The sequence below is a fragment of the Callorhinchus milii genome, unplaced genomic scaffold (assembly GCF_018977255.1).
Source record: "Callorhinchus milii isolate IMCB2004 unplaced genomic scaffold, IMCB_Cmil_1.0 Scaffold2, whole genome shotgun sequence".
Classification (NCBI taxonomy): Eukaryota; Metazoa; Chordata; class Chondrichthyes; order Chimaeriformes; family Callorhinchidae; genus Callorhinchus; species Callorhinchus milii.
Genome location: NW_024704743.1, coordinates 107,883,719 through 107,955,807, shown reverse-complemented (window position 1 = coordinate 107,955,807; position 72,089 = coordinate 107,883,719). Strand labels below are relative to the sequence as shown.

Genomic DNA, 72,089 nt, shown 5'->3' with positions numbered 1-72,089 from the left:
ATGTTGAACTCACCATCTAAGTTGACACTAAAATGCAGCACTGGGGTAGCACGGCATTATTAGAGGTTTCATCGCTAAAACGAGCTTTTTTAGAACCTGTTAAGATCTCACTGTTTGAAAAGACGAGGGAGTTTCTCCCTGTATCCCAGCCAACAATAATATTGGTTGTTTCTTGGGATTTGATGATTGTTTTTTGGGACATTCCTGTGCGCAGATTAGATTCACAGAGATGTTGACTCACAAACATTACTTAGCTTTTAGTATAGAGTTACTGGAATAAACTAGGAGCAAGTGACAGTGTAGACTGTTTTGCAATAGAGGACCTAATGACGTTTATTTACCTTTTGACAACATGCATTTCCTTTAGTAGGTTGGCACCAGTGAGGTTGGAAGTAATATGTTTTCATAAATGATAATAAGGGAATAAGAGAGCTCTTCATGTGTGTAAGAACTGGTATGGGCTGTTCATTTGTAGCTGTGTAATATATATCCTGCTGGATAACGAATGTAGTATCCCTGAATGTCACTCCACACAAAGTTCCATATGGACAGAGCCAGCAGAATCATCACATAACAAAAAATAATGCAACCCCAGACAATCTCCCCCTCCCCACCTGGGCTGGGCAGACATGGACAGAGTTCAGGATTATATTAAAGCAGTTGGGGAAACGATGGCAGCCCAACAGCGACAATCCTTGTTCTTTTCCAATGCACAATCCTGAGGGGTCCAGGCATCTGGTTTCTCAGTCAGTATCCTGCAACACCTCTTACAGGTGCTTGTTCTCACAACCTCTGTTGGAGCTTAACTGAGGCTTGGCACAATGTTAAAATAAGGGGCCACCTTTCCAGATGTTCCAGTATCAAAGCTGCAGTTATTTGCACAAGAAAAAGTGAAGTAGTGTTACAATAAAAGTGAAGTGAATCCTGAAACAACACCCCTCTCTCTGTTACAATTTTCTTGACTTTATCGAGACAACAATGGACTTAAAACTTTAAATCAACAAATTACATTTGTCTAGCGCCTTTCAGGTCGGGAAGACTTCCCAAGGGTTTCTTTTGTTCCTCCCAATCTCAAAATGCGCCATAGTCTTCTACCTGACCAATGTGGAGTAAAAACACCAGCACGAACTAGATGGGTCAAATGGCCTGTTTCCATGTTATACAGTCTGTGTAAAACTTCTTTCCATCCTCACTGCATTGAAATCAAATGTCCTTACAATGTTCCCCATCTAACTCATTAATTCTCTATATAAATGCAAGTTGTCGTCGTTGTACTAGATTCATCTCTTCTTTCCCACACTTTTCACTGTTGGTGATCCTACACTGGGCCTCACCTCTTAACCTAGGCTTCTCAATACCATTTTATGTTGAAAAGAATTCCCCTGTTCTACATATAAACACCAAGCTTAGACCGGCCACAAGCCCTCAGGCTGTAATTAGAGGGAATCAGTTTTTGTGACTGTCCATCGCTCTCATCTGTGCATACATCCGTGAATACAAGCATGTCACCTCAATGACTTCCAAATGCTTTTATCTGATTCTTGTCAAGCGTTGTGAATAAGTTCCTGCCATCAAACACTGCACTCGCTTCAGACTCAGCTGCTTGGACAAAGTGTCTGATAAACTATCCTGGAGCCATAGTTTGTCATCGTGTTGCGTCCCCTGTTAAATCAATAAATGGGTGCTTGAAATGCACTGTGAAACTTTAAAGTGTTGATTGCATCTAAGCAATGTAATTGTCATCTGCATTATTCCAAGTGGACTGTGTGAATAGAATTAATTTATAATGAAAAAAATAATGAAACCAAGTTGGATTCCCCTGAAGGCTAGTTGGCACCATTTCCTGTAGTGCAAAACCATACAGACCAGAAGGTTGCAGGTTTGAATCCTGGTCTGTCCTGAATTATTTCATTTCAGCCAGGTTAGCAGAGTATCAGTGTCCTTGGCTCTGCTCCTGGTTTCCATAAAATACTAATTTACAATGACAATATATGGCTCTTTTCGTGTCAGGAGGATGTCTCAAGGCGTTTAACAATGCTGGCTTGGTATTACCTAGTGACACTGCTGAAAAGTGTGAATGTTGGGTGAGAATCAGCACTTTGTATAGCATCTTTCACGTCCTCCCCACATGAAACACACTATACAAATCTTATTTGTTGTTGTTGTTTGTTGTTGAATTAAGCTTGGCTTTGATTAAGTGCAGGAGTTGATACAAATTTAACAAACCTCACTTGGGACTATTGTACTTTGAAACTAATATGTCTTAATGAGCAGAGCTTCAAAAGGAAGGGGTCCAAGAAAGTTAAAGAAATACTAAAAAGAAGAAAATATAAAGCATATCAAATATACTACAGTATACTACCAGAAGAAGGATCAGAGAAATATGAGCAGTAACCTAGTAGAATAAATCTCAGTGAGTGGTGACAGGGCGAAAGATATTTTTATTTGATGTGAGTCATGTGCTGAACGCTTTCTTCTGAGTCTTATTGGAAAATTATTTGTGTGTCTTTGCAGGGCACATCAAACGTTCTGTTGTCACCCTTCAAAAGCTCACAAATCGTTACCCCAGTGATGTCTCAATTAAGAACGAGCTTGGAGTGAGTTACCTCTTATTGGGAGACAATAATAATGCCAAGCGCACCTATGAAGAGGTAAGCTGCCAGAATTACTGCACGGAAGCCACAATTTATTTGTATGCATATTGTGCATTTTATTAGATAATATATGATACTTGATGGCTTTGATAGAATAAATGGAGATTGTCTCCAATAGAGCAAGCCAGTAATAAAAGGGCATAAATTGAGGATTGTCATCAGATTCTTAAAAGGGGGGAAGAGACTGAAAATCGTTTTACATGTCCAGAGGATTGTTACAGTGTGGAATGTTACTACAAATGGCTATCTAAGATGTATCCATAACATCATTCAGGAGAGAGCGGGATAAATATGAGAGTAATAATTACATGGACAGGGAATGGGATTAGAGCAAGTAGTTCCAATGGGGGGAAACTAGCATCAGTGTAGACACGATGGATCTTACAGCTTCCTTCTGTGCTGGAAACAGACCGATTCCATCCATCTGTCTTGCTTACCTTTGAACTTTATGTTCATAGAGATAGTGTACTATATGCCTCAATAGCAATCCTTCGGTCCTTTGTGTTGATGCACAAAGCTGGTCACAGTAACTAAATGGCCCAAGCAGCTACCTTTCAGTTCTATGCATTTCATATACAGGTTAGGCAAGTGTGCATCCGCCTCTACAGAATAGGCCTTTCCTTTCTTTCTGGCCCAAGTCTGGATGGAGTGTACATGCGGTGTTGATACAAACAGAAGTCTTGTATCGACACGCGAGGAAACATCGACACGATGGGCAAAATGTCCTTCCTCTGTGCCGTAAATTTTCTAAAAGCAGCTCTCGATCTCAGCTCAGGCCATGTGGCATGCTGCAGCCCACTCATACACCACAGTGCACATTCTCGATCATACTACAGCCAGACTTCACTTTGTGTAGTTAAACACAAGGCAATGCGTGCGGATGCTTTGTGCATCGAAATCCCAAGTTACTGACAGACACGTTGGTGCGCAAGAGAATCTCGTTGCTGAATCGGGTAACAGTAAGCACTTTGTGGCCAGAAACTAATCTTGGGCCTCAAGATAGTAATGTGCTCTTAACGGGGTGTTTTCTTCGTGAAGACGAATTTAGTAAATCCTTTGTTTGGTATTTTTTAAAAAAAAAATCTATTCAATGGTGTAAATCACGTTGGGGGCATATTGCATTACTTGCTTGTGTCACCGCGATGAAAATGATGCACAGCGGATCTGAATCTCCTCCTTTCCCAAGCAAAGTTTGGCAGACACTTTTTCATGAAGATAATGGCCCTTTAATACCCAGTATCAACTACAAAGCCAGAAACTGGGAGAAGAAAGGAAGAAAGAGAGAGAATGGACAGGCCAGATTCTGGAGAGTAAAGAAAAGAGAGTGGAGAGAAAGGCAGTCCATTTAAAATTCTCTCGAATTCTCCACAATAACATTGCCGGGAAACAGAGGCCGCCTCTCTGTCTAGACTGCCAATCAAACCGTGCCAGATCAGCCGCACAAACCATTTGTTTTCAACTGTGTTTAGAAGTTCCATTGCCATGGTTATCAGGATTAGAGCCATGCCTCTCCTTTTCTTCCCAATGACCCTGGATTCATGCTGATCATTAGCATAATTGCAAGGTACTCGGAGCACAAAGGGCGGTCTGGAGTTAAAATTAACCCTTGACTTCCTTAGCTTCAATCTCGTGGGAATTGAACAGTGCCCGAGTACAATCTGGCACAATCCGTGGTTTGGGAAGGCAGTGGTTAAAATAAACACCACGTATGCTTTAACCTTCTGAAAGATAGCCTGTGCAGCAGGATTAGTATCAGTGTCCCACGAGGGTCATTTTCAGAAAGCTGCCAATGCCTCATCAGAGTAAAGTTCAGTGGCTGACGGCCTGAGCTACGTACTGTACTTGCTGCACTATTGAATATGTTGTCTTGCAGTGCACTGGATGGTTTACCTCTGCTCACTCAATGACACTTGTGCCGTGGCACCCCATGTCCAGAGTTTGATTCACGCAAAGGGGAATGTGTGAGAATGTGGAATTCACTGGCCACATTTCCCTAAGGATATTTTCCTGAGGGAGAATCAATTGAGGTGTTTAAGAGGGAGATAGATAGGTGCTTGGGACGTGAGGATATTATTACACATGTAGAGAAAGCTGGAAAATGTGCAGGCTCAATTTACTGCCTCTTTCTCCCAACCCCACTTCCTTAACCAAAGTGATATCAAATTCCTCAAACTCTACCAACGCAGCAACTCCTTCCACTAAGCAGGCACCAGCCTGCTTCACCCCCAGTCCACTGCTGGCGGTGGGGCTTTCAGCTTATCTGCCCCCATTCCCTAGAACTCCATCCCAAGTACCTTCAACTCGCTCTTCTTTCGCCTCCTTCAAGGTCCGCCTCAACACTTTGAGCATACTTTCGTCCATATTTTCCCCTCGGCCCCACCTCAGCTCGGGTGCAAACCTTTGAGTGGCCAGCACTTTGGATCGTCCTCGCAATGTGAAAGATGCTAATATATATAAAAAATTCATATTGTATTCGTCCTGAGAGACATGGGCGACCAAACTGCCATTGGAAAACATCTGTTACGTCCTTATGTATGGAACTATAGAGAGGGAGAGAGCTGTGTGTATATCTGGCTCAGGCTGTAGTGTTTCTTTGGTGGTCGTGGAGTTCTGTAGGTCAGTGGTTAGAGCACTCGCCTTGCAAGCGAGAGACCTGGGTTCAATTCCCAGCAGGGCGAAACCTTGGCCAAATTTCCTTACTCCACACGCCTGATAATAATCCCTCAAGAAAAAAAAACAATAATAAATTGGTCATTTCAATCCACAACTGTTTGTGGGACACTGCTGTGTGCAATTGGCTGCCGCAGTTTGCCCACAAATATACAGTCAATTCACTTAACAGTATATTCCGTGAAGCGCTTTGAGACGTCTAGAAGACATGAAAAGCACTATATCAAATGCAAGAATTATTATTACTAACATTTTAGAAGCAGTTCTGTAGCATATGTTGCTAGTGCAGGTTCACACCTTTATATTGTGGAGTAGGTGCATGTAGTTGAAGGAAAACCTTAGTATGTTTGAGCGTGTTTGGGGTGGGGAGTGGGGGGGGGGGACGGGTGCCGGTGTGATGTGGACCCACCAACCCCAAAACTTTAAACTGCTGCTGAACTGGTAAAGTATAGAGAAATTATTGTCTGTCATCTAATGATCAGCGTCTGCTCAGCTAATGAGTATATTTGTTCATAAGCATGTTTGTTCAAAAATCTTTCTGAAGAAAGTTATCATGGTCCTTTAATTTAATTCAAGAATGCACTTCTTAGTTCACTTTTTTAGAAGGCCATTTTTTGGAAGATCGGCATTTCAAGTTGGAAATGGTGTTTGCTAAGAGATTTTCAGCATTTGCAGTTTATCTTTTCACCTCACCTCGGAGATAATTGTGACACATTTTCTGCAGGTTTTAGCCCTTGCTCCGAACGATGGATTTGCTAAAGTTCACTATGGATTCATCCTCAAAGCTGCGAATCAGATAGCCGAAAGCATTCCCTACCTTAAGGTGAGCAACCACTTAGTTCATTTTGTAATGCTAAATCATACGGCGTTGGACATCGCAATGTGTTTGAGCGCAAGGATCCACATACTATAGACTGAGAATGCAAGGTCATGAAATCCATTGCTAACAGTGCAGCAAACCCTATCTGCACAGTATCAGTTTCCCAGCAGACACAGGTCCAGAAATCTTCCTTATTCCTGATTATCTACTCCGTTGCCTGGTTCAGTACAAGTCTCATTGCACCAATACTATTGAGTAGGGTCAGTGCTAATTTCGTATAAACCTTGGGGGTGTTGTAATAGCATACGTTGCTATATCTGCTTGATGAAATACCATCTGCATGCAGCAGGACCCAAATGCTTGGTTATATCCCAATATATTTGACTGACTCGTTGTCAAAGTTAGTTTCGGTTTTCCAGTAGGGTTTTCCACTTTACAACACTATAAAATGAGGCTTTCATGTTTTCATGTCAATACATTCCAGCAATTTTTTTTCAGTTAAGTTCCCAACTGCTTCATGCCAATGTGACGGTTGCAATTTAAAAACAGCACTTGGAGGATAAGGGTGTGGAAATTAATGGAAGGGTTACTGTCAATGCTACTGTGATAGGGGTACACTCTCAGGTAAAGATTTGGTACCAGGGCAGGAAAATATAACAAATTTGCTTGCTTCTAGTCGGTCCAGAGTAAGAGCAACACTGCTCTTGTTAAGAATAAAACTTGTTGGAGGGGAAAACCAGCCAGGTTTCCTGCTCCTCATCCCTCTACAGCACTTTCTACCGCTTGTTGCTATGTGTGGCAATTGAGTGGGGAGAGGTCTACATGTGCGTGAGTGAGAGTGTGATAGAGATCAGTGTAAGCATTTGCAGTTTTTCTATATTAAAAGTTCATTAGACTACATGCACTGGAAGAGGTGAGTGATGGACAGTGACAGGTACAAAAAAATAAAGATGCAATAAACCTGCTGACAAAATCAAAATGTGCAACTGCCTACAATTTTCTCTTTGACCGAGCCTTCAGCTCCCCTCTCGACTCTCTTCCCCCTTCTCGCTCCCTCCCATCCCTTCCCTCACCCTGACCATTTCCCCCCTCCTCGCTCCCTCCCCTCACCCTGACCATTTCCCCCCTGCTCGGGTCATGACCCAACTGTGCAGCGCCTTGGGACGTCCTCCTGACGTGAAAGGCGCTTTATAAATGGAATCTTGTTGTTGTTGTTGTTGTACAATTGATGGCTTTTGTTGGTATGACGTGGTTTGTGGTAGTAACAAGAAACAGCTCTTTTGTACAGGAAGGACTGGAATCTGAGGATCCTGGCACTGACGACGGACGCTTTTACTTCCACTTGGGAGATGCTTTGCAGAGAATGGGCGATAAAGACGTGAGTATTATTGCAAGCTCCCATTCCACGTGAATAGTTTCAGCACAATCCAATTGTCAGAAAGACAATTAACATTCTACAGCAGCCAAGCTACGGACGGGATGATGTGCATGTATAATAATTGATGTGTACGAGCAAAGGAATGAAAATAGTAAACGGTAAATGGAGATTTTTCTTAACAAGGGATTGAATACCAGAGTTTCATTATCCTACCTGTAATTGATTATTAGCTGTAATAATTGTCTGGCCCTGAATTCCAGTTGTATCCCTATTCCGAAAGAGTCTAAGGTTGGACTAAATTGGTTTATGTTTGCTGATTAGATGTAAAATCTGCCCACAAGTCGGATTTTCTTGCACAGCAAGTACTTTTCCATCTTTCTTGATATGCTTCCATACTGAGCTCTCACTGATCTCTCTTTCTCCCCTCCCTTATGTGGCATCCTCAGATATTGCAAAGGATGATTTTCGAGGGATCAAAATGTGCCTATTGTACACAAACCATTTTGAGTTGGATTATTTTAAATCAGATTGCCGATGTCACAGGGGAAATAAAGTAATAACCCGGCTCTGGGGAAATGAGGCTAGTTTGATCTTGTTTAATGCAATAGGATAAGAATGCACAGGGACCAAGAAAAACTGTGATGCTGCTGAGGACAGAGTTTGCCAAGGCCTCTTTTAAAAGGTCAGGTTATAATTGGGGTACCTTCTCTCAGAAAGCATTCCAATGTATAATTGATAGAAGAAAGGAATATTAAAGACATAATTTTGAGCAAGAGTGCCATAATGTCTGTTTGACTCTCAATGTGCTGTTAGAGATGATAATAATAATAACAATAATACTTGCATTTGATATAGTACCTTATCAAGTCGTTGAGATGTCTCAAAGCACTTCACAGAATATGTTGTAAAGTGGATTGACTGTATTTTGCGGGCGAAACATGGCAGCCAATTGCGCACAGCAGTGAACCACAAACAGTCATAGATTGATGGACCAATTTTTTTTATTATCCCTGGAAAGTGATCTCCAATCGACTAAAAACTGGGTTCCCACTTACTGCTGGTAAACAGAGGTGTGTGGAGTAAAGACACTGGCCATCAATCCCAGGTACTTTTACTTGCGAGGCGAACGCGCTAACCATTATACTATGGGACTCCACCAGCGATGGAGGTGGAATGATGGACTATGAACCTGACTCTGGTAGCATTTTCACCTCTGGGTCAGAAGATTGTGGGTTCAAACCCCAAATCGGGACTTTGAGTTCACAATCTTGGCTGATACAGTACAGTCAGTACATTCAGTACAGTCCCCCACAGGTGAAATTGGTCCTTCACCATGGCTGTTTGTGGAATATTGCTATGAACAAATTGGCTGCTGTGTTTGCTTACAAAATACAGTTACTGTACTTCACAGTAAAATCCTGTGAAGCACTTTGAGAAGACTTAGGGAACTATATCAAAAGCAAGGATTATTATAAATTTATAAAATGCAGTTAGCAATAGAGAAATAGAGGTTAATGGGAACAGGAGGCACATATAAGAAATCTTAAAAGTTGAGTTATTTATGAAAAACTTTTTCTAACTATTTAACTTCTCATCCACAGGCATACAAATGGTATGAGCTCGGACATCAGAGAGGTCACTTTGCATCAGTTTGGCAGCGTTCACTCTACAATGTGAACGGGCTGAAGGCTCAGCCCTGGTGGACAACTAGAGAAATAGGTTACACTGATCTGGTGAAGGTACGTATATTGTTACCAGAGTCTTGGGTTCCATACTTGGATGCTGCTTGTGAAATTACAATTAGTAGTTCTGTTGATTCTGAAAGACCCATCTGAGATCCCAAGATACTTGAAAACAACTCTCTGTCAGTCTGGCTCGGTTGGTAATGTTCTCACTTCTGAGTCAGACAGTTGTGTATTCAAACCTCAAGTCAAGCTCATAGTCTAAAATGACATGCCAATGCAGTGCTGGGGGAATGCTACACCGTCAGACGTACTTCAGGTGAGATGTTCAACCAAGGTCCCATCTGCCTGTTCAGGTGGTTGAGCGGCACTATTTGAAAAGTAAAGTGAGTTTCTCCCAGTGTCCTGGTCAATAATCCTCCAGATAAAATTGGGTATTCACTCCAGCACCATTTACAGAACATTGTTGTATAGGCTGTTGCATTCGCCTACATTGAAATTTGGTTAATTGAATATCGGATAAGTAATTTGTTTATTGAATAGAACTTAGAAATCCTAAACCATTTGTATGCCTAATCTAAGAATATAGGTTGGTTAATGGGATATCAAAATAATTAGGTTTATTGAATAATTTTTCCCAAATCCATTCGTATAAAAAATAATTAATCGTGAGATAAACACATTGTCCCAAATCACTAGCTTCTACAGGCGGCATCTGAGGAGTGTGGTTCCGATGAGGTTGGAGTGCGTGTGGCTCCAGCTCCAAGAGATGAGTCTCCTCTTAGATTTAGTCTGGTTATATGAATAGTTTGTTTAATTGAGTAAATGTTGCTGTTAAATCAAATATTCAATTAACAGAATTTCCCTGAATATCAATTTCGAGGATTATTATTACATTCTGACTGTCGTTTTGATTGCCTTAAAATCAACCATTGCACGCAATTTTAGAAAGCTCTTTACAATCAGCTTTTAAGTTAAGACTGAAGTAATTCTTCAAAATTCTGCACTTGCTTAATTATTAACACATAAGTCTTCAGACTAAAACCAGGAGGTATTCCAGTTCTCTGATAGACGGTAGCTAAGAACTACCACACAGTAACACAATGGAGACATTTGAAGAGCTATTAACAATAGCTGGATGTTTCATAAATGTGTTTATTCCCCACACATTTTAAACTAATTTTCTCTGACATTTTGATCATTTTGTGCCATGCATCATTGCTCAGGGAATCTGCTGCCAAACCTCGACAATGCCATTCTTGATCAGAAGCCCAGAAATCCAACAATAAACCCGATGGACTTGTCTTTCATCTTTTAATGTCCCAGTTCATGTGACGATGGAGCAAAGCTTGGGAATAAGAGTACATGAAATTAAGACCACAAATCCAATTTCAAAATTAGGTTCTGGTGGATATTAAAGATCTCATGGCACGGCTCGAAAAAGGGATTACTATTATAATTAATAATAATAATCCTTGCATTTGATATAGCGCTTTTCACATCTTCTAGACGTCTCAAAGCATTTCACAATATATACTGTAAAGTGAATTGACTGTATAATTTGTGGGCGAAATGTGGCAGCCAATTGCTCACAGCAGTGTCCCACAAACAGTCGTGGAATGAGGGACACCATTTTTATTGTTTTTTTTCTTGCGGGATCATTATCAGGCATGCGGAGTAAGGATTTCTCCTTACTCGGCCAAGGTTTCTCCCTGCCGGAAATTGAACCCAGGTCTCTCGCTTCTGAGGCAAATGCTGTAACCACTGAGCTACAGGACTCCACTGCAGCTCAATAACTAGTTATTATTGCATCTAGTGTTATATTGGGAGGCTCACTCTTGTAGAGTTTGATGGTGGTTGTGTTCCCCGATTGTTCTTTGTCGGGAAAAGATCCATGTTCTGCATTGTGTTTCCCAACATCAAACTCTCCATCCCAGTATTATCCTTTTTCTTTGCTGCAGACTCTTGAGAGGAACTGGAAGACGATCCGTGATGAGGGTATGTCTGTTATGGACCAAGAAAAGGGTTTTTTCCTGCCTGAAGATGAAAATTTAAGAGAGAAAGGAAACTGGGGCCAGTTTACGCTCTGGCAACAAGGTAGGGACTAAGTACATGCAGAGCATAATTAGAGATATGTAATGTTACATTGCATTGATTTTCTATCTCGTTATATTGTGGTGTTTAAAACCCGAGGCAAGATATATCATGGCTTTATCACTCATTGAAATTATCATAAACGCTAACAATCCTGCAAAAATCAATGAGAAAATTGTTTTTAAGATTACCATAGAAGATTTTATTTTTGCTAATTCGCATTGGGTGAGTCAGCAACTTGGAAGCCATTCAATAACAGGCATTGAATGTGGGTGGATACAGGGTTAGCTGGGCACCCAGTGATTCTCCTCCAGCCCCCGCACTGTCACATCTGGCGTCCCCCAGGGCACTGTCCTTGGCCCTCTCCTCTTTAGTATCTACATGCTCCCCCTTGGTGATATCATCCGCAGACTTCCACATGTATGTGGATGACACCCAACTCTATCTTTCTGCCTCCATCCCTCAACTCCAGAACCACTGCTGTCCTGACAGACTGCCTGTCGGACATCAAGTCCTGGATGAGGGTAAATTTCCTATAGTTGAATGTGAACAAGACTGAGGCTGTCCTGATTGGCTCACGGCAGCGACTCTGCACCTCAGGCTCTGGCAGCATCAACCTCCATGGTTGCTCATTACAGCTCACCAAGCCAGTCAGGAACCTCGGTGTCTTGTTTGACCCTCAACTGTCTTTTCTCCTCCACATTCAAGCCATGACCCGCTCTGGCTTCCCTCACCTCCGTAATATCGCCCGTCTCCGCCGCTACCTCATCCCTCAGGCCGCTGAAACTCTTGTTCATGCCTTCATCACCTCCAGACTCGACTATGCAAACGCCCTGCTTGTCGGCCTTCCCAACTCCTCCCTCCACAGGCTGCAGATAATCCAGAACTCTGCAGCCCGTGTCCTCTCCCGCACCAAACTCCGTGACCCCATCTCCCCCACTCTCGCCCGACTCCATTGGCTCCCTATCCTTCAGAGGATCCAGTTCAAGATCCTGGTCTTCACCTACAAAGCCCTCCATGGCCTCGCCCCACCCTACCTCTGTGACCTCCTAACCCCCTGCCAACCCGCCCGCTCCCTCCACTCAGCCGGCTCTGGCCTGCTCCACGTCCCCCGACCCACCCACCCCACCATTGGCGGGAGAGCCTTCAGCCACTTTGCCCCCAACCTCTGAAATTCCATCCCCCAGTCACTCCGCCTCGCCCCCTCCTTAGCCTCCTTCAAGTCCCGCCTCAAGACCCTTCTTTTCGACCATGTCATCGGTCACTCCCCTTCCCCTCCCCTCTCTTCTTCCCCCACAACCACAGCTCGGGTCTGAAATGATGTACTCTGTCCAGCACCTTGGGATGTCCTCCCGACACGAAAGGCGCTATACAAATGTAATCTTGTTGTTGAAGATAGAAACGTGCTCACTTCACCACACTTTTGGCATAAAAGGTCAATGGCTATAAAACATGATGTTGTTATGACATAATCCATTTTGTCCCCTGTTGTTTATGTGGACAGGCCACTGTCCAATATTTTCTATGTGGTGGAGTGTATTGATTCCCTAATATTACAAGAATAATAATAATAATCCTTGCATTTGATATAGTGCTTTATCACATCTTCAAGATGTCTCAAAGCGCTTCACAGAACATACTGTAAAGTGAATTGACTGTATACAATGAAAGTATGTTTTGAACGATTTTACTATCAAGCAACCACTCATGAGAGTGGGTGATTTCCTAAGCTAACAAGCCCGGCAGAGCTATAGCATTGTAGACATTGCGCCAGATGTGATGTATTGGTAGTAGTTGGAAGAAAGTGTGATTGTTTGACAAAAAAAACATTGTTTTAGCAAAGTCACAAGTAGAGCTTTGGATAAATAGGCTTTCAAGTGAATGTATTTTTACATTTCAGTTTATGACTCCCAAGACATCATTTCCCCGTAAGACAACTAAGTTGTTAGCACCATGCTGGTATTGATTGTTTCTAATGCAAATTTTATTGCAAGACGACCATTCAAAGGTACCTGCTTTGTAGCCAGCCATTCAAGCCTCCAGCTCTGATTTACATTGCTGGCTCCACACTACTCTGTATTCTAGCAGAGTGAAGTTTAGTGTGGGTAGGTTTATGTGTGTGTATGCTCACAGAGCTCTGTTAATTGCTGGTGATCTTTTAATGTTGGTAAAGAGCAGATCTAGCATAGCAGCTTCATAAGGCACAAGAAAAATTACCATTTGTCACAGTATCAATTGTATAAGGATGTATTCTTTTTCTATAGTTAGAGAAAATACTTTGAACAGGCAATATTTCCCATGGACTTTCCTTCCCTTTCAAAGCTCTGTTAAAGCTTACATTAATGTGAGTGTACTGAGGATCTGGATCCATTGGTCTTATGAAAAAGAGTTGCCTTGGAAATGAGGTGAACTAAAAAAGGAAACGAACCACAAATGGGCACAAATATCTGAAGGCCAGAAGCCTTGTTAGCTTCGTCCATAACAACGAACTTTGGTGTCTGAAGCAGAGTTGAATGCTCTACCCACATTGCCACATTTATACAAATATGCATTTTCATTGTAATCTACCCAGAGTTGAAGTCTCATGAAACATTTTTTCAAGTAATTTTGACAGCGAATCCTTGAATCGTAAACTTTAGCTCCTTGAGGAAATATTGAATTCATTTTTTGGGGGGCAGGGGGGTTTCTGCCAGATATTTTTTGTCTGATCTTTTTTCCTTTCCCCCCACCCTTGTTCCTGAAATACTTTTGACTGTTTTCTTTTTGCTGGTTACGGCACCTGCTGCAATCCGGTGCCTGACCCACATGGCTATTCAGCTCTGAATGTTGCCAGGCTGTTTGATTGCAATGACAATGGCAACCAAAATTTGTCCTGTTTTCAGCAGAGACACAAACATTCCCACCGTCCCTGCCTCAAGACCATTGTCTTAAATTTTAAGACCATGCCGAATTTTGGAAAATTCTTCAATTCAGTCTTAATTTTGTTTTCTGCAGGTTAGGGTGGAGTGAGCAAAGTGCAAGCGGCAGACTCTGACTCCCATTCACCATGTGGTACCCGTGGGCATGAACCAACATTGTAATTCCTTGTCGTTCAGCCTGGAGAAAGAGACAACCAATGTGATTAGAAGTTAGCAAAAGCTAGTCTGCATATTGTTCTCCCTCTACCCCCGGACCACACACACACACACATACACATTCCCAGCTCCAGTCCTTCCCTCGTGCACACTTCCCTTCTTTGTACACTCACACCCCTCCACTCACACTCTTCCTCCGACCCACAGAAAACACCCACAAGTCCAATATGGTACAATGTCGCCCTAACAATAAATATAAAGCTTAATGCTTGAATGTGAGCTGCTTACAAAAATGTTTGCAGGAGCTGGAATTTTGTCGAACTTTTGCTGCAAGAAATGTTCCCTGCTGGCGTCAGGTCAAGGTTAACGGATTTATAAATAACTCTGTGTTGTAAGATCTCGGCACAAGGTGCCCGAAACTTGTCACTTAGTGGCTGCAGACTCAGTGATGCTGTGGAGCTGTCCCTCACCATTAGCTCTGTGACAGTAAAAGGATATCACAGCCTAAATAACCACTGCCGAAGAACTTTCAAATATTTAGCACAGCGAGCCATAACAATGCCTTCAGTCATCTTTCCCCTGCTCACCTTCCTCAGCTCCCAACATTAGCTCCCAACATTAGCTCCAATTACCAGCCAAAATTGGGACATTCTCCCAACATGAAAGGCGATATATAAATTGTATCGTATAAGTACAATAAATCTAATAAATATGAAATTGAACCTGGATTGGATAATTCAAGATCCTAGTCTGTTAACAATAATATTTACTTCTGGTTAAGGTCCTGTGCCCCGTAGTGGGGTTTGGGAAATGTGGATCAGTTGTGCTCCGAGATGCTAGCCTGCGTGGAGGGCACTATATAAGTGCAAGTTGTTGTTGTATCAGCTTCAGTGGACATTCAAACCACCTGTCTTATTGGGAGGTTGTTGGTATTTGTAGGATAGGAAGGTTGATTTGGGATGTTTGGAGTCCCCGTTGGTAGCTTGTAGAGACAGAAAAACAACTACCTTAAGTTCATACAAATGCCTTCCACAGCAAGAGGGTATCTCGACACTTTGAGAAACTATCTGTGGGAAGGGCCCTATATAAATGCAAGGTGTTATCTCAAACATTTCACACAACTTATTCTGAGCCTAATCGGGGTGGGAGAGCTGACGAAGGTGGAGCGGGGAAGTGAACTTGTGTTTCAAAACGCTACATCATCACTTTGTGTCAGGACGTCTTCCGACATGAAAGGTGCTATTCAAATGTAATTTGTTGTTGCTGTTGCAGTCTCCTGTTCTCACTGAAGTGAGTAGCCTTAACTGGGTTTTGGGGTCACACAATGCAGATCATCTTCCAATCAACTGAACGCAGTGCACATGCAACCAATTATAATGATAATAATAATAATACTCGCATTTAATATAGTTACTTATCACGTCATCGAGGCATCTCAAATTACTTCATAGGATTTTACTGTGAAGTGCCGTGACTATTTTTACAGGCATATTGCATGTTTTCACCAATATAGTCTTTGGTTGATAGGCGTACACATAACTGCATACCCAGTCGGCTTTAATAAAAATACTTAGAATATAAAGTACTGATTAACTATTTACCCTGTTCAATGCTAAAATATTGATGATGCAGATTTGCTTTTTGTGAGCGCAGGAGTTTCAAATACACTATTGTCAATAAAGTAAGAGGCTCTGAGGTGGATGGGGCTGGGGGGGGTGTTAAAGGACCTGTTCTGCACTTGGTGATAAAGCAGAAAACCTAGAAGTATCTAAACACAAAGGGATGCTGCATTCAAACGTTTCTCATCTCCCAATGGAGTTGTGCATCAAAGCTTTCAGAGCACTTGTCCACCCACTCGCCGAACACTCAATTATGTCCTTTGTGGATCGAATTGGACTCCTACATGTAGAGGAGGCATGAGCTGGCATGTGTGAGCTGTCAGAGTCTGTGACAATTCCGCTGCAAAGCCTTCATTACTGCGGAAGGGTCTGTCTGTGCCTGTGATGCAGGTTTCTCCCTCTCTCTACCCGCCTCCCCACTTCCCCCCCCCACCTCCTCTCTCTCAGTCTATCTTGCCTGAATAGATTAGACATAAGGACTTTGCAAATGGAGGCTGAAGTGGTGAGATTAGCACTGCAACAAAGGGAAACACTGTTGAAACACTCTGATGGGCATGTTTAATTGAGATAAATCGTAGTTAATAGGAATAAAACCTCTTTCCATCTGTGAAAACATTATGAAATCAAGCTCCCTCATGCATTGGGGTAAACTTTAGAATTGATAATGGTTGTCTAAGGTTTAGAACAGGAACCAGCAGATGAGAAAAGGATATTTCGCCCATGGAATCCATACCTACACCATCAATGCAGACGTATCCTCTTGTGGACCTCACCCCAACTCACTGCTTAATCTCCTGGCCAAACTACTACATAAATGCTCCCCAGTTCCCAAAGTAAAACTCTAGAAAACTGTAGTTATCTACTCCCACATCGCCACTGTTGAACCCAACCTGCTTCCTTTAATGGGTAACAGTCCCACCATCCAGCCCCAATGACGATCTTAGCACCAATCTAGAAGAGTATTCTCTGCTGAACAGTTGTTGTATTTCCACTATATCCTCTGTGAGTGAGGCTGCCAATTTCATATTGATTGAGGGCAATAGTGCTGCAGATTCACATTGTGCATTCAGTCTGCCCCCAAACCACCTTCTGAAGGTGCCCTACAGTCAGTACAGAGAGGAGGCTACCATTCTGCCACCTGGATTTAAACCTGAGGTGAAAGGAGAGTTTGCTGTCCCACTTCTCCAAATGGCCACTTCGAAGCATATTCACTCTTATTCTGCTTTAACGCCACAGAATCACTGTAATAATAATAAATAAATAATAATCCTTGCATTTGATATAATACCTTATCATGTCTTCGAGACTCCTCAAAGAGCTTCATAGAATATACTGTAAAGTGGATTGACTGTATTTTTTTGTGAAATGTGGCAGCCAATTGCACACATCAGTGTCCCACAAACAGTCGTAGATTGAGTGACCAAATTGTAATTATTACTGTACTATGAGAAGATAATTGAAGGCATTTCATGGAGGTCTGTAACATTTTAAATGGGATTGAAAAAGTAAACCTAGACCTGTACTTTCAGATGCACCAACACAGTAGAACAGGTTGCTAGGAAGGGTGTTTGAGGCCAGAACGCTGGACTTCTCAACAACTTTCTAAGTGGAAAAAACAACTCTCCTTGCACTCTTCTTGGGACAATGGCCCCTCGTCACCATGGGCAGAATTTCTGGACATTTTGAGCAGTCAAGAGTTAGAGGGAGAGTCTATTGGGGGTTTCAAGAGGGAAGTAGACTGGTGTATGAGAGATCGAGGTTTGAAGGTATATGGGGATAAGGCAGGACAGTGGCTCTGATAGAATAAAGAGGACATAGGGGACATAGATTCAAGATAATTATCAACAGAACCAGAGGAGAGGTGAGAATTTTTTTTACGCAGAGTTGTTACAGTCTGGAATGCAGTGCCAGAAACGGTGGAAAGAACTTTCAAAAGGGAATTGGATGGGTACTTGAAAAGGAAAAATCTGCAAGGATATGAAGAGCGGGGGAGTGGGACTAATTGGGTAGCTCTTCCCAAGAGCTGGCACAGGAACAATGGGCCGAATGGCCTCCTTCTGTGCTGTATTATTCTATGATTCTATGAATAAACACCTTGCTCTGAGAGCAGGCTTGATGGGCTGAGAAGCCTCCTTTTTTGCTAGAATTTGAATGAATCAGGAGCACTGGTTAGCTGTGTATAAACAGAGCGCTGTATTTTAACAGAATGCCAGTGTGAATGTTTACCACGGCTTAGAAATCCATTGTCTATAACTATCTAATTCTGATGGTTTGACATTACTATCAATAACTCAGCTACTGCTTTGTTGTAATTTGGATGCTTTTTTTCTTCCCGCTTTTGTTTCCCCCTCCAGGTCGTAAGAATGAGAATTCCTGCAAACATGTACCAAGAACGTGTGCTTTGCTGGAAAAGTTTCCCGAGTCGACGGGCTGCAAACGTGGACAGGTGATCTCACTTTACTTCATATAAACAAAATCATACGTTGTGCAAATAATTGACGTTCCCAGTCCTGAAAACATGCTCTGTGTACTCTTTAAAATATCATTAAAATAGCTACTTCTTTAAAATTAGCTAATTGCGGTCTGTGAAATTTGAATGCAGCATCTTAAATAGAATGCCTAAACGTATTCTCTTTTTAAATCTACCTGCAGTACATACTAAATAAAAATTAGATTAACCAGAAAAAATTGCAGTGTGCGTTCCTGATGGATTTTATGTTGAGTCAAAATGCTCTCGACAGGTAGTCACATAAGACTGACTGCAGTTTGCTGAAAAGCCACGTTATATGTATCATTCTTCTGCACCAATTAAAATGTCACGGTCTTCATGAAACACTCCATTAAGATCCTGACTGAGCCTCGACACATATGGCATTGGTAATTAGCTTGGCACTTGAGATAGCCACATCTGCCTGCGAGGCTGAGGAGAATCCAGAAACAGGAGAAGGGCTCTTTTTTATGATTCAGTCTGTAGCACCAGGCATTAATTGTATCAACCTCATTGGCCGCTTCCTGCTGCTTACCACAAGAGATCACAACGATAGGGTGGGGCAAGATCATTGAAGGAACTTGAAGGCAAGAATAATGATCTTAAACTTATTCCACTTGAAAAAATGGGGGAAAAGTGGGGCAACTGGAGCTTGGTAACTGCAGAGCAAAATCACGACCTTTTGTTTAACCCTCATTTTTTCCTTTAAGCCTCTCATCCGGTTCTTGACCAAGTCCGTTTCTTCAGTCTCTGCAACAACCTCACTTCTGTCACTGCCTCATCACCATAGCAGCCGAAACCCTCAACTACGCTTTTGGCACCTCCAGACTTGATCTTGACTTTTCCAACACTCTGCTCCGCCAGCCTCTACAGATTCAGCACCAGATAACTTGGAACTCCACAACCCATATTCTCTCCCACATGGCAGTGATGAAGGCTCCATCACTCCCATTCTTACAAGGCTCCAGTGACTCTATTCCCCAGTGGATTATGTTTATCTTACCTTCTTAAGTCTTCAATGACCTTATCTCTGTGATTTTCTGTAGTCCTGCTCCCATGCCCATTCCCTCCGCTTCACAAGCTCTCTGACCTGCTTCATGTTACTTGTCACGCCCCCTACCCACCATCAGTGAGTGTTCTTTCAGTCACTTTACCACCCTGTCTGGAAGTCTCCCTTTATCGCACACACCCTCACCCAGCTAGCATGGCCCCCCCCGTCCGTCAGAGAATCTAGTTCAAAATCCTCGTTCTCACCTTCAAGACCCTCCATTACCTTGCCCACTTCTATCTCTCCGGCCTGCTCCATGTCCCCTGTGCGGCCTACCCCACCATCAGCGGTTGAACCTTCAGCCTCTCTGTCCCCACCCTCTGGAGCTCCATCCCACATTCATTTTGCCTTGCTCCCCCACTTGCCTCCTCCAAGGCACGCCTCAAACCCTCCTCTTTGGCCATCTTCTCTGCCCTCCACCCTCCCTGATTCCTAACCCTGCCCCCACCACTCACCCACTCGGGTCCTAATCCCTAACTGTTCAGCACCTTGGGACATCCTCCCGATGTGAAAGGCGCTTTACAAATGTAATTTTGTACTGTATTCCACAGCTACCATTAGCCCCGCCTACCCCCCCAACCCCCGAATATCCTATCCTGCCTGGGATCCCAATACATAATACATCTTTGTAAAGTGCCCTAAGATGTTTTTCTACCTGAAAGGCAACAGTCATCTCCGCTCACTTATATGCCTCCACATCAACTCGCCAACCCACAACCAAGGCCACCCCCTCGACCTCATCATCACATACAGCCTTGAGATTTCCGACCTGTCCCATCAGGACAAATCCATCTTGGATCACTTCCTCATCTTCATCTCCCTCTCCTGCATCCCCCTCCCCTCTTCCAAACCTTCCACCATTTGTTTCCGCCCCTGATTACCTCACAAATGCCCTCTCTTCCTCGAACCTCCTCTCCCTCTGGCCCTTCACCCGCAGCGATCCTGATGTAGCCGTCAAGCTGATGAATGACTGTCTCCACAACTTTTAATTCCCTGACTCCCCTGAAATCCAGGGCTGTTGCCAAATCCACCCGCTCTGCCGGTACAACAGTCATCTCCGCACACTTAAAACCCAATCCTGGACGCTCGAGCACAGATGGCTGAAATCCAGCCTCATGATTCACCACCAACTGTGGCTTGAGCACCTCCGCACCTACCGCCTCCCCCTTTCACTGGCCAAAACTGACTTTTACTCCGGAGTTATCCTGGAGGCCAAAAACAACCCAAAGACACTGTTTTCCACCATCCATCACCTCTGTGCACCCCCTATAGCTCCCTCTATCCTCACATCAAACACCAAGTGCAAAGAGGTCCTAGAATTATTTGCCTCAAAGATTGAAAACATCCACTTGGCTGCGTCGTCCTCCCACCGCATTTCCCCTTCCATCCCACCCAGACCATCCACACCACCTTTTCCCTCCGCCACGGCTCCTCCCTGGGCTCTCCCTCAGACTCACCGAATCAATGCGCAATCTAGGTGTCCGGTTCGACCCCTAACTGTCCTTTCTCCCCAACATCCAGTCCTTGACCAGGACCGCCTTCTTCCACCTTCACCACATTGCCCACCTCCGATCGTACCTTATCCCAAATGCAGTCAAAACCCTCATGTATGCATTTGTCACTTCGAGCTTGGATTACACAAATGCACTCCTCGCCGGTCTCCCCAGCTCCACTATTCAAAAAATTCCCTTATTCAGAACGCTGCTGCCCGAATACTGACCAGGACCAAACTCCGTACCCACATCTCACCAGTTCTGGCCAGGCTCCACTGGCTCCCCATCATCAAACAGATCGACTTCAAGATCCTCATACTCGTGTTCAAATCCATTCACTCCCTACACCTCCCTAGCTCTCTGACCTCCTCACTCCCCAATCCACCACCGATGCTTCCCCTCAACTGACACCTACCTGTCCCTCGCACCCTCTGCTTTCCATTGGAGGTTGTGTTTTCAGTCACTATGCCCGGAAACTGTGGAACACTCTCCCTCAATCCCTCCGCCTTGCCCCCTCTTTCAAGTCCCGCCTGAAAACTTTCCTTTTCAACCGTGCTTACAGTCATAGTCCCCCGGCTCAGAGTCAGGGTCCACCCTAACTAACTAACTAACTAACTAAGTGCTACCCTGCTTGGAGGGTGCTATATAAGTGCAAGTTGTTGTTGTTTTATAAGTGCAAGTAATAGTTGATCTGGAGGCTGACCCCTAATATAGTGCAGTGCTTGAAGATCAAAGGTGGCATCAGATGAAATTGAAGATGCAATTGGGGAATTATTACTTCATACCTATTGCTTAGTGTTTAGCGTTCAACAAAAAGACGAGCAGAAAGTGGGCAGATGAGGGCGATCTCCACAAAGACAACTCTCCCAGAGCAGCGATGAACTTTGATCTTTCCAGAGATAATTTTATGTGTGTCTGAGAGAGAGAGAGAGAGAGAGAGATGAGGTCGTTATGTGTGAAAAGAACTGGACGTGTGTGCTAATGACAGAACTGCACAGAAAGCACTGGGAGGAGGGGAATGAGGGCGGCAGCCAGTTTGCACCAGTTCTTTACAAGCTGAATAGCTTTGCACTTCCTTTGTCTGATTCCATTTTATTAATGGGACTATTCGGCCAGTGGAGGGTCAAATCGGCATCTTTAAATAAAGAGCTATTCATAAGAGCCCCAGTGCAAATGTAGATATATTACTCTACCAAGCCCTGGATACAAATAAGGCAACTGCACAGAGACGAAGTGGAAAGAGCTTTGCACTCCCTTTCTTGACAGCCTAGCTGACAGGTCAGATCATGTAATGGTTGATGCATCAGAAAAGAACAACAACAAAAAAAAAGTAGGTTACTTTAGAAGATCATCTGTAAACCCTGCAGCCTCACAGCTTTGCAGTCAGCGATTCTCATTAGTAAGTAGCTTGAGGGTTCACAGCATGCATTGACCTTTAACCCTCTGGCCCGTTTTCATACCGGCCTGTAAATCAATAGGATGCACTTAACGTTTCATTTGAAAAGCAACTGAATCGATAGCATGTAAAGGTCAGCTTAATTTTAGTGAGTTTTGCACGAGCATAGTATACCTCAGATGGGTTTCTGAAAATTGGTATGGATAGGAAGGATTCATAACTACACCCTTTCTCTCAGTGTCTATACTATCATCATTTAAGTGAATTATATGCCATATGTAAACACAGGTGTATTATGCGTCATGTGTAAATACAAGCAAATGGCGGATGATTTTAATCGTCGTTAACCAATGAAAAGAATGTTAATTCTGTAATTGATGATTAATCCTTTATAGGTTGTTAATTTCATAGTTAAGGATATCTATAATTTCCCTCTACACTCGTCTGTCATCGCAAATAATACACCTATATTTTATACCACGTTTACACACAACACACAATAAACTGCCAAAGAGGATTTTTTTCCTGTAACCGTGACTAATTTTCAAGGTCAAGAGGGTTAAGGAATGAAAACAAAGTTATCTTTGAACCCTTTTTTTAGTTTCAGGGAATTGCTTTGCAAAATCTTTCCCCAGATAACAGGTGGAGGAGAGACTCCTCATTTGAATAGGTTTGGTCCGTGAAAAGAGTGGGTTTGATGGGTCAAGTGACCTTTTCTCATTCCACATTTTATGTCTTGTTTATATGTTTGTTGTGAAACATCTACTAAAACTGAGTTTTTACACTTGGGCTGAGGAAACGACCACAAATTGAAGCACTTTTAGATGCCCTCTTGATGGGAAAGCTTATCTAAATGTAAATGGTCATTGTATTTCATTAAATCAGAAGGTTGTGGTTCAAGCCCCATGTTGGGCTTTGGAATTCGTATAGTCTAAGTTAATATTCCAGTGCAGTGCTGGGGTTATGCTGTATTGTTGGAAGTGTCACCCTTCGGATGTGCATTAAACTGAGGTCCCTTCCTTCTACCTGTTCAGGTGGATGTTAATGACCCTGTGGCATGACTCAAAAAAAAGGGAGTTTCTCCTGGTGCCCTAGCCAACAATCTCCCAAATAAAATTAGTCATTCTCTTCATGACTGTTTATGGGACATTGCTGTGTTTAAATTGGATGCTGCGTTCTCCCACAAGGTACACAGTTTCTAGAGTTCACAGTATTTCCTGTGAAACTGTTTGAGGCATCTTCCTGATGTGAAAGGTGCTGTAGCAAATGTAAGTATTATTAATAATAATAAATATGTGTATTTTGTTTTGCAGGTTAAGTATTCAATAATGCAGCCAGGGACTCACGTGTGGCCTCACACCGGACCTACAAACTGCCGCCTAAGAATGCACCTAGGCTTGGTTATTCCCAAAGGCTGCCGAATACGCTGTGCCAATGATACAAGGTCAGAGGTTTCCTGCAGTTATTCATAACAATATAGGAGGCCATTCAACCCATTGAGTGTGCTCACCAGTTTATTCGATTTTGGCAATTCTTTTAATTAATCCCAATGCCCTGAATGTCATTGGTAAACCAGTTACATTGTTCAAGAGATGTCACTTGGCAACACAGACAACAATTCCCAGTAAAATTCTCTGAGACGTTTGATGTATTAAGGAACTATATCATTAACAACAATAACTTGCATTTATATAGTGCCCTTCACATAAGATAACATCTTGGAGCACTGTCATATACAAGGTTTGTTAATAACAATTGTACTGTCTTCCATACAGCATCAGATTGTTTCATAAATTAGTCCTGGCCTCTATCAACCATCCTGGTGACATACCTTCTGTGTAAAGGAACACTTCCTGGTGCCTGTCATAATTTTGCCCTGGACAGCCCTGAACTCAAGTTTCTAAACGTTTCCTTTTTCTTCCTTCTTGAACGCTGCAGAACTGTGGCTATCTAATCATTCCTCCTGGTTTTATCCTTGTAACACTGGATATCAGCCTCATTCCTCTCCACAGAAGCACTACCTCCAGTGCTTCTGTGGACCAGTTATATTGTGGTACAGAACTGTACAGAGTACAAGTGTGAACTCCCTCCCACTGCTCTCTTTTCCTTTCTCTCTTTTCTCCCTTCCCCCACCACCCAATGGGAAAAACAAGTCAAGGGACAATAATGATAATAATAATCCTTGCATTTGATATATCGTCTTATCATGTCTTTGAGACGTCTCAAAGTGCTTCACAGAATATACTGTAAAGTGAATTGACTATATATTTTGGGCGACATGAGAAGTGCAGGGGAGAAACTTGGCTGGAAACATTTCCACATATACTCTTTGTGACCTCTTAGAGGATGTAGCAAAACCTGTTGAATGATTGTCACACATTTGACATTAGTGTAGGATGTAACCAGCAAGACGCTGTCCTGTTTGCTCTGCAGAGAATGGAAGGAGGGGAAAGTCGTCATCTTTGATGATTCATTCGAACATGAGGTTTGGCAGGACGCCAACAGCTATCGTCTAATCTTCATCGTAGATGTGTGGCACCCAGAACTGACCCCTCAGCAACGACGGACCCTTTCGCCAATCTAAATAGGATGTGCAGGGCGGAGATTGGAGAAGAAACAAGAAGAGCGGCGGGAGTATGAAGGATGTGTCTTTTACATTATGAAGTGTAACAAGTGCCATTGAACATTTTGTTTCTTAACACCTTAGGGCACAGAAGACAATTTCAGGGACTGTTTGATTTTTTTTAAAAAAAGCAATTGAGTTGATTGAAGCATTTTTTTTTAGAAATCTGGAACATTTTTAAAAAGGTTTATTTTACATAAATGTTAAGGTGATGCAAAAAGGCCTGTGTCGTCTTTTCAGAACACAGGAGCCGAATGAGATCGATCGAGGATAAAACAGCGAGGCTGTCGTGGTCTGTTGACGTTTCCTACATCCTGTATTGAATGGTTTCAGAGATGCAAAATATTCAGTGAACTATTGAAGAAAAATCTCTTCCTTACCAAACTAGTATTTAGCATTATAGCTGACCCCATACAGTGTACCCTGGGCTGCCTCCGTCCAGTTTCTGCTTTGCACAGCAATATGCCCAACTTAGAGGTGTTGCGTTCAAGTGAGAGATGTGGGCTTCGTGGGCTGAATGTGTTGCATTGCTTACAAGGTCGTTCTTTATAAACTTTAACAGTTATTGGAATTGCAAACCTGATCTTGGAGTTTGGCCATTTGTAAACTTTATTTGTACTTCGCTTTCTAGCATTTAGTCAACATGTATGTACTTGACTACAAGCTTTTACTAGAACTAAGCAACATTAACAGAGACCCCAGGTACATTCTGAAATGGAAAGAATTTCTCACCCAGAACTATTCATCTATCCGTTTTCAAAGTCAATTACTAAGGAGCGCAATTACCAGTTTTCTGTTTGGCCTATATCTCTAGATTCTTAAATAGTGTTTTTTAAAAATAGTAAACCCTGGTGGGAATCTGACTTGCTGTGTTACTGAGCTTGACTGTTTGAGCAAGATGGATTAACATGCAGAGTTGGAATGACATGATCACTGAAGCACCAGGCTGAGTTAACAGATGTATCTATGCTTATATTTAGCTCCCACACACTGGGTATAGTAACTTGCCTGAACCAGATTCCCAGCGGTGGCCCGAGCATTCAGTGTTTAAGCAAAAAGCATTGTGAACATTGAACACATTTATCAGTATAAGACTGGGTTTTGTCATAAGCATCCCTTAATGAAAAAAATCAATAACTACCCACCTTGAACTGTAGGACAGTCCATGTTAAAAGTGTGGAAAAGACGAAACTATAGTCCCGAGAAATGCTAATGTTGCAGATGCTTGTGTTGAACTCTGTCAATGTGACACCGCAATTACAAAAATGAGCAAATGCCAGTGAGACGGGCACATGCGCCCGACACAGAACCAATACATCTGTGCAAAATGCCGAAAAGCAGATGGCCTGTGACAGCCGTAATGCATCTGCAGTAGAATGACCAGATGTTCTGCAGTTCAAAATTATTACACCAATTGTAAATATTATAATTTTTGGTGAGAGTGGTGGGTCGGGGGGCTACTAAATGAACTACGTTGAAACACCCAAGGGAGCTCTGCCTCAAAGCAGAGCTGTAGAAGCATTTAAACAGATTCCAACAAACAGGTGAGCACAAGGAGAGCCTGGAGAATGCAGTGCCCACTAATGTAAGCAGGCTGTTGGACACACAACCGGAACATTATAAAAGGGGGCAGCGCGCTTTAGTCTAATTGAGGTCTGTGAAATACTGTGATTTTATCATTTGAATTGGATTCGCCACTCAAAGCCTGCATTTTGTGTCGTATAAAGTACAATTCTATTAGAGTCTCAGCCTAATGCTGCAGATGCCGGATTCTGTGGACTTACTGATTGCAAGCTGTTCATGCCACCCACAGGAATTGGATTAGTCTCACAGAGGCAGGAGCCTTTAGTTCTCTCAATCTGGCTCATTGCTATCTGTCAGCTACCTGCTGGTATTACAGGAGCCCTTTTTGATGCAAATGTAATTGAATGCTGCCTAGCCTTATTTTATTGTGGTAGCTTTCCATTTTGTGTCTTTGTTTTGTTTTTAACTTGCCTCTGCTCTCCGGCGGACTGGATTCAGTAGCAGGTCCATTGCAATGGCCAGATCTGCAGAACGCCTGGCATTCCAGTGACCTTGTCACTGAATTAATTAGCTCTCTGTTTACTAAGTCAGGGCAAGGTCGGGGAAGAGGGAATGATAGATTCTTTGTAGTTTGGGGAGAAAGAAAGGCCATTCTGATCACACTGATGAGGCAGGTAGAAACATTACAAAAGACAGCATTTAGTCTGTCAACAGATTTAAAGCTACTGACTCCTTTTGAGGGCTTTTACATTACAGGAGAAAAATTACAGACCTGCTTCTAGCCAGAAAAGATTGCAAACACTACAAATAAGGACTCAACCTTCAATAATCCTGCTGCATTTGGTTGATGCATTAGAAGTCTTCGGGACTTCACGATGGGCTTTGAAATGTTTTTTCCACCAGCCTTTCATTTTGAAAATTCTTCCCACGTGTTTCAGGATTGAAGTCTATGAGTGTATGTTGCAAATATCCAAAAAGGTTGTTCCCGTGGTGGTGAGAGAGAACTCTGACAGACACCTTGGGGACACCGTTTCCCCGTTGCCCTTCAAGAAAAATTTAAATAGAATTAACTGTAATCTGTCCACTAAGTGGGTGATTAGGCTTCTCTCCTTATTCCCTCTTTTTGGCACGTATTTCGTGCTGTCTTACACTTTTTAATAAAAATTTGTCAATCTGTTTCACCGATTACATTTCACCCACGTCCATTCCTGGAATGGGGATTTTTTGAATGGGATTTGTCACCAAGTTTAGCTGGTTGTGGTAAAAACTGATTGTATTTTGGTCTACTGACTACATTCTGTTGTATTTGATTTTAGTTTGCATTTTTTTCAAATAAAACTTTTCCCTCTCTGTTTTTATCAAGCCGACCTAACCTAAGTACACGGCCCCTCCCTTACCTCCTTCAAGACCCTCCTCTCCTTTTCAACTGTGCCTTCGGTCACCCTCCCCCACCCCAGGCCCTGCATCCTCCCTGATCCCGACCCCCAACTCAGGTCCGAAACACTGACTGTCCAGCACCTTGGGACATCCTCCCGACATGAAAAGCACTATACAAATGTAATGTCGTTGTAAGTGAATGGATTCTTTCTGCTTCACTGTGATTCTTCCCATATCCCATCCAATTCAGCTACGAGTTTAGATTGTAGTCTGAAGTGAACTACTATATGCTACTGGATAAAGTGAATTTGCCCTGAATATTGTGCGTATTTTGATATCATTAATCTGACTGAAATGATTCTTTCAAGGCAATAGCAGCACAATTTTCAGATGCCAACGGTTCTGTATGTAGAGACCTGCGTTCTCCAGATCCAGCATTATTTAAAGGGGTGGGAAAAGAATACATTGAGTATTAACCCAGTTTGGTTATATGCCTTGTGTTTCTTTTACATTTTTTTTAGTTATCAGCAGGAACGGAATAACCTACCTTTTGTGAAAGTATGAATCAGGCATAATTTAAAACAACAAAAGCACCAAAATCATCACTAACTATTACAGGCTTTAATACTTTGTAGGTCTAGCTCTTAAGTATTTTCAAAATTAAAAGTTGCTTCTGTTTTAGAAACATTTTTCCACACATCAAATTATCCTAAAGAGCTTTGAACAGCACAGTCTTTGTATTCAAGGATTTAGATGATTATTAATCCAAGTAAACATCTAGGTACAATGAGAGATGTTGGTGTGCAGTACCTGTAAATCATTAATGAGCACAAACACTTTTGTAAAATCCTGTACATGCTACTAACCTTGATTTGTTTTCCTAAAATAAAACACAAACAAACTTGAGTAATTCTTCTTTATTTGCCCATTCAAGCAAACAGCATTGTGGTTGGCAAAGTTAGCTTTAATTACTAAATTTAAATAAAATGCATCGATGGAGTTTAACACTTGTACAGCAAATAAAAAGAGGAATCATTATGAGGATCTTTGGCACTTTAATAAACGTGTGTGTTTTTTCAACCTGCCTTTTCTTAATTTTTTTTGAATTCCTCGATCTGATATTGAAATATAAAAACAAATTTCCCCCTCCTGTTTGGGGAGCATGCAAAGGCACAAATATGTCTAAATATTACATGCCTGTCTGTTACCAAGACCTAATCAGTTCCGCATTAATAGGCAAAGTACCAAATATCTGTGATGCTGCCACATTCACTGCGAGATCTCCTACAGCAGATACAAAATCCTTTAGGTATCATGTAAAAATCATTGTGTTCTTTACTCAGCTTCTGCTAGAAAGCTGTGAGTATTGATGGCTGGTGGCGATATCTGAATCTTGCCATTTTTTAACAAATGAAAAACACGTAGCTGAATGTGACTTGATTTAAGCATGTGTCCACCACTGAAATCCAGTCATGGAGTTGGCAGCGTTTGCATGTGGTCTCTGACAATCTTCTGTTCAATCTAGAGCCAGTAGAGGCTGAGTGTTGTCATCATCCCTGTCTCCGTGCTTCAGTACACCTGGCTCCACCACTGACTGAGACCTGTGAAGAAGATCAGTCAAGTTGCCATTAAACTGAGCCAAGCCGAAGTAGCAGAAGCTAACAATGGTTTGTGAGAAAAAGCAAGTGATTTGCTTCTATTGGTGGCCCAGTGGATCAAGGCACAGCCTAGTGCAGCATCAAAAGTCATAGTGACTGGCAAGTTGATGGCTCTGTGCTGAGTCATCCCTGGAGGATGTGCCATATGGACATCATGTAAGCTTACAAGGGCCTCATTCAGGTAAACACAATTTTGGCTGGTTCAATCCGCATCCCAATGCGCAGTCTGAGGTCGCCAACATCTTGGCATTTGACAACACACTTTCCCAACCTGTGTTCTCTGGTCATGGGCAAGATCTAACCACCCATCCATTCTTCACACAGGGATATGTAGGACCAGAAAAGACCATTGTGATCCATCTGACTGTTCCCCATCTTTCTACTGGAGAAATATCCTGGATACATATTGCCTGGGACCCAAAGCTAATGCAATCAAAAATTTAAGAATATTTGTCTGTTCTTACACCTCCACTAGTGAACACTGGGATCCTTCTGCTCCAGACAGTTCCCCGCTAGTCCCCTTCAGCGCCTTGGGAAGTCCTCCCGACATGAAAGACGCTATACAAATGTAATTTTGTTGTTGTTCTCTTGAGTCTCAAACTGGGGAATATTCCTACATCTCTCTCTCTGCACCTGAGCCAATATTGTTCAACACTATCCACAAGCGCAAACTTAATTTTTTTAAAAAGGAGTTAAATGATGAAGCAACAATTCCATTTGTATAGCACCTCTCATAGCGTCTCAGAGTGTTTTCCAACTGACTCCCAACTGCTTTTGTTGGGAATCCGCTCAACATCAGTGTTACTCCATCGGGAAAAATTATTTTAATCTCCAGTCTCACACCAGCTACCACAGCACCAGGGCCCTCAGGCAGTGTGTGGCGAAAGCACTTTGGAGCTCTACCTCTACAATACTATATTGTTATGAAAAGTTGTTCATGAAAAATCCCATCCTGTCTTCCTCAAGTAGCACTTCACTGAGGACGCTTATATACCAGGAGTAAAGCTTTACCATAATAATTTGCTGGGCAGACCTGTTCTCTTTATTCCATGTGGAAGCTTCAGGGAATGCCTTTTCCAGGCACATGAAAAGGCACCAGTGTTTCTGCCTCATTGGAGCGTGCAGTTGTGTGAAGAAAGAACTTGTGTTTTTATAGGATCTATAATGTCCAACCATCTCAAAGCACTTCACAGTAATTGTGTAGTGACTGTTTTTTCAGGTAAACAAGTCCGGCATTTTGCACTCAGCGAAGTCCCACATATTGCCATAAAGTGTACAGACGACTAATTAATCTGGAAGGTTGTTAGAGTTCAAAAATGTCTTTGTTCTCAATCTATTTGTCTTGTCTTTTTTATTTTACTTTTTTTCATCCCCTGCCTCTGTGTTTTCCTCCTGACTCCGTCGGTCATTCTCAATCCAGCGCTTTCATTTTCTAATTGTGTCTTTTCTATTTCAGGGAAAAGAATGAGAGCAAGGAACAGGGTGAAAAAAACTGCTGGGGTTAAAGTCTTGAAACTGCCAAGAGGAGCTGATAAATGGCTGTAATAAAGAATGGAGGGGGAGGGGGCATTTCAGACAAGCCTACAACAAAGATCGGGGCTCCCTAGGGAAGGCAGAAAATGCTGCAATAAAGACTGGATCTGCTGGGTGCAAGGGATAAAAGGTCATGGTGAGATCAGAACTGCCAGGAGGATGAAAGGAAATGCAATGGAAGAGATCAGAGTCCCTGGGGGTGGGGTGGGGTAGATAAAGGCTGCAGAAGGGAGGTGGAAGAATGAGTTTTGTTCTCGTTGCTGAAGCTTTGGTGAATGCAATCGAACTTTTAGGGATGAAACGAACGGTGAATTATTTGTTTTAATACTGAGCAATGCTCACAGTCACTTCTGATGAATCGTCCCAGGAATGTTTCAGAGGAATGGAATTGAGCTGTGTACAGAGAAGGGCGTGGCAGAGCCAAAATATTACAATGCCAAATAAAACAAATTGAGCAATAAGCTGTTCACGGTTACAGATGGAGGAGGGAGGAGAAAGAGGAGAAATGTACCAATTTGCAGGCAATCTGAGGTTCCAAACATTGTAACCTTCAAAACCAAGGAGGGCAATAACAATATCTTGCATTTCTACAGCGGCTTTCACATACTATAATGTCCATAGTGATTGTGCTGTCACGGAGAAGGGAAGTGGGAGGTGGACCATAAGTACAAATGAAGAGATAGGTTTTTAGGTGACCTTTGAAGATTGTTAGAGGATAGGGGCATAGTCACTGAAGGCTTAGTCGCCAACGGTGGAGCTAAGGAGCAAGAAGCACCTGGCAGGTCCATGTTTGTCAAGTAGAGGAGTCAAGCAGGAGGTGTGGAGAGGGTGGGGTTTTAGATGGGAGTGAGGACCTTGAAATGGATTCCCTGGGAACCAATGGAGGGTGACGAATGCAGGGGGCAATGGGCGTACAAAGCTTCAGGCAGGTGGGGATGCAGGCAGATGAGTTTGGAATGAACACTTTGGGTCGGATTCACGCTGTCCTGAAGGAAGTGATCTGCGTGCCTCTGCTCACACCTCCTGCTTTCCTGCCCTTCCTTTGTCTACTTTGGCTGCCCTACCCTCCATCCTGGCTGGCTATAATAAAGATAATGAAATAGCCCTCTAAATGCCTCAGCACACTGCATGCTCACTGCAAACCAGGCATATAAACCTTTGGTTCAATGCTTCTGTGGATCTGGCAGTCATCCCACTTCATGCCTCTGATCCCCCCCTGCTGCTTTCTCCTCACTGTATGTCTCCATCATCCCGCTCCCCAGACTCCTGTTTTCTCCATCAGCCTGAAGCTCTGATTACTCTCTTTCAGACATCATGAAGTTCAGCCACTTTTACATCCCCCCACACCACACTACCCATTAGTGTAGATTGTTATTTTTCTGCCTGTATCTGTGTGGCGTCAAAACTTCCGTAAAACACAGGGAGAGACGACCGTGTTTGTCTTTGTCTGGACTTTATAGCATTGTTCAATCCTCCAGTTTTAATCTCCTACAGGACACAATGGGATTATAAACAAACAGCTATCATCAGCACTGAGGAAAGCTCAGGTCTGCCTGTGACATTGGAAAACGGCCTGAAATGTGCCCATTACACGATTGCAATTCAGAGGCTCTCTTTTCAAATATATTTGGGGTTCACTCGGAATTTGAGAGGATTGTACCCCCTTTTGTCATTTATTTTCCCTGTGGCAGGCACCTGCTCCTAAGTCTTTGTTGATGCCATTCTATACCCACTGTGAGGAGTGTTTTGCCACACAAACTCTGTACATCCAACTGGTCGAATTGTTCAATAGATTACAGCACATGACCTTGAGTCTGTAGCATTACAATCACGTGTTTATGTGCAGCTATTTTGCTCGCCCACCTCTCATGCTGGTGTCAGCCACCCAACCAGTGAGAACTCAAATCCATGCTTGTCTGGTGATTGGAGCCCAGCTTGTAAATATCCTCCTTGCAAAGGGGAGGTAAGAGGGATCTCTCTGAAGTTGAGATGGCCCCAATGGTAAGTCATCTGGTAAAGGGGGAACAAGGCTGAGTCACCTTCATATGGAAGACACAGTGATCCGATATCTGAGTTAAGCAGTTACACAATCCTCCAGCCCCTGGTTTCGATAAACAAGGTATTCATTCCCTTCCCTGCATTTTCAGAACTGCCAAACTCTGGCCCCAAGAGTCTTTGGAGGTTGAAACAGGATCCTCTTAAACACAGAATTAATCTATGCCAAAAAGAACCCCACGAGGGGCGGGTGTTGCAGTGTGATTTGTTTATCCTGATTATTATCTGAAACTGAGGGAAAGAGATCACCTTGCAACTAAACCCAGTAATAAATCTACACAGCACTTAAGCGAAGGTTCCCACAGAGAGTGCCCCCCCTTGAATTGATAATCACCGATTTATAGAAGCTCCATTAATGGACCCATAACAGCCTGCAAATGTAGCAGAACTAAAGAGTGAATGTCTTAAACCTGCTTTACTTTTAAAATAATCATTTACTTATAAGAGGAAATCTGGCCCCAAAGAGTTATTTTCCATGCTGCTGCGATTTGAGAAGTAGTCTCTCGGGCCTATTGTCCCTCCCCTCCTCTAGCTCTGGAGGAAGAGTTTGCGTGCACTTGTGCGGATGGGATTATGCCTTTTCTCTTTCTAGCCAATCTAACTAATCCATTTTAACTTTTGGATTAATTCTCAGCTAAAATAATGGCTATAATTTGGATGGAGAGTGTGGAACGAGTACAATTTGGTGATGCATGATGGAAAAGTATAATTACTCATTATCTGGGAAAGCGGCCTGTTATTTATTGCTTTGCAGAGAGAGCAGGCCACACAGAGTGAAGGGTTTCCATTGAATCCCTCAGTAAGCGGCGAAGTGCATTAACCCTTTGCAGATCATGGACAAAGAAAACAGTCTTCGCAGATAGTGCTCCGCGAAAGGAAACTGGATGGGATGAATGGCTGTTTCAGGTACGGAACCCAGCCTGACACTGGTGCCTGGAGATGGTTCTTTTATAGATAGCAATATACGGTAATGCAACTGGACAGTGATACGACTACGGCTGCGTTTGTAATGAGTGCGAGAAGCCACTCATCAGTTAAGGCTTCAGTTCTACTCAACTGGAAAATGGGGCCTTAAATCTTTTCCCTTTGTTACTCTATCTGCCAATCAGCCAGTGCTTTTTTTTCTCAATGCGGTTGATGTATGAGGAGGTGACCTTCAACTGAACCATAAATAATCGCTTGGAAATAGAAATAATTACTGATGGTAACGGAGTGATTATTCATGGCTGTTCCAGACGGAATTCCAGCAACAATCCTATAAGGTGGAAGAGAGATCAAGGACATGGTGTTTGGCTACATCAGAGGGCACTGTGAATCTTTTGGTCAACATTCTTGCTCATTCTGTTTTATCATCTCCAGTGCAAACGGTTAGAGAAGAGCTTGCATTTTTATAGAACCTGTGATATCTAAAAGCGCTTCATATGTGATTGCTTAGTGGCCACAAAGTAACAGCCATTTTGCACACGGCAAGGTCCCACATGGGGTTGAAAGACTGGTCTAACTAGAGGGCACTTGGCCAGGAAATTGGGAGGGAAATCCCCTTCTCTTGTTGAATAGTTTTCATGGATCTTTAACATCTGCTCCAACAGGCAGACATACCCATAGTTTGGCATCTCATCCGAACGACAGCTCCTCCAACAATGTGGCTCATCCCCCACATCTGCACTGAAGTGTCAACCCAGATTATGAGCTCGGAGCCGAAATGTGGGATTTAAACCTAGTCCCATCTGTCCAAGAAGCAAAATGGCTACCAACTGAGCCAAGATAACATCCAGAGCTTTTTTAAAAAAAATAATGTTGTTATTTACAAATCCTTTTGCAAACCTCACAAATCAGACTTGCTGTCTGAGCTCACATGTTGGTTATGTGAACAATGAAGGAACACAACTTTCATGGAACTGTGCCCTGAAATGAGAGCAAGGGAGAAAATTGGAGGAGAAATGAAGGTAGAAGCTTATGATAACCAAACGTAAACGGGCACACATGGCAGATGCCACAAGTAACAAAGCTCGTTACAGAGCAAAATTCACTGCTTGTAAATCGGGCGGTTTGTTCCATCTGCTAGGTGAAGAAAATCTCTATGGCGTCTGTCAAAAACAAATGCATAGTAAATAATCTCTATTTAGTAAAGCAACTTGATAGGATTATTTTCATCAGGGACTTGTTCTACACATGTGGGTATGGATAAGGTTGATGAACAAATTTGTATCCTTTGAGTACAAGCAGAGCATAACTGAGGTTTCTGTTGCTGTCAGTTGCTGAAGCCAATGGTGAGGCATACACTAAAGTGCAGATTATAACCAATCTGACTTCCTCAACAAAAAGGGGAGCTGAGCTAGAATAGGTAAATACCAGCGCTGAGTTTTGCAATTCTTCCTTTCTTTCCTGGAATATGTTTCCCCAGTGAATGGCAGTCCCCAGAGGCAATCTCACACTAGAGGCCATTCTTTGGGATGTGTAATAATAATAATAATAATCCTTGCATTTGATATAGCGCTTTTCACGTCTTCTCAACGTCTCAAAACGCTTCACAGAATAGACTGTAAAGTGTAGTGACTGTTATATTTGTGGGCGAAACGTGGCAGCCAATTGTGCACAGCAGTGTCCCACAAACAGCCGTGGATTGAAAATGACCAATTTATTATTGTTTTTATTTTTTAAAGGGATTATTATTAGGCGTGTAGAGTAAGGAAACTTGCCCAAGGTTTCGCCCTGACCTGCCTGGAATTGAACTTGGGTCTCTCACATGCAAAGCAAGCGCTCTAACCCCTGAGCTACAGGATGGTGCATGCAATGATGACTATTTCACCATGGGGGACGCAATAACTAAGCCAAGTTCAATTGTATTCTCACTGAGCATTTGAACTTCTATCAGGCAATAAAATAGGAGCGAGAACACTGGTTATAATTCTGCACTATATAGGTTTTAGAATTAGCAAAGTGCTTAGAGATCTTTCATAAGGTGTTATATCAAATGCAAGCATTATTATTGTTACATTTCCCTTCCCTGGGCTGGGAACACCGACAGAACGTCCTTCAACTTAACAAATTGTAATGGAGAAAAAGGCCCTTAATTCCAAATGAAGCCATCTTTGTCTTTCTCAATCCACCTGGTTGCTTCAATATCCTTTCCTAGCAACTTATTCTACAAGTCTATTTACCACTTGGTAAAAAAAATTCGACCTGACTTCCCTTCTTATTCCTAGCATCTTAATTTTGTAACATGTGTCCCTAGTATTTGAATTTGACCCAGTGACCACAAGGAACTATAATCTGCAAATTCCTCAACTTTTCCCTGGTTGTACTGAGGCTGTAATTTCTAATATTTTTGAACAGTCATGTTGAGCTCAGCCCTGTTTTCACCAAGTTTAGCACAAATCAGGTCAGATATGGGGCCTTCTTGGCTCAGTTCAACACTCCACTGAGCCATTCAACTTTGTGACATATCTGAACAGTATTAATAGTCTGAACCATGTGTTTATGCAGTGTGTTTTTTCATGTGATGTGAGCTTCTGGTTATATAATAATAATAATTAATAATAATCCTTGCATTTGATATAGTGCTTTTCACGTCTTCTAGACGTCTCAAAGTGCTTCACAAAATATGCTGTAAAGTGAATTGACTGTATATTTTGAGGGAAATGTTCCACCTATTCCACTGGGGATCGACCATTCCACTGGATAAGGGAATCCTATCTCCCATACAGCACAGGAACAGAGGAGGCAATTCATACTATTGAGTCTTTTCTGCTATATTGTTACAACAACTTGTATTTATATAGCGCCCTTCACGCAGGACAACCAGCAAGAAAAAAGAAAGAGGTGACCATAGGCACAGTCAGAAAAGTAGCTCTAGATCATATAATATCCTTTAATCCTGTCTTTTCTCCATAGTCCAGAACACCATTAATATTCTCCTGGCTGGTTAGTGCCTAGAATTGGCCAACATCAGAAAGCAGTTCAGCAGTCTGTTTTCTTGACATCTAAAGGAGGGGAGGGGGAACATAACTAAAATGTGGGGTGAATGGGGGAAAAGAAAGGGAACCTGGATTTATTTGGACAAAGATTAAATATATTTGTATACCCCACCTCCGCAACATCGCCAGGCTCCGCCACTGTCTCACACCGCAGGCCGCCGAAACACTCATACACGCTTTCATTACATTGCGGCTTGTCTATGCAAACTCCTTGCTTGTTGCCTCCCTAACTCCTCTTTCTATAGGCTGCAGATCACCCAGAACTCTGTAGTCTGTGTACTCTCTCGCACCAGGCTCCGTGACCCTATCACCCCCATCCTCGCCCAACTCCACTGGCTTCCCATCACACAGAGGATACAGCTCAAGATCCTGGTCCTCACCTTCAAAGCCCTCCATGGCCTTGCCCCCCCTACCCCTGCAACCTTCTAACCCCTTACCAACCTGACCACTCCCTCCACTTAACGGCCTCTGGTCTGCTTCACGTCCCCCACCTCGCTCACCCCACTATTGGCGGGCAGGCCTTCCGCCACTCTGCCCCCACCCTCTGGTACTCCATTCCACAGTCCCTCCACCTCACCCCCTCCAAGACCCATCTCAAGACTCTCCTCTTTGACAGTGCTTTCGATCACCCTACTTCCCCGCCCCCTGCCCTCCGACCTCCCCAACCCCTGACCCCCAGCTCCGGTCCGTAACTCTGTCTGTCCAGCACCTTGGGACATCCTCCCAATGTGAAAGGTGTTATACAAATGTAATTTTGTTGTTGCTGTTGTTGTTAGTTGCTTGGAATCTATAAATACTGGACTGGACAGAAAGGAAACTTGGCATATTACTGATAGATCTGTGGCCACTTTGCCTAAGGTAACTTATCCATATTGGCTTTTAGAAGAGAACTAAATGAATACCTGAAAATAAGTCAACTACAGGAGTATTGAGGGAAATGCAAAGTAAATGGGATTGAAAGGATTACTCTTAAAAGAGCCAGCACAAGTATGATGATTTAATGGCCGTCTTCTGTGCAGTAAGGTTCTATTTATAACTTTGATTTCCTCCCCCTGCCTAACAAACACACACATATTATTCTATTTGTTTTGTTTAAGAAAAAAAATCACAACATGTTTTTTTCCTCTCTGACCTTCTGCTCTGCTAGGCCATTTAATCAAAACAGAAGCCCCTTCAACCAGGTAATAAATCATACCTGGGCTTCTGTTGCATTTGAACGGCAGAGGCCTGGGGCTTTCTGGCAGACGTATCGCCACTACTCACACAGTAGTAGCTGTGTCCATCGCATCCGGCTGCCTAGCCTCCTGTTGACCTAATTAAGTAAAACGGGTCGGCTGGAATATTGATGTGTTCTCACGATGCACTGCATCGCTCTGTCCCTGTCCTCCAACATTCAAGCCGCGAGCTTTCCTTCCAGCATAACAACCCAGTCAGGCAGAACACAAAAAAGTGCTGCTTGCAGAACCCAATTTCAAAGACAAATCCTCAAGAAATAAAACAGCATAGAAAGGGGGAGGGCCGTCAATTTAGGGCTGACTCTCCTGCTCTTTCTTCACTGTTAAAATTCTGCGAGTTTAAACCCAATTTGAACAGAATTTAATGCGTTCCATGATTTCTTTCATGTTTTAAAACTGTCTCGACCTCAGAGTGAGACTGCATATCCTCCCCACCCACCCCCCAAACTTATTTAAGTTCATCTAGAATGAAAGAATATGTTTAATGCAAAGTGCCCGTGACAGGATTGTCTAATTCCCTCTCCCCTCGTTTTTAACCAAAAAAATGCATTAAGCTGGTTCATTGATACAAGTGGACTGATGAAATAAATTAAGGAAACAGCAGAATACTCTGTAGATGAAACAATCTTACACCTCTTTGACCCCATTTTCCTCGACAAAGTTATGATTATGCAAGCACCGAGTACCCTTGAGTATTTAAACCAATATTCATATATGAGCCTCAATAATGAATAACAATGGGTTATTCAACCACAAGAGGCATTGCAGCTGAGCTAGACCCTTACTGCACTGCATTTGCCCCCAAAACACACAGAGGCTGCCCTTTACAGTAAATCCTGTGAAGCACTTTGGGACGTCCTCCCGACATGAAAGGTGCTATACCAAGTGTAAGATTTATTAGTACACCTACAAGAGGGGTGCCTATTAGCTGCCAGTTAGGTGCCATTGAGCATCACCCAGAGATTGAAGTTGGGACCTTCCTGTTCTCAACTGCTCATTGAATAAACCTGACAAGGGACCCTTTCAGCTAAATCTCAGTGACTGGTGAGCTACACCTTGCATATGGTACCCCAGTTACCAAAGACACTCAGTGATTAGACAGTAGCGTCTGTCACATGAAAGATACATCGCAAGGCATTTTACTGAATGGGACGAATCAAGAATTAAATAAATATTATGGGGCAACTATATTCTGCAAACAGCAAGGTGAGCAGCTAAATGATACGGATTTTTGGGCTGTCCCTAAAGGGGATGTTGTTTGCTGCACTAGGTTTTTGTGTGGGTTGAATTTACAGCTGAGAAACAGCTCAGAATCCAACATGTTAGTGCTAGGCCAAACTTTGACCGCAGGTCGATCCTCTGCAATGACGATTTTGTTTCTTTGATTATAACAGAAGCCGCCTTCAGACACATCTCTGTTTCTCAGTCTCAGCAAAGTCATCACACCGCTTTTCCCAGATGGCAACGTTCCTCTTTTTATACAAGGGAAAGCTTCCGCAGCAGTGTTTTATTCCATTCTCCCCACTGGAAGTTCCTGCGTTGGCCACGACTGCCCACAGGAGAAGCCTGCAAATTGGATGACCCCGTGGGAATTTAAGAATGCAGCGTTGCTCCTGACCCCCTGACCTCCTGCTCTGCAGTGCAGTGATGATCGCCATTGACAGACTGCAGCGTGAGCAGGGAAGCAATCTAAAGAGATCATTTAAAGCGGCACTGCAACCCAAACAACGCCCGTGTGGTAACCGGCAGATTGACAAAGGAGGGGGACAGGCTCTGTGGATCTACAAAGCTGCAAATATGCAATGATGGTTTTTTGTTTTAGTAACGATAATTAAATATTTTAGACCGTAAGATGAAGCAACATATCATGGTCCCAGACCCTGCACTGCACATCAATGGGACACTGTAAGCTCCTGATCCTATGTGTGATGCCAAGGAAGAGGAAAGGATGCACCAAGTTGAGGTCAGACAGCGAAAGGAGAGTCACTCAAGCCACACTGGTATAGATAGTGGGGCCCACTTACACAGTATCGTTGACAAGAGGCCCGGAAGCAGGTTGTCTGTCTGGTGTCTCAGCTGGGGATTGTGCAGGAAGAATCAAGGAAAATGAGATGAAATTAGAATCTTCCTCCTAATATTGCGAGAAATGAAAAACCTCAATGAAACCGTTGGATTCAATGGGTTCCTCTGTGTACACTCACAGCTTTCCATGTGAGCACTTCTGTCCCTCCATCTCCGAGGCTCTCAACCTCACTCCTCCTTCCCTCCTTCCCTATCTTTAAAACCTATCTTTTCTAAAATGACAAATTTGGGTTATTTTCTCCCCAAATCCAGCTCGGGCTCCCAGTCAGCTGTGTGAAGCGCTTTGAGACGTCCTCCGAAATGTGAAACTTGCTATAAATTGTTGTTGTTGAATGTTTTATGTGACTGAGTAATTTACCAGGTGGTGGATTTTTACACTGAACCATTGGGGAAACTTAATTTCACATTCTTCCATTTCACTCTGTGGCCTTTGTCCCCCTCTTTCCCGCATTGGGAAGGCGAAGTGTTGGGACGATTAGAAATTCCTGTGAATTGATTAGCTCTTCCCACTCTTTTTGCCAATGTTGCAGTTTGATCTTCATTAATATAATAAAAAGCAAGTCAGAAATACAGAAGAATGTTTGCACTTGTATGTATCCAATTCTAATCCCCAACCTCTGTAACTCCTCTCTGCTCCACCATTTCACCCCCTATCTATCTGTCTTTAAGTACTGCCTTAAAACCTAAGTCTTCGACTGCGCCTTTGGCCAATTCCTCATTTCCCCCTCCCCATCTTTGTACAGTGCTATGAGATGTTACCACATGAAGGGCGCTATTTAAAAGGCAAGGTGTTGTTATTGTACATTCAGAAATGCTATTATACAAAGCACTAACCTTTTCATGTACTTGGGAGAGGAGTGGCTCTCCGAATTGTCCAGCACAGTTTTCACATGCATCGAGTTGTATGAGTTGTGAGTATATTCAGTCTCGTCGTTGTACTCTGGGCCCAGTAGGCTCCGTGCCCACGTTCCCATGTCATATGGGGGTTGGGTCCCTCCGAACTCGGAGGGTAGACACTCGGGGTGGATCAGTTGGTGTAGACTATTCAGATTGTTACCGTGGAGGAAAATCTGGAACAAAAAAGAAAAGTGCAAAGAAAAAAAACAATGTGCAATCACAATGCAATCCAATGAAATGTAAATCTACATCTTCCAATAGTCATACAAAACTAGTCTATCGTGAATTTTCCCTTCACCTCCCTATACACACACACACACATACATTCCTGTATCTCAGTGATCAGAGCACTTGCTTCGCAAGCAAGAGGACTTGGGTTAGATTCCTGGGCAGGGCAAAACCTTCGGCAAGTTTCCTTACTCCACACGCTTCTGTTTATCTAGCAGTAAGTAGGAACCCGGTTGTTAGTTGATTGCCAGATCGCTTTTTCCGAGGGTAATAATCCCTTAATTAATAAATAAATAATAATTTGGGCACTCAATCCACGACTGTTTGTGGGACACTGCTGTGCACAATTGGCTGTTGAATTTCACCCACAAAATATACAGTCAATTCGCTTTACAGTATATTCTGTGAAGTGCTTTGAGACGTCTCGAAGACATGATAAAGTGCTATATCAAAATGCAAGGATTATTATTATCTGATAGTCTATTAGAAAGTTCACTGTACATTCTCAGAATATCCCCACTTTTTTAAAATGTCAGTGCTACTTGTTTTTAAATAGCCAGAAGCACTCTTGCTTTCAAGAGGCCCTGACGATTATTTTAATGTTTAGGTATATTTCAAAAAGAGATCTAGGTTTTCCGCTTCCCCCTCGAAATGCAGGCTGGATAGAACAATCAAGCATAATAATAATCTTTACATTTTGATATAGTGCCTTTCTCAAGTCAGGAGATCATTGTAAAGCACTTCACAGGAGCTACTGTAACATGTTGTGGATGAAATTTGTAGAGAAATCTTTTGTATTATTGTATGCATGTGAAGGTGGGTGGAAGAGATTAGGGATCCTCTCAGAATACAATGTATAACTTGTGTGCAAGTAAATTGAGCAGCTTTGGTGAGTGAGCTGTGTTGATTCTCTATTGATCAGTAAATGTCCAAAGATGAAAATCAAACATTTGACCACTGCAAATGTAGATTTTCGTAAAATTCTTTATATTTCCCTGATTGAATTTTTCAACGTTTATCATTAGAAATGGTCACAAATGTTAGAGCGCAGTAAACTATTTTGTATTTTGAAGGGTTCTTGTATTACTTAGAAGGTTAGTGTCATGGTTTGCACTGCTTTGTTGCAGCAAAAATTACAACAACAACAAAATTACATTGTAAAGCACCTTTCACGTCGGGAGAACGTCCCAAGCCGCTGGACAGACAGAGTTATGGACTCGAGCTGGGGATCAGGGGTCGGGGAGGGTGGAGGGCGGGGGGGGGGGGGAATGCAGGGAGATCGAAAGCGCCATCAAAGAGGAGGGTCTTGAGATGGGTCTAAAAATAAAGAGGCACTTTCCAAGCAGAGATGGACAAGCCAGAACTTTTCATATACGGCTGTGCCCACATCGAGCCAACTCAAGCCAAACCAAATTAAAAATGTACCTCTTTTCTAGAGTCAATTTGATGTGTCACAGCACCTCAATTCACTTCAGCATTAGCAAATGAAGGGATCACGGTTGCTGCATAAGTAACATTTATCTGTGCAGAGATAAGTTACCAAGGCTGCCATTAAAATTACGATTACATAGCTACATAGGAATGTAGAGGCGTGGTAAAGACCATTGCAGTCCATCAAGCATGTCCCAGAGTTAAAAATAAATAACTGGGTAGTCTATTCCAAAAATATTCAACACTCACTGTAAAATAATTTGTGTCTGTTTTCCCTCTCCTAAGCTTCTTTGTGCCCCATTGTTCCAGATTTGTTGGCCATGTTATACTTGTTATTGGGTTCACTTTGTCTATGCCCTTTAGGATCTTCACAAGATCACAAGATTGGTTTGGATGAAGAAGGCACACACTTCAACCCATTTAATCCCAATTAAATTAATGAGATCTCTGCTGAGTCTTCTCTTTAGTGTGAGTATTCCTGGTTTCCATAGAGCTCCTCATAACTCAGGGAGTAATTATAAAAGAAATTTATTGAAAAGTTGAGGGATACTCTGGCTAGCACATCCTCGAATATATTACATTATGCTATTGCAAGGATTATATTGCATGCTTCAATAATATTATTATAAAGCACAATAGTGACATCTTGTGGCAAAAAAGCATCACTGCAATTTCTTTGTTGGTTGATAATTCTAGGGTCCCAGAGATGTTTGCGTTTATCTGGAGTTTCCTTTTATTTTTCCAGTCTTAACAACAGTAATGAATTTCTCTAGTACTCCTTCAGCTAGGGTAATGTTTTCACTCTCGCGGGGATGGATGTGGCTGACCAAACGAAAGGTGACCATAAGCGTGGTTGAAGAGCTAGGTTTTAAGTTGCAATTTAGGAGACAGATAGAGAGAAGGCAAGGCTGAGCGGTAGAGGCAGGGATTTGCAAAGGACTAGGGGTGGAGTGACTGAAGCCTGAGCCATTGATTGTGGTGTGGAAGCAGGCTGAGTGGAGTGGGGAGCAGAGGAGCTAGAGCTAGGTACCAGATGGGTGGGGGGGTGCGAGTGCTAGGGTAAGAACAGATTGTGAGGATGACGACCTTGAAGTCGATGGGACCATGTGTGACCTCACACGAGGCAAGAGGCTGCTGAACAGTCATCAGGAAGCAGGAATCCTGGTTCACTGAAGTCAATTGTCAGCACCTGTATTGCCACCCGGCTAACTCAGCACAGTCAGAAGTCTCAACACGGCTGTCTGTACAGCTCAGTTCCACAATGAGCAGTGCCTTACCCAAACGAAGCACGGAGGGGGAGAGAGAGAGTATTATCGTGCTCCTGCTGTGGCCGTGCCCTGAGCTGGAGACTCACTGACTGGGCGGGCGAAGACGTCTGTGTGATGTGTTTGTGACGAGTTCTCATCTCCTCAGTGCAATGAGTGGCTGTGTTGGCTCCGAGGAATAAAAGAGGACAAAGAAACACTCTGCCTGGTCTCTGGGAACTGCTGCCAGCTGTGTCATCTAAATAATTCAAAGTGCTTTGTGGCCAGATGAAATAACACAGTAGGTTCGAAAAAGTGCAGGTTTACAACTGGATTCACTAATGAGTCTCAGGGAATCTGGCCCGAGAACCAGCAGCACATCATGGTATCTAGCGATACATCACAGTAACCAGTAATGTGTTAAAATAACCAGCATTGCAGCATAGTAACCAGCAGTTTGTCACGGCAACTAGCCGTGCATCACAGTAACAAGCAAAATGTCAAAATAACCAGCAGTACATCACAGTGCGTCAGGGAATCTGGCAGTACCTCACAGTAACCAGGAGAACGTCACAGTAACCAGCAAACAGCCTGACAGACATCGTCTTTAGATGGGCCTTACTGTTCTTCAACTCATTACACAACTGAGACTGCTGCTCGGTCCCTGTCAGCATTTCCTCACATAGACTTCTCTATCAGCGCCTTGGGATGTCCTCCCAACGTGAAAGTCGTTTTACAATGTAATTTTGTTGTTGTTGTTATCTTCACTCCTGATCTGAGGCTCGCCTGTTTGGTAATTTGCCCTCGGTTCTCGTTCTTCCAGCCTTTGAGCATCAGAAGGACATTTGATCTCAAGGAGCAACGCAGCCAAGCCTGCTCCTCACTCAACATCCATTCTTCCCCGAAACGCTCACTGGGCAGTGATGATGGGCAGGAAGAATGGCTGATGTTTCCGCATCCTAACCTAGGGATGTTAAGCGCTCTGGAACGCTACCCTGAGTGAAGGGCGCCACATAAATGCAAATTGTTGTTGTTGATGATGTGTGGGCTGATTCTAGCACCTGTTCCTGAAATTCAAATGAGCTAACTTAGCATTGACCACGGATTGAGCTTGTGTCCTCTGGTTTAGCTCCACACTGGGCATTGCCTTTACCAACTCACACACTGGACAGCTGGGTCACTGAGGCTATCTTTATGTGGAAACCCACGATAATGAATAATTGTTTGCCTGCGTGTGATAATGTCATCCAGTCCTTTGGATTCATGTTGAAGCTCTGCAAAGGGCAGAAGCAATCCAGGACTCGAGGGGTTAAAGTGCAGCCTCCTTCACTTGTCTGCAGCAGTCTCACACAACAGACAGAAAGAGCACTGATCAGATGGGCTCAAAGAACATTCCTTGTCAGACTCCATAAATCATTTATCATAGAGGCATGCAGAGAGAGAGACACACAGACACATACACACACTCAGCCAGTTTTAACCATCCCCCCCTACACACACACACACACACTCAACCAGTCATATAACCCCATCCCCCATACAAGCTCTCTCAGCCATCCATAACCCACTCCCTCCACGCACACTCTCTCTCAGCCAGTCGTACCTCCTCCCCCACTCTCTCAGCCATCTGTAACCTCCCCCCCCCATGCTCTCAGCCATCTGGAACCCCCTCCCCCATACATCCACACTCTCCCAGCCATCTGTATAATCCTCTTCCCCCAAACACATATAGGGTCACAGCTAGATAGAAACCCCCACCCCCCCCCACTCTGCGACACACACATACACCCTCTCCGCCCACACAAACAAATACACCCTCTCCCCCCACATACACCTTCTCCCCCCACACGCATACACCCTCTCCACCCCACACACACACCACCCAATCCAGCCAGACACAGAAGAGCTTCATTATTCCAATACGTGACATTTTATCAATCCGAAGTTTTATTTACCCTTTTCCTGGTCTTGTCTTTGAGGAATGGCTTTATTATCGTGTATAAAGCGTGGATGTACCAAGGCTGGTTCACAAAATGGATGCCTCCAAATCGCGCTGGGAAGCTGTCCTACAGAGCACAGAATCCAATTATTAGCAAAATAAGGTCACAGAGGAACAGAGCAAGGTGACTGTAGCCTGGCCAACCAGCAGCTCTGGAGAGGAACAGCTACCTGTATAATATCCTCCAATACAACTCTCAGTCCTCAGACTACTGAGGAGAATGAGCTACGACACTCACATCACTGCAGATTAGCTTTTCGCTTCACACTTTATGGCCTGAAATCTCAACTTGTCTTGGCCTGTATATTTGCCTCAAAGTCAATACGGCAAGAATTGTGGACAAAAATCTCAAATTCAGTCTTAGTTTGGAAAATGTTATCCCCAGTTCCGAAAACGAAACAGCTTCTGAATTTAAGACTCAATTTAAGAATTTTCCACAGTTTTGTGGCATTTTAAATTTTAAGGCAAAACGGGTTCTGCAAGCTAGGACTAAGTGAAATTTCAGCCAGCGTTTTCTGGGTTTCTTCAGATTTTAACTTCCGCATCTTACAAACTCATTTGTTTTAAATACTGCTGGTTAGAGTATTTCCCTTTACCAGATGACACCTTGCTTGGTGACATTTTCCTTCAGAAAATGACCTCTTAGAGTGGTGAAATTTCCGTTTGCAATCCTTTCCTCTGTTTGAGTTTACAACCGAGCCTGTGCTGTGGTGTGCTGAGCAGAGAGGGTTTTTCGCAACCTCTCCCTCCCTCAGAGACACAGCCTCGGTCACCCTTGCAAACACCGTGCAGTGATTTGCACACATTATACTCGTTCACAGCCAGATACCCACAGACAGGTCAGACTGCAGTTTGTGCACAAGCCAGGCAGTTCAAGAAAATAAGAGGGCGAGAAAATAACGTGGAAATGGTTGGATTTTATAACCTCACTTTAAACCAACATTTAGGCTGAGATTCAGATGAACCACCAAGCAACTGCAAGCTGCTGTCTGACTCTGCCTAGTGCCAACAGATGGCCACTGGTCATCCATTACCCCAGGATTAAAGGGAACCTATTAGGTGTCGGTCTGCCTCAGCCAACAGCACTCTCGCCTATGGGTCAAAAGGCTGTTTGTTCCAGCCGCACGTCAGCACTTTGAACTCACGGTCTAGGTTGACACTTCAGTGGAGTACTGAGAAATGCTGAATTGTCGCAGGTGCCGTCCTTCGAATGAGACCTTAAACTGAGGTCCTGTATGCCTATTCAGGTGGATGTTCAGGTGGATATCACCTTCCCTCTCCCCCAGCTCAGCATTGGGCTCCACCATTGATAAGCGTTCCGGAACATCACCCGGCATGGAGGGCGCTATATAAATGCAAGTCGTTGTTCTTGTTGATGTTAAAGATCTCATGGCACTATTCAAAAAGATAAGGTGTTTTCTCCAAGTGTCCTGGCTAATAAATCCCCAGTTAAAATCGGACAATCATTTCATAGTTGTTTGTGGGACTTACTGATATTGGTTGTCAAATTGCCTACAAAATACAGTCACTAATTGCACAGAACATCCTGTGATGCACTTTGAGACGTTTCGATGATGAAAGTGAACCTATAAATTGAAAATGATTAGTGATGCCTTTGCTTTGGGTAGTGCTCCCAAAATGAAAGGCGCTGTAACAAATGCAAGGATTATTACTATTAGCCAACAATCCTCCAGATAAAATTGGGTATTCACTTCATGGCTGTTTGCGAAACATTGCTGTGCCACACTGACTGCAGAGTTGCCTATAAAATATAAAGCAAATCCTCTGAAACGCTTTGAGACGTTTTGACAATCTGATAAGTAGCTATATCAATTGCAAGGATTATTACTATAACTATGGTTAAACAAGCCTATAAGTTGAAAATGATCAGTGTTGCTTTTTGTAAAGTAAGGAACTTGATTCACACCCTCCACCCACTGATATCATGCTTTTACTCTGGATGGTTCCCTAGGCAGGTCATAAAATCAATAAGCATCCTCTAAAATGCTGCTTGGCAGACAGCGAAGTGGTAATAAAATGCCTTACTAAGGAATGGTTTGCATAGTCCTATAATTTATATAGTTTTAGAGCTTTGGTTTCTGGGGTTGAGGAAATATCTACATCAGTAAGTCTTGCCTTGGAATTTGCAAACTGACATAACGTTCAAATAACACAACTAAATCCTATTCTATACAATAGGTAATGACAGGAAAAAGCTGCCTCTGATGAATATTTGAATATTGTTAACTTAGAGAATAATAATAATTCTTGCATTTGATATCGCGCCTTATCACATCTTCAAGGCGACACAAAGCATTTCACAGAATACACTGTAAAGTGAATTGATTGTGTATTTTGTGGGCAAAACACAGCAGCGTAAGGCAGTGTTCCACAAACAATCGTGGATTGAGCGACCAAATTATTATTATTGTTATTTATTTATTTGAAGGGATTATTACCCCCATAAAGTGATTCACCAATTGTTTGACAACCGGGTTGTTGCATATTACTAGGTAAACAGAGGCATGTGGAGTAAGAAAACTTGCCTAAGGTTTCGCCCTGCCCGGGAATCAAACCTGGGCGCTCTCACTAGCGAAGTGAGCACACTAATCACTACCCCACACATCTCCGATATTAAATGCTACGAGAGGTTGCACAACAACAACACAACAACAAGATTATATTTGCATAGCGCCTTTCATGTCGGGAGGACGTCCCAAGGCGCTGGACAGTGTACAGCATTTCAGATCCCAGCTGGGGTCAGGGGGGAGAAGGGAGGGGAGGGGAAAGGGGGTGACCAATGGCATGGTCGAAGAGGAGGGATTTGAGGTGGGACTTGAAGGAGGGGGTGAGGCGGAGTGATTGGGGGATGGAGTTCCAGAGATTGGGGGCAGAGTGGCTGAAGGCTCTCCCGCCAATGGTGGGCGGGTGGGTCGGGGAACGTGGAGCAAGCCTGAGCTGGCTGAGTGGAGGGAGCGGGCGGGTTGGTAGAGGATTAAGAGGTCACAGAGATAGGGTGGGGCAAGACCATCGAGGGCTTTGTAGGTGAGGACCAGGATCTTGAACTGGATCCTCTGAAGGATAGGGAGCCAATGGAGTCGGGCGAGAATGGGGGAGATGGGGTCACGGAGTTTGGTGCGGAAGAGACACAGGCTGCAGAGTTCTGGATTATCTGCAGCCTGTGGAGGGAGTAGTTGGGAAGGCTGACAAGCAGGGCGTTTGCATAGTTGAGCCTGGAGGTGATGAAAGCACGAACAAGAGTTTCAGCGGCCTGAGGGGTGAGGTAATGGCGGAGTCGGGCACACCATTTGGACCACCTACGGTTCTGCTTAGACTGAGCCATGTGCTTCACAGTCTTGGAATTCTGTTTCATGCTGAGCAAACTTTTACTCATAAAATATACTCTCAATAACCTGACAATATATTCTGTAAAGGGCTTTGAGATGTTTCAATGACGTGATAAGGTGCTATATCAAATGCAAGAATTATTATTATCAATAAAAAATTTCAAAGCCCATGTCTGGTCCATTGCTAAGACTGACTCCTTCCACCTCCAAAACAGTGCTCACTTACATCCTGACTCAGCAGCACTGCTGCTAAAATGCTTCAAATTGGTCTCAAATGCTCCACACACCCATAACTTCCATCCTTGCCAAGCTTCACTCCAATGGTACCCAGATCCTCATTAATGGATCCCAATTAAGATAATTGTTCTGGTCTTCAAAACCATCCATGGTCTCCCCCAATCATCTATGCAATCTATGAAATCTAGTCTGTATCATCCATTCTTTCGAATCTGGCGTCCTGCTCTCTCTTTATCCCTACACTCCACCAACAGTGACTGACCCTGGTGTGGACCAATTTTAAGATGTTTTGTAAGGTAAAAGGCATTTATATAAATATCAGTTGTTGTTGCAATGATCATATTTCAGAAACATCCTTAACAGATTTGCATAAAATTATAGGTGGAAAGCATTAGTAATTCTTGCATTTATTTATAGTGCCTTTCACAGTAGGAGGGTGCCTCAAAACACTTCAAACGATTGTAAAATGTAATGACTGTATATTTTCTAGGCGAATATGGAAGCCAGTTCATGCACAGCAATGTCCCACAAACAGCCATGGAGTGAATGATCAGTTTTATCTGGGGGATTGTTGGCCAGGACATTGGGAGAAACTCCCTTCTCTTTTTGAATAATGCCATGGGATCTTCAACATCCACCTGAACAGGCAGAAGGTAGCTCAGTTTAACATCTCATCTGAAAGGAGAGTACTTAAAATATCCACGTAAGAAGAAAGTTTAAAAAAACTGATTCATATTTTGAGAGACAGGAGATCCCCAAACTCATTTACAACAAGTCTTTAGAGACATTAACAATAAAATTAATTTAAAAATAGAGACAAGCCTGCTTGTCTTTTTGATCTATCTTCCCATCGGTAAAACACTGCAAATAACCTACCTGCTCATTACAGCAAAATATAAAGTCACTGATAGCACTTGAGTTGAAAGTACCATTTTTCCTTGCTGGAAAATGCGAGGCATTTATTTGTGTCGCATTTTCACTGGGGACTGCATCACTCCATTTAAGGAGAAAACATAACCACTGAGTTATAGCTGCCAGTCTGTGACTAATACAAACATTCAGAATTCTTGAAGGTGAGCATATGTTATGTTCATGACAGCCCCATGTATAATAGATGGTTCTATAATATAACTTGCTCTTTGGTTAGGAAACAGTATTCTCAAGTTCAGTACCAAGGGCAGCACCTAGATTCCTCCTTCTGCCCCGCTCCCCCATCCCCACCCTCTTCGCATGTTCTGTTTGGAAAGGGAGAACTGATTGTTTCAGGGAATATGGGATCTAATTCAGAGGAAAACAGGGAGGTGTTACTAGAGGATATAATTTATACAAGATATTAATACTCTTGTCAAATTTCTGGCTGACTTTCTAAACTTAGGTATTGTAATAGGGGTGAAAAAATGTGCTCTTTCATAACCAATTCACATTGAATCAGTTAAGGTGGACTATTGAATCCTGAAAATTCCACCTACGGTTATCCTGTTAGATCATTTTGCTGTAACGTTTAAGATTGTGTAGAATTCTGAAAAATGTTAAATTAAGTTTTAATTTGGAAGTCGGTTTTCCACAGTTCTGAAAAAAAAGCTTCCAAATTAAGACTCTATTTAAGAATTTTCCACAATTCTGCACCATCTTAAGTTTTAAGACAATCTGGTTTTGCAGGCAAAGAATCAGTAAAACTACAGGTCAGGCTTTCAGTCATTAATTGTTAGAATCATAGAATCATACAGCACAGAAGGAGGCCATTCGGCCCATCATGTCTGTGCCGGCTCTTTTAAAAGAGCTATCCAAATCAATCCCACTCCGCTGTTGATTAGTTTTGCGCCTGAATACCCCAATGATATCGGCACAATGACAGTCGCTCCCGATCTCTAAATTCTCCACCGTCTGGGAGGTTGTGCTGGAGGGAACATTGCAAGGTGTGGCACCATTGGGTGTCACCAGCCTCTATCTCCTCTCCACTCTCTTCAGCTCCCCTCCCAGCCTCACCCACCCCTCTGCCCCAGCTTGAGTGCAGTGTGAGGTGTTCTGCCAATGTGAGAGGCAATTTTGCTGTAACAACAACAAAAACTTGGATTGATATAGCGCCCTCCACGCCGGATGGCATCTCAGAGCGCTTCCCAGTAACAGATCCCGGGGCCGAGCCAAGGGGAGGGGGAGGAAGGTGACGAGGCGAAGGGAGTGAGGAAGAGAGTTTCAGAGCTTGGGGCAGAGTGACTGAAGGCACAGCCACCGATGGTGGATCAAAGGACTCGGGGGACAAGAAGGAGGCCAGTCCCGGTGCAACAAAGGCAACGGGCACTGTTTTGAGGAGAGAGGAGGTCAGAGAGGTAGGGGGGGTGCAGAGGAGTGGAAGGTTTTGACGACAAGGGTGAGGATCTTGAAGTTGATGCTCTCTGGGACAGGCGGCCAGTGCAGTCTGGCAAGGACTGGGGTTGTCGGGGAATTTGGTGGAGGTAAGAATGCGGGCGGCAGAGTTTTGGATGACCTGGATTTGAGATTTAAGTTTTAAGACATTTAAGATTGTACACTATTATGGAATTATGGTCTATTATAAACGTAATCTAAGCTCCATGTAAAGAATGAGCACACGAGTGTCACATGCCATGACAAGATGATGTCTCTCTACATCAGGCGTCATCGCTTGAGAAGGATGATGAGGTCATACCCTCGGGTGGAAATGACAGCAAGTGAGAAGTGCTATTGCTATAAAGTAAAGCAGTGCAGCAGTCCAGAGATCAGTTTCGACCCAGAGACGAGAGCCTGATAATAATCCTTCAAGAAAAAAAACAATAATAATTTGGTCACTTCAACCCACGACTGTTTGTGGGACACTGCTGTGTGCAATTGGCTGCCGCATTTCACCCACAAATATACAGTCAATTCACTTTACAGTATACACTCCAGTATGTGGAGTCCTGTAGCTCAGTGGTTAGAGCAATTGCCTTCCAAGCGAGATACCTGGGTTCAATTCCAGGCAGGGCAAAACCTTGGGCAAGTTTCCTTACTCCACACTCCTAATAATAATTCCTCCAAAACAAAACAATAATAAATTGGTCATTTTCAATCCACAACTGTTTGTGGGACACTGCTGTGCGCAATTGGCTGCCGCGTTTCGCCCACAAAAAATATACAGTCAATTCACTTTATAGTCTATTCTGTGAAGCGCTTTAAGATGTCGAGAAGACGTGAAAAGCGCTATATCAAATTCAAGTATTATTATTATTCTCTGAAGCGCTTTGAGATGTCTAGAAGACGTGAAAAAGCACTATATCAAATGCAAGGATTATTATTATTATTATTATCCTCTCATCAGCCACTCCACTGTGACCTGCTCCTCTTATCACCCACACAAGCTAAAATTAATGCACAAAGCACAGTATCTGGTACTAAACTCATGAGCTGGAGAAGGATTCAGTTGCAACATTGGTATTGCAACATTGCTCCCATTTCCAGATTCACAGTAATAACCTCAAACTCAGGCATGCTGCCCCTTGCCCCTTGCGCCTCATTGTTGGTGGCTAAATGTTCAGCTGCTAAATCTGAAAATTCCTTCTAAAATCCCTCCACCCATTGACATCTCGCTCTGATCCACTCCATCCAAGCACTTTGAGATGTTTTCCTATGTGAAAGACACTGTATAAGCACAAATTGTTGTTGTTGTGATATTACGCAGTGTTAATCTCTTGTGTAAAACTACACACACATGTGCAAGAGAATTTAAAACCAGCCGATTTAAACTGGATTTTGCGAGTATTTTTCAGTGATTTATTTAATCTTCCTGTATAAATAGATTCCAAGAGACAGTCTTTAACACCTCACAGAGCTGCAAGCACAATCTATCACATTTACTTAACAGTTCAATGTATTCTTCACACCTTTAACAGGTTTCATTAAAGGTGGAATGCTCTGCTGAATAGCTACGAATCAATACATGTTTTAACTCTGCGACAGTAAATGCCTTCAGAAAGGGTTTGTAACTATTTCAGGTTTTCTTGATGTAATTTCCAGTTATATTTCATGCTGCATTTTGTGACCTTCTCGATGGCTCAACGAGTTGATCCAGTGCCATACAGTCTCAGGTTCAATTGGTGCTGAGTTAGCTGATATCAAATGAAGTCAGCACTAGAATTAAATAATTCTTGCAATTAATATAGCATCCGTAACTCTGAAATGTCTCAACTTGCTCCACAGGTAATTTCTGCCAAGTGACTGCATGTTTGAAGGCAAACACAGAAGTCAACATGTGTACAGCAAGGTCCTACACACAGCTTTGGAGAGTACCAATTCATTGGGAAGATTGTTGGCAAGGACACTTAGAGAAACTCCCTTCTCTTTGAAAACAATGATACAGGAACAGTATCACACAGGCAGACCTTGATTAAAAGTCTGATCTGATGGATGGTACGTCCAACCTCTCCTTGTATTTAGATAGTAACTTCAAAATCACGATGTTAGGCTTGAACCTACAACCTTTTGACCCAGAGACAAAAGTGCCACCAACTGAGCAATGCCGGCATTCTAAATACTACAATTGGCCGCAGTTAGGAAAAGGAAGTAGAGCCAGGCTTCCTGTTCCTGATGAACAACCAGTGACTCGTGCTGACAGAAGGTGAGTCAACACCGAGTGATATTCTCACAGTCATGTAGCCTGTTGATGTACCTTGCTATCAAGGCTCACAGATGACTAATGAAAACTCAGGCAAGATACTGGAGTCTGTAAAACTTCCTCAGTTGAACGGATAAAAAAGTCAAAAAGTCTTCAGGAAGTTCCATGTGATTTTAGGGTGAGTACAAAGAACGACAATACAAACCAAAGCTCTTCAGTCTCTAAAAGCAATATCCATAAGGGATTTTTTTGAAAGGTATGCAAGATGCTTGATGTGATCTTGATGTGAAAAAGTAAACCTGGTACAATACTTTCATAGGCCAAGAAGGGTAAATTTAGGACTGACAAGAAAGGAAGTATTTCCACATAGAGTCATCCACAGAAATGGCTTGATATTGCATTAGGAAGATGGTGGGGAAGGGAGATATTCTGAAAGGAGGGGAGATAATCTTGGAATGGTGTAATCAAATTGGAAGAGAAGCCTTTTTCATCCAAACCTCTCTTGTGGTCTTGTGAGAATTCAAGGAATTACTTGATTTCTGATGTTCTTTCATACCCTGTGGGTAGGTTTCCTGAGTGGGAACTCGCTTGTAGCAACCTATATACTAGCACATGTGCTAATCTGCTACACTAGTGTTTCTCAAGGACCAGGGTGATCCATTGAAAACTTCACAGGCTGGTCATACAAGAGAGCTTGAGATCACTTTAGACTTGTAGTTCATTTACAAATAGTTTATTGCATTCTAAGAAGAAACTGAACCAGTGCGTGGTAACAAACCGGTTGAGAAACAATGTACCACACCATTGGTTATAGTAATCCTCAAGTCTTGGAATGTTTTGTTTTGCTTCTTTTGGACAAAGACTCATAAACCATTAAGGTCATTTCAAGCAGCAAAGGAAATATGCATAAACTCTGATAATGCATTGCAAAAAAAACATGACTGACCTGTAAGCCCTCTATAGCCAGCCTTAGGATGGTAGGAGTCAATCCAGAGGCTTGCTTGAATGAGAAATTACTCCAGTCTATAATCAGCACAAAACCATTTATCTGTAGCTCTGGGTCTTCAATTAGGATTTCCAAGGACAGAAGGATTGCTCGGAGAATATCTGTGAAGGTGTTCCTGGAAGTGAAAGCAACAAAACGCCAAAGGGATTAGTCATATCCTGTGGAACAAGAAAGATTGCATTTATGCCTGCTTCTCAAGCAATAACTGTAGCTCTGGGCTCCTGGCATTGTTACAGAGCTTCTGTTTAATTAAAGCCTCATTTAGGATTTACTCATGAATTAGACAACATTGCAGATTATTTGTGCATTAAAGGTCAGTTAAACAACTAAACGGTTGGAGAAGAATTCTGATTCAAGCAGAACATTCCAATAAACCAAATAAATCCCATTCATCGCATTTATACAGAATAATTCTAATAATATTGCATAATACAAAATCCTGGTCAAAACATAGAATTTCCAACAAACCTTTTAGTACAGGGAAGAATGAATATCATCAATGGATTATATTATGTATTAATGCTGAGGAGACAATGATATTATGTTGTAATGTTGAGAGTAGGCAATACAGAAAAAGAGTGCTTCTTTCTGTATTACCTACAGAAAGAAGCAGGTGAAAAGGCAACAGTTTATCATCATAGCACTAAACATAGTTGTAAAAGATAATATTCTGTCCAATTGCAAAGAACATTGTTGGTTAGCTGGATGTCTCGACATATAGGGAAATCTATTATCATTCATAAGAGAATCCACACATACATATTCGTGGACATTTCCCTGTATCTGGAATGGAGTGCGCACACTTTCTCCCTGGAGAGACATACCCTGCTTTCATCATTCCACTAACCCTAAGACCATATGGATTTCCAGGGTTTCTTTGTTTCTGAGACTCAATCACACTTCAAAACTGATAAAACATTACCACAGCAAAACACTGAATGGGAGCTGTGAACTGTACAAGAACAACACTGCTGGATGGACACCGGTAATGAAGAAAGGCATATAAATGCATGTAGGATGGCAAAATCTTTGTAAGAGAAATAAATAATAATAATAATTGTAATCCTTGTATTTGATATTGCGCCTTATCAAGTTTTTGGGACATCTCAAAGTGCTTCACAGAATACACTGTAAAGTGAATTGTCTGTATGTTTTGTGGGCGAAGCATGGCAGCCCATTGCACACAGCAGTGTTCCACAAATAGTCATGGATTAAGTGATTATTTAATTATAATTATTATTTAATTATTATTGTAAGAGATTATTACCCCCCTTACCAATCGACTAACAAACGGGCTCCTACTTACTGCTAGGTAAAGAGAGGCGTGTGGAGTAAAGCAACATGCCCAACGTTTTGTCCTGTCTGGGAATCAAACCCAGGTCCTCTCGCTTCCAAGGCGAGTGCTCTAACCACTGAGCTACAGAAATCAAACTCATACATTTGAAATATATTTTGCCATGGTTATGTCACCTACATGAGCACATACCTTTGAAATTAATAGAATGCTGTGCAGGTGAATCACAACAAGACCAACAACAATAAATCGATGGGCCGAATGGCCTCCTTCTGTGCCGTAACATTCTATGAACATTCTATGAAATTACAATTGTTAGCATCGTTCACGTCGACATATTAATTGAAACTGCTTTTCTCATTGCAGGTACTTGTGTTCTTCCTCATTCACCCCACGCTACTTTGCAGTTACCATATTTTTTCCAGGTAACTATTAATCTGCTCCAGTGAGCAGCAGGAGGGAAATTATGCACTAGGTTGACTCAAGGTGAGGTACTGCATTTAGATGCCTCCTGACCCCAGTTCTACCTGTCTTGGTTTTCATTTTAAAGCTAAGCCTTCTTCTAAAAGATTCCTTTACCATAGGGAGGAAACGTCCCATTTGGCCCATCCTTTCTATGTTGGTTGTAACTGCTCTAATCTCATTCCTCTGCTGTTCTTTCTCCATACCTGTAGGTGATTACTCAGCTGATGCACCAGATGGTGCTATTCCAGGAATCCCCATATCTGAGTAACCTTTTAGTATTTCAGCAAAGCGATTCACCTTGCTGTGACACCAATTAACAAACTACTCATTGAAGTCAATTATCCTGCTAATGCTCTCCACATTTTACTGGAAGCAGCCCAGATATAATAATAACAATTCTTGCATTTGGTACCTTCACGTCAAGAGGACGTCTGAAAGAGCTAAACACGAAATACTGTTTAGCGCAGTGACTGTATTTTGGAGGTGAACCGGCAGCCAATCTGCACACAGCAATGTCCCTCAAACGGTGATGGGTTTCCGCATGTGTCAGACACCCGGCTGACAAAAAAACCCTCCTCAACTTCTGCCCTCGTGATCCTTATCCACACAATTTATCTCTGTGCACCCTACAGTAGTTTGAAGCTACCGTCGGCCCATTGTCGGCCCATGGCCCATTGTTTCATCAGTTAATCTCTGAAACTCCTTGCCTTGACCCCTCTGCCTCATTCCCTCTCTATCTATTTTTAAATCCCACTTTAAGATCTATCTCTTTGACCATGCTTGTGATCACCTCCCTGACTACCTCCCACTTGCTTGGTTGGTCAGACCCACCACTGTACAGCACTCTGAGACACCAACCTGCGTGAAAAGCGCTATATAAATGCAAATTGTTGTTGCTATTGTTGGTGTTTAATCTGCTTCTCATTTTAGGTCAGTTTCTGCACTATCGTCACTTACTGCACCTTCATCCAGTCAGGAAACCAGGATGGTACATGTTTGTTAGAGAGCTCAGTCTCTTCAATGCCTTCTGTTACCTCAGGCTCATCCAGCACAGAAATACATTAAAAAAATCCAGTACTGTATTTTGCATCTTTTACATCATAATGCTATATAGAGCAATTTGCTCTAAAAAGGTTCTCAAATATTTTTACTCTATTATATGTGTCAGCCAGCATCAATTTAAGCTCTGCCAACAAGGCACTGTCCATCTGGATCAGAGCTTTTTCAGTTACAGACATCTGGAACAAACACAACATAGGCTGTCTCTAATTTGATCCATTCTCTCTTTTGCGTAAGTTTGAATGTTTATGTTTTGCATTTCGTACGTAATAATCTCCATTGCTTCTTAAAATTCCTCATTCTTTCCAAACGTATCCCTAATTTCTAAGTATAAATAAACCTTGAGGTTTAAACATTGTTTTTTAGCCAGTTATTTTTTTTGCTCCTTCTGCCTGAGTTTTATATCCTGGGGAAGTGTTTGTGATCATCTCCACTCAGCAACCTTTGTTATTCTGGAACTCAATGCTTTTCTTTTATAATGTTAATCTCATCGGGCAATTGTGACCCATACAACTGGCCTGTGCAGCTGCCTTCAGTTTTTTTTATTAAATAATAACTAAGGTAGCTACTATATATTTTCTTGAATTGATTACAGCTGATTTACAAAATCCTCTCCAAAGTAGTATTGTACAATAATAAATAATCCTTACACAGCGCCTTTCAAATCAGGAGGATGTCCCAAAGCACTTCACAGGATTTACTGTAAAGTGTAGTGACTGTGTGTGTGCTTTGTGGGCAAATCTGAGGTGGCCAATTTGTGCACTTCAATGTTCCACAAACAGCCATGAAGTAAATGACCAATTTTATTTGGGCGATTGCTGGCCAGGATACCAGGAGAAACTCCCTTCTCTTTTTGAATAGTGCCATGGGATCTTTAACGTCCATTTGAACAGGCAGGACAGGCATTTAATTTGTTCAATGTTTCACCTGAAAGATGAAAAACTGATATCACCAGTTTAACCCTTTTTCCTATTGATCTGAAGCTTATTTCACCATTTGCTATTCTGCCTGCTCTCCTCACAATACTTCAGTACAGGTACTATTTTTGTAGTCAAGGTTACTGACTGATTTTCCCTTCTTTTTGACAGGGAAACTACATTTGTACAGTCCATACATAGCATCCTGGCTAATAATCCCCCAAATAGAAACATTCATTGACTTCACTGTTGCTTGTGGGACAAATTGGCTGCAGCATTCGTCTGTGTACAGTAATTCCAGTAGTTTTGCAGGAGTTTGCCTACGAATTACACAACCACATTACAGTAAATCTTGTGAAACGCTTTGAGACATCCTCCTAATGTGAAAGGCGCTATGCCACATGCAAGGATTATTATTATTCTATCTTCTGTTATTAATCACTTTACCCAGGATTTGTCTTTTCAAAAGTTCCAGCCAGCACAGAAAAGACGAAAGGTCACATCCAAATCTTTTACTTGTTCTAACTTTCTGGGATGTTCCTTAATGGTACACACATTTTGCTGATTCCTGTTCCAATATGTATTGCTTTATATTTATGGACATTAAAATCCATTTGCCTTTACTCGACCCATTGATTTAACCCTCTGAGTGCTGAAAATGATTTGCTCATCAAGGCTACTGGGCATTGATTGTAATTGACACGTCCTCCCAACGTGAGAAGGCTATGTAAATGTTATTGCATAGTACTTGTGGTTTCTTGCTGCTTCAGATGCAACTGATTCAATCTTCAGAGTATGTGTTTTTGTTGTCTTAAAAACCTATCTGCAAAACCTGGTTTATAGCATATGAAAAGACTCACACTGCCCTATATGTGAAAAAATATTGTTTCATTCAAAATGGAAAGGGGAAGTGGTTAGGCAGAAGATGTAAAGATAAATAAGATGTTTTCAAGTTAAAGAAGGTAGAGAAAGGGATTACAATAGATCAGAACAGAATGCAAAATAAACAGAAAGAGTGAACAAGAGAGTAGTTCATATAGTCGATATAGAATCATAGAATCCCATAACAACAATAACAAAATTACATTTATAGAGCGCCTTTCACATCGGGAGGACGTCCCAAAGTGCTGAACAGTAAGTTGGGGCCCGAGCATGGGGGAGGGGTGGTGTAGGGGTGAGGGAAGGCAGAGAGGTGGGAGGGAGACCAAAGGCACGGTTGAAGAGAAGGGTCTTGAGACAGACCTTGAAGGAGGCAAGGGAGAGAGCGAGGCGAAGGGATAATGGGATGGAGTTCCAGAGTGTGGGGGCACAGAGGCTGAAAGCCCGGCCACCGATGGTAGGGCGGATCGGGCAGGAGACATGGAGCAGGTCCGATGAACGGAGGGAGCGGGCAAGTTGGTACGGAGGTGGGAGGGAGACAGCACAGCACAAAGGAGGAAATTAGGCCCATCATACCTGTGCTGGCTCTTTGAAAGAACTATCCAATTAGTCCCATTTCCCCGCTATTTCCCCATAGCCTTGCATTTTTTTTTCTTTTCAAGTATATATCTAATTCCCTTTTTAAAGTTATTATTGAATCTGCTTCCACCACCCTTTCAAGGAGTGCATTCCAGATCATAACAACTCTCTATGGAAAAACATTTCTCCTCATCTCCCCACTGATTATTTTGCCAATTATCTTGAATCTGTGTCCTCTGCTTACCAACTCACCTGTCAGTGGAAACAGTTTCTCCTTATTTACTCTATCAAAACCCCTCATCATTTTGAACCCTCTATTAAATCTCCCGTTAATCTTATCTGCTCTAAGGATAACAATTCCAGCTTTTCTAGTCTCTACACATAAGTAAAGTCCCTCACCCCTGGAATCATTCAGGTAAATGACCTTTGCACCCTCTCCCAGGCCTTGACTTACTATAGTGCAATAATAAAGCTAGTTTTGGTATTTGAGTTAATATTAATGTATGACACAACCACAGTGTGTGACCAGAAAATTTATTGAACCAATTGCCTTTCGGAGATAGAAGAATTTGTAGATCTGCTGACCAACTCAGATTAAATAACATATCAAATTAATTAAATTCAAATTCAATAGGAAATGTGTTCATCCCCACCTCTAATAGGAGGTGGAGATGAAGGTAAGTATAAGATTTATAATGTGATCTTTCTTGTGCGCAATTGGCTGTCGCGATTCGCCCATGAAATACACAGTCAATCCACTTTACAAATACATGACCAGGGTTCAACTCCCAGGCAGGGCGAAACCCTAGGCAAGTTTCCTTATTCCACATGCTTTTGTTTACTTAGCAGTAAGTAGGAACCCAGTTGTTAGTTGATTGGCGGATCGCTTTCCTTGGGTAATTGGCTGCCACGATTCGTGTCCAAAATACACAGTCAATCCACTATACAGTATATTTTGTGAGTTCTTTGAGAGGTCTCATAAAGCACTATATCAAATGCAAGAATAGAACTATTAAATAACATATCAAATTAATTAAATTCAAATTCAATAGGAAATGTGCTTGTTTTAATATTTTTCATAATTATAATTTAGGATGTTCAAAATGGAAGGTGTATAGCATGTCATTTCATCATAATTCTATAGGAAGGCAAACAAATGCATGTTTTCGAAACTAAAAATGTTTCAGTACTCTGAAGGCTTATGCAGCAGATTACTTCAGCTTTTCTTTTGTTAAATCTCTGCTTTACAATAGTGTACTGAGAATACAGAAGGTCACTGATCATCACTTAAATCTACAGTGCAGTGTTTCCTCTGAGGAAATAGTCAAGAAGATGTATTGACTGTGCCTCTGCTTGGGAGTGGGATCGTGCAATGCCTTTTCCAGTAAAATATACCTTTCCATTGTGAATGTTAAATATTGTGTGCTCATTTCATTAACCTTTGTCAATATTATGAATTGTCTAATACCTTGCTAGACACCAGGGAATGAGAGCGTAGGTGTGTATACTAACTGGTAAATGATCACTTTTAATTAAATATTAAAACATCACCATGTGGGCAGATGTGAAGTCAATGAGGTTTAATGTCCACTCAGAACTTAGAACCCACTGGAAGTGAAATAAGGAGACCCCTTTCAGTTTAGCACAGTCTGAAACCGAAGTTCCTCTTGTGTCTCACATAGATGTACATTAGTATTTATAATAGAATGAAAGTGTATCCCTATGTCTTTCATAAACTATTTCCACTGCTGCATATCTTTAAAGAGAGTCAACCTGCCTCAGTTGGTAGCCATTCAGTCAAAGGGTTGTGTATTTGTACAGTGGTGAAGCAGTTTATTATTAGTAGTAATGGAAATGTCTTAGCCATAAATCCTCCAGATTAGTCAATCATCTCATTGCTGTTTGTGGGATTTTGCTGGTGCAAGTTGCGAGGGTATTTGCCTACATAGTTGCCACACTTAACAGTGATTACCAGTGAAGAGCTTTAACATGTTTCAATGTGACAAAATGTAAGTCTTTAAAGGGCTTTGAAAGTGGGAGGGAGAGAGGATGGGAGTTGGAGGGACTCCAAGATGGAGTTTTGTTCGGAAGGGAAAATGACACCTTTGAAAAGTCACATCTCTAGTGGGGTCATTGTTAACATCCTTTTTGCTTCATTTATTGCATTTATTGGAGGGTTTAAGACGCTACACTGCTCTATCTTAGATATCATGAATGTAGATGTCAATGCTGTTTACAAGCTCAAAATGCGAATGTTTGGTAGGTGCTACAAAGAGTCGCAATTTTCACCAGAACAGACAGCTTTGAGAATACAGAACATTCCAGCGTAAATAGCAACTTTTCCTACTAGTAAAATCACAAAGAGATCAGATATTAAAGACCTTCTACAAGTGCTGACTACAATATTACATTTCCTAAATGATTGAACCAAGATTTTTAAAGTAATATAGGAACATAGGAACAGGAGTAGGCCATTCAGCCCTTCGAGCCTGTTCCGCCATTTAATTAGATCATGACTAAACTGTACCTCAACTAATATGATTACAATTCATATGCATATCCCTACAACACTGGAGGTCAAGTTAAGTGACTCTAATACATGCACAAATATTATTTCATTTAATAACATTTTGGCCAACAGTCAAGATGTGCACGTTTCAAAAAGCAGAACAGATATTTCACAACACGGATATTTAAATATAAAATAGATTTGCTGCAACAGGTATTGTAGTACTTATTCCAGTCATGGTTCAATTTTAGGCCACAGCACTCGATTAGGTACCCATTTCATTGTTTATGTATTCTTCCATCTGACCATGTCATCCTCCACTCATAGTAAAATTTAACCTTTCATCTGTGATAATAATGCAGTGACCTCCTAAGCCACAACTCTGGCTGAATAAAGTTTACTTGAGTTATGCTCTTGCCTTAGAAAAGACAAGAAATGGATGCATCATTGGTGGCATTTATTCCAAGAGAATATTTTTGTTATATATGTATATGAAGCGCACACTCTTTGATGCCCAATTAAATAAAATCTTGCCATGGGCTAGGAACATTACTGCGGCTGTTTTCATGGAACATTAAATCAGGAGGCAGGGTCACTTGGAATTAAGTAGAAGGTTGTTTTTCTCCATTATGTTATGTAAGTTTCAATGTAAATCACATCATCTCCGTGGTCCACACAATCCAGCATTGGATCTACTTTGGAGTTGAAAGAACAAGTCTGCCGAATTCAGAAGAAATGCAGAATAGACTTGCAGGATTGGGACCATATCAACTTCCAAGAAGCATTTTGTACTCTAAAATGCTGGCTCTGGAAAAATAATAATGTATATTCATTTTAAAATGGTCTGTAATTTTTTTGAATGTTTTTTTAAAAAGGTATATATTCGTATATTCTATGAATAAAGTAAAATTTATTTCGCCCACAATATATACAGTCAATTCACTTTACAGTATATTCTGTGAAGCGTTTTGCGTCATCTCGAAGATGTGATAAGGCGCTATATCAAATGGAAAGATTATTATTATTATAAAGTAAGTGTCCATAGTGTTTCCATTCTGCAGTTTTAAGTTTCAATTCAAACCAGCTATAAGCTTCAATCAGCCTAGGACATAATTATGCAACATACCACACATGAAACTTTTTTATGCAGTGGCTTCACCTGTTCTACCTTGCAATCCCAGTGATTCTGACCCTACCGCCAAGCTGCATAATGTAATAGAACATGTTCTAAAGGCAACTTCCGGGTAAAAAAAATATACATTAGCAAATATTGAGTTTTCCCGCAATAAACTCCGTATCCTCCTTTCACCAGCACTAACCAAGCTCCACTGACTCCCTATCACTGAACTGATTGATTTCAAGATCCTCACATTCAGCTTCAAATCCATTCATGCCCCAGCAACTCCCTACCTCTCCAACGTGCTTACCTCCCACCTCACTACCCGCTGACTCCACTCGACTGGCTCCAACCTCCTGCTTGGCGCTTGTGCCCTCTGTTTCACCCTCGGTGGCCGCTCTTTCAGCCACTACACCGCAAACTCTGGAACACTCTTCATCTATCTCTCCGTCTTGTCCTCCCTTACCCATTTTCAGGTCATGCCTGAAGACCTTCCTCTTCAGCTAACACTACAACTGTTGGTCTGGCCCTCACCTGCCTGAAGACCTGCTGATTTGCTGCAGAATTCTGGTTCACGTGACTTAAGAGAAAATATCTCATTTTGTAGTGGAGTGAAGTGCTTAAATCAGCAGGTCAAAACCTTAGGCAAGATTCCTTACTCCAAAGCCTCCACACGTCTCTACCTAGCAGCAATAGGAAACCAGTTGTTAGTTGATTGACGGATCGTTTTCTGGGGGAAATAATCCCTCCAAATTTTTTTTTAAAGAATAACGATTTGGTCATTCAATCTACATTGTTTGTGGGACACTGCTGTTTGCAATTGGCTGGCATGTTTTGCCCACAAAACATATAGTCAAATCACTTATTAGTTTATTCTGTGAGATGTCTCGAAGACGTGATAGAGCTCGGACCTTGGGACATCCTCTCGGCGTAAAAGGCACAATTATGTTGTTGTTGTTATATCAAATGCAAGGATTATTATTATGAAATGGCTTTTCTGTATCTAAACTCACTTCAGACCATTTGAAAGTTTCTTCTGAGCGGAAGTTGTTCAGTGAAAGGTCTTGGCCTTTTCAATGAATGGTTGAAGAACTTTCAATTCACTATCAAAGCATGTCTTATTGGTGAACAAGAAATATACTACCAGGAACAGCAATGAGATCTATGGACTAAAATGTTCAATTTTTACTACAGTTGATAAATTCTCTTTTAGGATCTTTTATATGGTATAATACAGTACTGCTTCTGATAAAGAAGCTTAACTGGCATTATTATAAGCTCCATCCCATTACAAGTAACTCTTCTGAGTATTAGATTTAGGTGAATCATTTAAAAAGCTCTTCAGAAGCAATTCAGTGCTATATTACTGCTTTGTGTTGAAGCTGTAAGTGGGCTTATTCTCACCTATAATTACAATGGGTGCAGAATAGCCCTATGGAGTTGATCATACCCAAAGCACTAACAGCTCCTAGATGGATAAGTAGCAAGGAAGCTTGCCAGAAAGTGCTCTCAATGGCAAGCTATGCGGTTTTAGCTGCACCCCAACACACACTCTGGGATCTCCAAGTGTTGGCTGTCACCAATCTGCACCTAATATTCTCCTTAATTAGGCAAACAGGGTACATCCCTCCAAGGAGAGAGTGCACATTCCATTCTAGACACAGAGAAGTTTCCATGTTCAGGGTGATGGATGGTACTGGGTCTCTACATGTGTCGGACACCCGGATAACCAAAAACAACATTCGATCAACGGTATCATCAGCATGTGACATGGACAAACATCCATAAACATTATTTTAATCTGCTACTTGCTGTATCCTGTAACATTATCTTCTACACAAAGTTCCTCTGTAAGTTTAACTTAGTCTGAAATTGGAAACCAATGGATCATTTGGATTTCATTTAGGGTTTTATGATGCCAATTTAAGGAAAATGTTGTTGTGTTTTTAAATACTTTCATTTTTCTACAAAAGATCTCAGATGTGCAGAGCCGTAATTTTGTGGGAGTCTGAACTGAATAAAATAACATGCCAAATTCAGTACTTGCTTCAATACTTACAAATATCAGTCCAAATAAAGATAACTTGTACTGTACTTTTAAGCTCTTCTCATCCAAATATCTGGCAAATAAACTTCCTTTAGAAAACAGTGACACATATTCCCCCCAAAATAGCAGAAATAAGTAATGTTAAATTTATACAACATCTTGAGCCATATATGGAGTATTGTGTGCAGTTCTGATCACCATATTATCGGAAGGATATCGTAGCATTGGAGAGAGTATAATGTAGATGAACCAAGATTGAGTGGATACAACTATCAAGAAAGATTGAACAGTTTGGAACCTTTCTCTCAAGAGAACAGATGAATAACACAGATGATAGAGGTGTTTAAATGATGAAAGGTTTTGAAAGGGTGGGCGTCAATAGGTTGTTGTTTCAACTTGTTGGTGAGTCCAAAATGAGGGAGTATAAATATAAGATGCAAGTAGCAGATCTAAAAGGGAGTTTAGGTGGAACTGCTTTACACCTTGTAATGGGTGGTGAGAATGTAGAACTCCATTTGGAAGCTGTGGTAGAAGCAAAAAGCATCAATGTATTCAAGAGGAAATTTGATACATGCAAGAAGGAGAAGGGAACAGAGGTGTTTGGGAGAGGGGATTAAGAGGGTCAGAGACTCATGTGGAGTACAAAACATTGCCACAGACTAGTTGGGCTGAGTGGCATGTTCCTGTGCTGTAATGTTCTATGTAATTACAGTATGTAAAATTACAACGTGCGGTTGTAATTGGCAGGTAACTTCCAACACTGGAAGAAACCTTTAACCTTTTCCTCTTTCTAGTCATTTCATTGAGAGGGTTTTACAGATTAAAAACGAGTGCTGGATAGATCAGAATTATTTGGGAATCTACAGGGTCTAATTTATGGTATTCCTTAAAGGGATTCTTTCATGAGGAATCCAGTTAGAATTTCCTTTCATCCACAATAATTCTACTCTCGATGCACATTGTTCCCATGAGTCAGTGTGACATACTTCCAATTACCATAAGACATTACTTTTACGTGATTCAGATTCCTCGTTAAGAAATCTTATTAAGAACGACCGCAATTTAGACACTTGAATAATTGTTTTCTAAATCATCAATAAGTCCACTCAAACCCTAATAATACTGACCAACCTGTGCCCTGTAATGTCACATGTGCTTGAAACAAAAATAACATGGGAAAGAGTGGGGCAACATGTAACTTTGATAGCAGTGGTCTACGTTTATCAGGTCAACCTGCCTGGGAATGCACAACACATAGTTGTAAGTCCAACCCATTGATAAGTTTTCATTTACATTCCTCTGCAAAATTCCACTGGGGAGAGTATCTAAAGACTGGGAATTGAGTGAACATCAATCTCTAAACAAAAGAAACACAAGTAAATAAATGGGTTAAAAGATAAAAGAAATGTATTAGAATTTTTAAGGTACATTTGTGATATCTAAAAAAAATTGTAATAATATGGTCACTCAATCCACCACTGCTGTGCACAATTGGCTGCTGTGTTTCACCCACAAAATATACAGTCAATTCATTTTACAGTATATTCTGTGAAGCGCTTTGAGACATCTCAAAGACTTGATAAGGCGCTATATCAAATGCAGGGATTATTATTATGATGATGATCTCAATATTTTCCTTCAACAGTATCTATTTGAAAACAATGTTTATGCAACAAGACCTTATCTGTAGTATTACATTGTAAACCAGGTGTATGTAACCTGTCGTGCATGGTGGAACAGACCAAATGATGAAAAGGTACAATCTTTACATTTACCTACTCTGGTCCCAATTGGCAGCGAACAATATCAGGATCTTCCTACCATAGTGATCAGCGTGCTGGAGGACTCCCGGAAAGCCATCAGTCAGAGCCCGTTTGATGCCGGGATCGTCCGCTTTGAAGTTTTTGAACATGTCCAGGTTTTGCTGGCGGTAGAGGAAGTACTGAGCGAGCAGTTTAAAGGCCTCGAAGTGATTAAACTTCCTGGCTCGGAGAAAGCGTAGGATGAAGGCATCATCCGTGCGCAGGAACCCGATATCAGGACGGGTTATGATCATGTCTCTAACCTGCTGGATGTCTTGATGCAAAGTGTCCGGGTTCTCATTCAGCTCCAGCCTGGATTTCTCAGTGGTTTCGGCCCGGAGCCCAGCTTGCAAATGGGTCATTCTTTTTTATATATATATATATAAAAGAGAAGCAAAAACAAACGATCTTGGTCTTAATTTCGGATCTCCTGCGGTGACAGCAAGGCACTAGCGACTCATAGCATCATGTCCATGGTCCCTGTTCACAGCCGATGGATTGCAAAGGTTTGGGTTATTGGACACTCCTTTCCATCTCTTGATAACTAACACATGATGCCGAAAGGCCCGTTACATGGCTGGACTCCCAGTCCTTTTCTGCAACAAATTAAACCTTCATGTATTATTACATCAATAAGAAAGGCAGTCTGCAGTGGTAAAGGGAAACTGTGTTACTGTGGTCCACAGTGTGAACCTTCCTGATCCTTATTATAGTACAGTATCCACCAGAACACATCCACCAGACACCAGGCTCTCATCACAGACAGACAGACAGACAGACAGACAGACAGACAGAGCTGGGATGCCTCTCACTGAACATACAAGTGTGAAATGATCTGCACTCACACAGACAGACAGCGTTACACACGAAATAAGCCATAACCCCCACTCGCCCCCACCCAGCCCTCTCTGAGCAGATTAAAATTGTGTCCATTTCATTGTAATAACACAAATGAATATTACACTGTAGTGTAAATGATGTATATGTGGTGGTGGGGGAGGGGGGGGGGGGGGGGGATGATGTAGGACCCTCCTCAGTGAATTCCTGCTTCCCCGAATTTGTAATTAGAAATATTTAGACTTTAAGCTATTTTGTGTGGATGAGTTTTGGTACATAGTCGCTGGGGGTGGGGGTGGGGGTGGGGGGGGGGGAGAGATAAATCGCTCAGTGGGTGGGTGTGTGCTCTACTTAACTCGGTTTCTGGTGAGTGGTCTCGGTCGGTGGGTCATGCAAACCGATCAGAGTAGTCGAGCTCTGATTAATACCGTCCCCCCAAAAAATAAAAATAAAGTCAGACTGTAACCGGTGTGTGGTGCCCAGAAATTGTGATCAATGCACAAACACACAACACAGACACACAGACACTCAGACCGGGCGGACGCTGTCCCGCTCCCAACCCACACACAACATAACACTGTCACAGGGAGGAGAGCGATGAAGAATTCCCGAGAAGGTTTTGCACTTTGATGCGCATTTCTGCACCGACCGCCATCCGCTGCGCAAAGCGGTGAGGACCGGCGGAACGATGCGCCGCACTCACTCTGTCCATCAGTCAGTGGTTAAAAGAACAAATAGAACAAACCCCACAAAAAAATATCCCCTCAAAGGCACTTAGCGAGGAGACGGGTATCACACCCCTCTCCCTCTCCCCCCCCTCCCCCCCCCCCCCCCCTCTCCCCTCTCCCTCCCCCCCCCTCCCCCCTCTCCCTCCCCCCCCTCCCCCCTCTCCCCGTCTCCCCCCCCCTCCCCCCTCTCCCCCCCCTCCCCCCCCCCTCTCCCCCGCCTGAGGACCGAGGGAACAGGGAATAATGGGAGGAATGAATCGCCCGCAACCCGTGCAATTTCTCTACCGACACCATCGCGATCAGAGTCAACGCGACGACGCCGAGTTGTTTGCAGTTTCGTTGCGCATTTTATTGAGCAGCAGCAGAAATAAAACCGACAGAAACTCGGAGAGGGAGAGGGGGGGGGGAGGGGGAGGGGGGGGAGGGGTGGGGGGGAGAAGGGGGGGAATAAAAGCAAATAAAAACGAGGATCAGTTTTGCAAATGTGATGTACTGCTTCTTAAAACACACACCACACACCGCACACACACAGCACTGTTTAACGTGGATAATGGCACACAGAGATGCGAGGGAATTTGGTTTCCAAGCCGGTGGGGGGGTGGGGAGGTTAGGGGGGTAGGTGGGGGGTGGGTAGGTGGGTGGGGGGTGGGTGAGTAGGTGGGTGGGTGGGGGGTGAGTGGGTAGGTGGGTGGGGGGTGGGTGAGTGGTTAGATGGGTGGGTGGGGGGTGAGTGGGTTAGATGGGTGGGTGGGGGGGGTGAGTGGGTAGGTGGGTGGGGGGTGGTGGGTGAGTGGGTTAGGTGGGTGGGTGGGGGGGTGAGTGGGTTAGATGGGTGGGTGGGGGGGTGAGTGAGTGGGTGGGTGAGTGGGTAGGTGGGTGGGTGGGTGGGTGGGTGAGTGGGTTAGATGGGTGGGTGGGGGAGGTGGGTGAGTGAGTGGGTAGGTGGGTGGGGGGGTGAGTGGGTAGGTGGGTGGGTGGGGGAGGTGGGTGAGTGGTGGTGGGGGGTGAGTGGGTAGGTGGGTGGGTGGGTGGGGTGGGTGGGTGAGTGGGTTAGGTGGGTGGGTGGGTGGGTGGGTGGGGGTTTGGTGGGTACATGCAGATGGATTGCAGATGGAGGAGCTGTTCATGCAGAGAGGTGCTGGCAGACAGCCACCAGAGCCGGCACCATGCGCTCAGGCTGCTGCAACGAAGGGCAATGGATGGCAATGGCAGCGCTTTTACCGAGTGGAACCTCACCTTTTGGTCTCTTTTTGTTTTGGAGGGGGTGTGGTGGTGGGGGGCGGGCGGGGGGAGGTGGTGGGGGGGGGGAAGAAGATTTGTTTTTTTTTGTTTTTTTTTGTTGGGTATCTTTTTTTCCTGCCCCACACCCCACCCCCACGGAAAAAAAAAAAAAAAAAAAAAATAATATTCGCTCTCTCCTACAAAAGTGTCGTCTCCTCGGCCGGACAGGGCTGTCTCTGCCAATAAAGCGATTTTCTCTTGAAGGCTTTTGGAATTTGAAGCCCCTTTAGCCCCCGGTGTGATGCCAGGGATGGGCGTGTGTGCACTCCTCTCCCCCAGTCCTGCCTCGCACCGAGTGGATCTCCCGGGTCTTAATGCCTCCCTCAGTTTCTTCTGCACACGACTCCCTCCGCCCAGCGTCTGCGCACACTCCCCAGTGCCAGAGATAACGTGTGGTTTGAATGGGAGGTCGCCTCGCTCTAACCTGTCTGTCTGTCTGTCTGTCTGTCTGTCTGTCTGTCTGTCTGTCTGTCTGTCTGTCTGTCTGTCTGTCTGTCTGTCTATCTATCTGTCTATCTGTCTATCTGTCTATCTATCTATCTATCTATCTATCTATCTATCTATCTATCTATCTCTGTCTGTCTCTGTCTGTCTATCCGTCTATCTATCACACGCCTAATAATAATCCCTCCAAAAACCCCCAAACGATAGTAAATTGGTCATTTTCAATCTACGACTGTTTGTGGGACATTGCTGTGCGCAATTGGCTGCCGCGTTCGCCCACAAATATACGGTCAATTCACTTTACAGTGTGTTCTGTGAAGCGCTTTGGGATGTCCTCCCGACGTGAAAAGCGTTATATCAAATGCAAGGATTATTATTATTATTAATATTATTATCTGTCTGTCTGTCTGTCTGTCTGTCTGTCTGTCTGTCTGTCTGTCTGTCTGTCTGTCTGTCTGTCTGTCTATCTATCTATCTGTCTGAGTGTCTATCTATCTGTCTGTCTATCTATCTGTCTGTCTATCTATCTGTGTGTGTGTGTATGTGTTACTCTAATGTTATACACCTAACACGGTTTTAAACCATTCTCAGTCCTATTCCAGCAATTGCTTTCTTTACCCAATATGTGATGCATTTGCAAGGATTCTTATGATAAC

At 42.7% G+C, this 72,089-nt stretch overlaps 1 protein-coding gene and 1 non-coding gene across 5 annotated transcripts; both read right to left on the bottom strand.

Annotated features, from left to right (window-relative positions):
- Positions 1-28,868: 28,868 nt before the first annotated feature.
- On the bottom strand, positions 28,869-70,975 carry LOC103180718 (clavesin-1). 4 transcript variants are annotated; one of them, XM_042332487.1, is made up of 6 exons: positions 70,945-70,975; positions 68,117-68,739; positions 55,416-55,590; positions 46,236-46,346; positions 41,315-41,550; positions 28,869-29,541 (listed from the first exon to the last, which is right to left on the bottom strand). In XM_042332487.1, exons 2-6 carry the CDS (start codon positions 68,503-68,505, stop codon positions 29,457-29,459), a joined length of 996 nt encoding a protein of 331 aa, XP_042188421.1. In that variant the 5' UTR covers positions 68,506-68,739; positions 70,945-70,975; the 3' UTR covers positions 28,869-29,456. The 4 variants fall into 4 exon arrangements, with proteins under 4 accessions (XP_042188421.1, XP_042188422.1, XP_007894918.1 ...); XM_042332488.1 differs by lacking the exon at positions 70,945-70,975 and adding an exon at positions 69,994-70,024; XM_007896727.2 differs by lacking the exon at positions 70,945-70,975 and adding an exon at positions 69,684-69,800.
- On the bottom strand, positions 56,829-56,901 carry trnap-ugg. Its single transcript has one exon. It is a non-coding gene; the product is annotated as a tRNA-Pro (tRNA).
- Positions 70,976-72,089: the final 1,114 nt, after the last annotated feature.

Bases quoted from the DNA above. Each gene is read 5' to 3' on its own strand.
- LOC103180718 (XM_042332487.1), bottom strand. From the start codon at position 68,505: ATGACCCATTTGCAAGCTGGGCTCCGGGCCGAAACCACTGAGAAATCC. The intron at 55,591-68,116 runs GTAAATGTAAAG...TTTCACTTCCAG, and splicing joins GCCAATTGGGACCAGAGTAG to GAACACCTTCACAGATATTC. The intron at 29,542-41,314 runs GTTAGTGCTTTG...TCTTCTTCACAG, and splicing joins TCTCCCAAGTACATGAAAAG to GTCTCAGTCAGTGGTGGAGC.